The sequence below is a fragment of the Stegodyphus dumicola genome, chromosome 5 (genome assembly GCF_044657685.1).
Source record: "Stegodyphus dumicola isolate Sdum_Otavi_A_Nest chromosome 5, ASM4465768v1".
In the NCBI taxonomy this organism is placed as follows: Eukaryota; Metazoa; Arthropoda; class Arachnida; order Araneae; family Eresidae; genus Stegodyphus; species Stegodyphus dumicola.
This window is the reverse complement of record NC_140772.1, coordinates 116,724,628-116,785,640: the sequence shown is the minus strand read 5'-3', so window position 1 is coordinate 116,785,640 and position 61,013 is coordinate 116,724,628. Positions and strand designations below refer to the sequence as shown.

Genomic DNA, 61,013 nt, shown 5'->3' with positions numbered 1-61,013 from the left:
AGAGACGACCGAATGATTGTTTATCCTCCCGGTTACGGGTACGTTGAAATTGTCTCGTACCGCTCGTATTGAATACCTGCGTTCCGCTGGGTGATCAGCTGCTTTAGCTCTTTGGTTCGGAAGATATGTCTTTTGGGAACCTTCTTCTGAGCATTGGCATGGGATCTAATAATAGATGTTGTTAAAGTCTGAATAAAGCTATCAGTATTATCCCTCTTATGTATTGTGGGTATAGTGTACTGAATGTTGTTGAGAGCTTTGGCATACCTTCGCCAGCCAGCAGTAAAGGCTATGGTGTTTGGTGAGGTATAGCTGCGAATGTCCAGAATCATTCTGACCGGGTTATGGACAGATGAGAGTTCATCCAGCACAGAAACATCCAGCAGAACCCTGGTGTTTTTGAGCAGGAAAAAGTCAATGATTCCGTGTAGGACGAGCAGTTATAGGAATCTTCAGTGACGTCACAGATAAACAAGCGCCTGGCTTTTCATTTGTTTACCCAAGTGAGCTAACCTGTTCTTTTACGCACCTTGAGTTCTGTGAATGTTCACAGAAATATTCAATATTAAAAAAATCTCAAAAATTTCTGTAAAATTCGTGAAAATAACAGCTGAAATTTCTGCGTTCATGAAAACGAATATTTCTTTGTAAAGGGGGAAATTGGAGGCTGACCCTGAAGCCGAAAATTAGTTAAATTTATTAATTTATTTGTGAAATTCTTGAGCGTTAAAAGTAAATTTTGATTGAGGTTTTGAAGACATTCAGTTTTGAATTTTTTTAGGAGTAAAAATTTTGCACTGAAAAAGTAATTTTTAAAATTGTGTTTGAAATCTGGCATTATTGTTTATTAAGCGAGGGAATTTATAATGGCCGACGCGAAGGTATCAGAAAGTGAAAAGGTTGTTATTTCGGCTGAAGTTCAAAGCTTGAAGGTTAGTACTCATAAGCGGTATAATGGTTCTGATTTCAATGTTTGAAAATTATAAGTGCAGAGTTTCTTATTGCAAGATTTTGTATTGTTGAGCATTTTTATATGTTCGTGTCTGTTTTCGCCATTCCATTCATTATTTTTATCGAAATAAATGTCTTTTGAAATATGTTTATCCTGATATAAAGTAAAATATTTTGTTTTATTTATATTTATTGTAAATTCTGATTAATTCTTAGCAAATAAGCAGTAACATTTCTTAACATATGCAGCTAATATGAGGTAATTAATTCTTAGCAAATAAGCAGTAACATTTCTTAATATATGCAGCTAATATGAGGTATTAAGATTTTGGATAAACATGAAGCCAAATACCCCTATAGAGAATGTAAGAGAAAAACAGATATTATTTGATACGCCTGTTCGTAAGAATATAGCCGTCTTGTATTCAGTAATACTGACTGTTGAATTTTCTTAATTCGTGTAGATTTAGAATTTACCATCTTATAATTGTAGGTACTGATTTTAAAAATGACATAAGAACCTGCCTTTTTGAATATGTTAATATAGTCTTACAGTCAGCAAAATGCATTCTAATTAAGTAGACGTACATATATTTCATGCAGCTTTTAAATTAAGATTATTTTAGTTGTTTTGTAGAAGCAACATATTATTTAATATATATATTTTGTCATTTGATCTTAAATCTTCATATTGCATTTTATAATACTGCAATATGCGGGGAAAGTGCTGATTCGCCCACTTCTTGGCGCCTTTTTAAGAATTGCACATACTCTGTATCCATGTACACATCGACCTCTTTTCACTTAAAAAAACATCCCAGAATTGCACAGAAATGGCATTGTGCACTCCTTTGACGTTCTCAATGTACACATCGACTATTTTCACTTAAAAAGTCAAAGAAAATTGACAAAAATCTAAATCTTCTCTTTCTTGTAAAAAGCACCTAACGCCAATCAAATAAGTGGGCGATTCTGCACTTTAGCCCAATATGCTACCGTTTCTGGAAGTCACTTTTCACTTTTCATTTATTCTCTTCTGGAAGTCGCATTTCATTTACTCTGAACATTCTCTTTCACCTTTGTGTTTGTATTCAAAGTATTATGGACCAATAAATTAAAATTTGTGCTTTTCTTTTGATGGCATTTCATATGTTTCATCACTCATATTATGAAGTACTGCTTGAAAATATTTTGCTTGTTTTTGTGGCAATAATTAATTGTTGGAATAAAGGCAATTCCCTTAGTTTTCAGATTTCTGCATGTGCTACAAATGCAATGAAATAGTGATTGGGCTAATTCTTCTTATGCTCAACTAAAAAACAACCAAACGTTTGACGTCTGAATCGGAGTTAGGCAGATTTTTGGGTAAAAGGAATCGGATCTAAAGTCTCTAAAATCATGTCGACTCCGACTCCAGATTTTGTTGAACAGTTTGAATTTGAAATGAAATTAAAATAAATTGAAAAAAAATTTGGCAAAATGAGGTAGTATTTTTATTTATTGACTATATACATCAATAAATAGTTATTTTCTATTTTATTGACGTATTAATAAATATAAGGGAGGAGGATAGATGTGATATTTGCCATTATTTGATTAAACTTATTCATTTAGTTACAAATTCCATTGGTAAATTTAGGTAAGCAGCAAAAGCTCCCAAAATTCACATAATGGGGAAGTGCATATTTGGTGATAAAAATGTTCTTAGAATTAAGAATTTTTAAAAGGGGGTGTAGATAACTCTGCATCATTAGTAGAAAGACTGTGGAATGATCTTGCAGAATTGGAATTTCTTCTTACTACACCATATATAGCATTTATGCAATTCTGAGATTTTTTTTTTAAATAAGTGAAAATAGGTCGATTTGTACATGGATACCGAGTTTGTGCAATTCTTTGTCTTTTTATTTTGGCTTTGTGTAGCGGCGATTTAGCCTATTATGTGCAGTTCTCTGATGTTTTTTTAAGTGAAAATAGGTCGATGTGTACATGGATCACAAAACTCAGTATCCTTATTTGGCCAAGGGGTACTCTTAAATATGCTTTTACCTATTCTAGGCATAGACATCTGTAAATTTGGAAGTGTTATTTGCTTTGAAATTTACAATCTAAGCAGTTTTAGATAGTTATTCAACTTCAAAGTCGAAGTACTAATGCATCATGTATTTGAATTGCCATCTACGTAGTCGTTTGCCTGAAAGGCTATTAATTTCGTTTTGGCATTTTGCATCAAAAACTTTAAAAGTTTCAAATTGTTGCACCAAATATTATCACCCTGTATTATATTTAAAGAAATTAAATAATGAAAAATCTGTGTAAATGTATGTATGTTTCTTGCATTGTGATAAAATAACGGTACTTAAAACCATCAAATTTTGTATAATGGCATCGTGAATATGGGCATCTGGAAGCCCAAATTTAGAATTTCTTTTATTATCTATTTCATTTTTTAAAGCTTTATCATTTTTTGATTAAGAAACTCGACGTTTTCAAAGCGAGCAATGGCAACACTGTATGGAAAAAAACATTATCTCTAGTACACAAGACTGCGTATTGGGAATTCTAAAGATATGCATGCTTTAAATTTTTTTTTTTTTTTTTTTTTTTGCAATATTCCTGTTGAATTTAGTTTTATGGTTTAAGTGCAAAAAAACATGAACATAAATAAAGGTAACGTACAAAACATAAAATAAATAAATAAAAAATAATAAAAATGGGGGGGGGGAACCATTGAGCGTAATATAAAATCTGAAAGCTTTCAGATTTTTTTAAATATTTTTTCCTCTTTTTTGAAACAGCTTTTAATACATAGATATTTTTCCTTTGATAGATTCCTGACTTGAAGAAAAGATTAGAAGCTCTTGGCTTATCCATTACTGGTAGTAAAGCTGAATTAATGGAACGGCTTCAAGCAGCTAGTATTTCTAGGAAGGGTATGCTGCGATACTTTGTAGTTTGTTTCTCATTATCACAGTGTATATAATATGTGAAAATTATATTTCATTCATAAAATATTGCAATAAATATAAAGACATTGTTAATACTACATTGTCTGTGCCTGCTATACATATTATAATGAGCATTTTTCTTTTTGGTATGTTTGTAATTTTTTAAAACTTTGTATGTTTTTTTAAGAACCAAAATAATTACATAATACGTTTCCAGACTCTTTGCAATTTGTTCTTAGTAAAAATTGGAAAGTCTGATCACTTCATAAGTAAAGTTACTGGATGTTCTGTTAACAGTTGCCCTGAAACTTTCAGGGGTGAAGCAGGTAAACAAAATAAATAAGGCAAAACAGTTGCTCGTAATACCTAAACCAGGCCATATAAAGTGGCAAATATGTAATATTTACAGTCGTGTGTCTGCAAATATGTATCTAATTGCAAGGTCATTGTATGGTAAGGCATATTCCTAGCAAGTGGCATGCTTGCCATACAGCAGTGACTATTACTTAAGCATTGAGCATGTTTGACCGCTAAAAGGTAGCATTGTGGAGTAATAAGTATCTTTTTGTTTTAATCAAATATACTTTAATTCATGTGTTCTAGTATAAACATATTGTCAAAAGTACCCACCAGATGACAAAATGCAAATGTGTGCATTGACAAATGCATTTATTGGGAATTGTTTTGGTTAATCTTTGGATTATGGTAACTTGGCAATTTTTTGGTGAAAATTTGGCAACCAACCCTGCTACAGTAACCTGCTAGTTTTTGTTTGGATGCCATTTTGTTTTCACAAAGTAAAGGCATTTTTTTTTTCTTTTTTTACTCAACATTTTTTTCCAACAATCTGCTAGCCGAATTACGCTTATGCTTGAACTTTTATGGGACAAAAGTGCTTAATCATGACGAAGATTAGGTGCAAAATTGGAAAATCGCAAACTGCTTGCCGCGTTTTTAAGAATTGCACATACACGGTATCCACGTACACGTCGACCTATTTTCACTTTAAAAAAAATCCCAGAATTGCACAAAAATGACATTGCGCACACTCTTGACTTTATCCATGTGCACTGCTAAAGTCCTAGCTAGTAACCTTTATCGCCTTGCCAAAATGTCGCCAAACTACCTGTTACCATATTCCAAAGATTAGCCATTGTTTTAACTCTAACAACAATAAAAATTTGTGGCAGTAATTATCGTAAAGTAAAAAAGAAATGTAAAAGGACACCTTCTGTCAGGAGTTGTGTTGAGTGCTGTTCCAGAACCTAACCTAACTCAAGAGAAGCTAAGTCACAGCGATTGGAGGAAGTATTTTCTGAGGCTGTTTCTCAACACTTTTGGAAGTGATGTAATAGTGATTATTTCTCTAGGTTGCAGCAGAGATCTAAGTAGTGTAAGTTGAGATCTGAAAGTTGGTGATGTGGTTCTGATTAAGAGTGAGAATATACCTCTTCTTCACTGGAAATCAGGCATACGTTTATTGAATTTTAATTAAATTTATTCATCTGCCATTTGCTGATAGGTCCTTAATTTTTTTTCATTAGTGGTCTTTAAGAGTTCTTAATTTCCATGTGCAGAAATGTGTATGAACCCTGAGAACTCTTTCACTTACAAAATATTTTTAACAATTTCTGTTGTTCATATTTCTGCTAGTTCAAAAACAAATGGTAGGTACAAGAATAGTTTTCAATTCTATGATATTCTAATCTCTCATAATTACTTGATCCTGACACAATGCACATTGCATTGTATCGGGATCAAGTACCAATAAAGTATTTAATGTACTTGTATTTATGATTAATTTCTTCAGTGGTACTTTCGATTATCTGCACTGACACTGAAAAATCACAAATTTATTGCTGATTTTGAAGAGCATTCGTGAACTTGTTGGTGACTAATTTTGGTTAACTTATTTTGGAACTTGTTGTTGACAAAGCTAATGCACAAAAGGCAGCTGCCCTTTTCAAAATAACATTCGTTTAAAAAAATATCAAAGAATTATGCAAACTTAGTCCATACAACTTTGACATTTCACACTGGCCATAATAAATGCACTTGTGCTATGCACATACTGGCCTGTCACATAAATAGTTTTTGGTGACATAATGTTTTTGCCTAGTGGATTCTTTTTTTCCATTCCACGGTGGAGATGTGGGTAACAAGAAAGAAGTTTTCTAAACTGACCATTAGGCCAATGCTTAGTATTTAATATACTTGAATTATTTGCATTTATGATGTGTGGTAACCTGACCAGAAACCATAGACTAGTGCAATGTAATTTTTATTTGGTATTGGATTGATAATTTTTAGTAAAAAAAAAAATTTGTGTTTTTGCTAGAAACTTGCTGATTTTATTTTATAAGAAACTTGAACATTTTAAGTGCCATATATATATAATATAAGGAAACCTTTAAAATTGCTTTCATTTTTAATTCATAACTTCTTAAACTCTGGTCTTGTAATCAGTGTGCTATTAAAAAGGATTAATCATATCTAAATAAATCACAGTATATAATTTATATGTTTGAGATTTTTCTGTAATTGAAATGTTAAATGTTTTATCATTCCACTCTTAAATGTGTTTACCATTGATGTAGTGTGACCAGTTGAAATGAGGGTGATGTTTTTCTTGTTATACATATATTTCCTCTCTCGAAACCAATTACTTTAGTTTTGGTTTTTCAGCTCTTTTTAGGTACTTAAATTCATGACATGTATAACATTCCCTAAACATAAGTCTTATTTCTTATTATATTTCTATTTTTATCATTATAAACTATTTCAAGTAAGTTATCTGTTGTCAGGTAATTTTTATGTCAAATCTCGTTATTTTGAAATGCTTGTACTACCTTTTTAAAATTTCTGTTAAAAATTCTAATATGAAAATTATTGATGAAGATAATGATTATGTAAAAAAAAAAAAAAAAAAAAAAAAAAAAAAAAAACTACTCAAAAAGGGATATTATTGAAGTTATTAAAAAATTATCAGGTGAAGTAGAGCCTAATAGGAACAGTGATCTGTGTATTAAAGTAAATGAACTTAAAAAGGTTTTTAGTGGGAAAAATTGGATATCAATAAGCTAATATGCAAGGAAAAATTTCAGTTTAAAAATGCACAAATGTTTTGTAGCTTTTAACATATAATTTATTGTTCTAAGATTTTTGAAACCAACATAATAAAATGTATGTAAAATTATGTATTACTTCTAAACTTCAGTGTTGCCATAGATTGGGATTTTCATCACACTTTTACTTCTTAATAACATTTTAAAAAAATAAATGAATTTTTAATAGTGGTCAGGTTAATCTTTAATATATATGTTACTATTGAAAGTGTATAATATAAATGTTTCAGGGCATTGTTTCTAATTTAATGTTAATTACTTGTTAATTAATTCTTAGGGAGTTAAGCTTATTCTGACATTTATTTTATGATTATATTAAATTATACACTCATGTCCATAAATTCAGGATAATGCAAAATCAGGCAAAGGAAGAGTTAGAAGCAAAACAAATTTGACTTATTTGTAAAGCGTATTTATTAAACAAAAGGTAAAGAGCAAAAAAGATGCTATATGTTTGATATTATTAAAAAAATTAGCGATTTTTTTTTTTCTCCCTGGAGCAAATTACAAAAAAAAACCTATTTACAAAAAACCAATATTACATTGTTGGTATGATTGTTAATACATTGTATGTCTCCTAGACAATGCAATAGAGTCCATACAACGCCTAGGCAGAGTATCAAATTATCGATCTGATCTTGGAGGATATTACGCCACTCAAAAAGCAATGCTCTCCGAAGTTCCGGTAGACATGTAGGAGAAGGTTGACAGGCTGCAACTCGTCGGCCAAGCATGTCCCACACATGCTCTACTGGATTCAAGTCCGGTGAGAATGCTGGCCAGTCCATATGGGTGATATCCTCCAATTGAAGGCATTCGCTTACAATGTTTGCATGGTGAGCACAGCCATTGTCATCCATAAACATAAATTGTGTGATGTTTTCTTGGTGGTAACGGGTACCTGGAGCTCTCTATATGAAAGTCCGGCGAGAATCAGACTGCAAGCTAAACCTGGACTCGTCGGAAAACATCACGCAAGCCTACTGTTGCGGTGTCCACAATGCATGCTCTCTACTCCAGGCTAGCCGCAGGCGACAGTAAGAGTTGCAGTAAGTGGAACGCATCTGACAGGTCTACGAGCATATAGACCAATCTGCCCTAAGCGTCTGTACACGGTCTGCCGTAAAATTGTTGAACCAGTGGCTGAAGAGAACTGATGAGACAGGTCTGAGGCTGTGCTCCACCTGTTTCTTTTTGGCGTTGTAACTCTGGGGCGACCTGTGCTGTAATGTCTACTCACATTACCATAATCTTTGAATCCTTGCCAAATCCTGGAGATGACACTCTGGGCAATTCCAAGTTCGTCTGATACTTCCAGTTGGGTACGCCCACATTCCAGACGGCCGATAATTCTACCACGTAAAAAATCATCCAAATGAGTCCTTTGTGTCATAACTATTCGGTTATTCAACTGAAATGCTTATAAAGTGCCTGCGAACAATTTTACTTCTTTGCCTGTATTCTTTATATATCACTCTCTTACACTCTCGTCATTGTGACGTACCATCGGTGTCATCTGGTTACTTCCTGAAGTTTGCATATGATTCTTGAAGATGTGTGTAGTGATTTTACAGGTGATATATTTATTTTAGAGTTCGATTTCCGCATGACTTATGGTCATGAGTGTATTTAATAATAATACTTTTTGTATACTTTTCTTTCTTATTCTTAGATTGATATTAGAAATGAAGCTGTAGTTCCATAGAAATTGGTTTATTTAATCCCCATTTACTGATATATCCTTAATCTTTTTTGTTAGTTGTTCTTTAAAAAAATTAATAAAACTTTGACGATTCTGAATTTCCATGTACATTTGTCTATTGAAACCATGTGCATTGTACAAATTTAATTATTAAAAAATGGCAAAAGAAATTTAGTTATAGGTTGGGAAACAGAGATGCTTTTATGTCTGGAGCTGCTCTGAATAAATGCATGGGAGTCAGATGAGCAATGTAGGAATGAATACCATTGTTGCACCATATACCATCACCACTATTTTCATCCATAGAAATAGCATCTATTTCCAAATCAATGCCCCTGTATATTAAACTTTCGTCATTTTGGATAAATAATCTACCTGATCACTGTACATGATAGTGTAATGAATGTAATGTATAACCACAAACCAAAATATATGAATATGTACAATATAAGATGAACAAAATCTGTATATTAAACTTTCGTCATTTTGGATAAATAATCTACCTGATCACTGTACATGATAGTGTAATGAATGTAATGTATAACCACAAACCAAAATATATGAATATGTACAATATAAGATGAACAAAAGTATGTTACAGTAGGTTTATGTAAATATGTCACAAACATGAAAAAAAAAAGTACTGACCATTTGGTTGACACATATGGGCACCAAATTTAAGCTCTTACAAATTACCTTCACTGTATGCAGAATTTTTATTACATGTGCCATTATGGAGGTAATTGTTGACAGTGATTTATATTTGTTTAGCATGATCTTGGATAAGTTTGAATACATTTTAGAGACTGACAAGCTGTGTTCTTTCTTAAGTACACAATGTTCTTCAAGAGAGACCATATTTCTCAAAATGCATTCAGCTTCACCTCAAAATAAATGTTTAAAAAAAGCATCAAATTGTTTGGTGAATCTTCGGATTATGGTAACTTGGCGATTTTTTGGCAAAAATTTAGCGATCAACCCTGCTAGTTTTTTTTTTTTTTTTGGACGCCATTTTGTTTGCACGAAGTAAAGGCATATTTTTTTCGAACTGTGTACTTCTCAGATTATTGCTTAAGTCCTACCTAGTAACCTTTATCGCCTTACCAAAATGTCGCCAAACTACCTGTTACCATATTCCAAAGATTAGCCAATTGTTTTACTATTAGGATTTAGATTCATTGTAACATGTTTTTGATTTCAAATGTACTTATTAGCCAGAGTTTGGCTTCAAAAGTCCATTGGTTATATATAATTTTAGTTTTTCAAACTGTAGTCTTGCTTTTATGTACTTTTGTATACTTTTTATGCAAGATTCCCCTTTTGATCTGCATTTTCTAGTTTTTTAATTTCATTTTCAATTTTCTCCTTTTTTTGTTTTGTTTTGTTTTGTGAAATAGCCTTAAACTTTTTATTGGAGTAAATTATGAGGAAATTTTCCTCCCTCTCTGTGTTTTGTCCACACTTGATAGATATGCTGTAGTTTTAAATTTATTTTTTAAAACATTCAAAAGTCATTAATCCGGACTTGTCGGGACTTCGGCGATTCCGGATTATACATCATCAGTTTAAATCTCGTAAGATAGCATGCAGAAATTCTAAAATTAAAAATATGAAACCTTAATTTATGAAATAAAGGACAATTATGATCTAAAGGGTATCAAAATTTACAAAAAAAAAAAAAAAAAACTTAATATTTATTTGTTTACTTTCAATGTAAGTTGTTTAAGTTGCTTCGTTTTATGTAATAATACTTTGTCTTTAATTCTATAAACAAACATAATTTCTTGTTCAGTTACAAAGTTCCGCTGTTCAAGTCCCGTAATTGCTGTGCCGAGAATACCGACTAACTTGTCAATCGAAAATTTTTCGTTTTCACTAACCTCTCTGTCACCTTCTTCATGTCTTTACCCATTTTTTGCAGCAATTCCACTTTTTGTTTGATGGACATCGAAACATACTTTCATTTTGTAGATCCTTTGGGAGCTCCAGCATCGGAAATTCTATTTGACATAATCGAAAGTTCAAGTTTACTTTTATAAATTTGCTCTTACAGTCTGCAAAAAATAATAAGCCGAATCCAATTTGAAGATTAAGGAACAACTCAATCTTCAACATTAACTGAAATAGATAATTAGATAATTTTAGCTTATACCGTCCGTTATACATAAAACGCGCACACGAAAACGTATTCTGCGCTTGCATATGCGCAGTCGTAAAGGTCTTATGCATACGCGTAAACGGCTATGCGCATGTGTCAACGTGGCGCATGCGCAGAAAGTTTTTAGCTTTGAGGTCCGGATTATGGGTGTCCGAATTAATGACTTTTGACTGTAGTAAATTCCAAGACTTCCTCAATTTGTGATGCATGTTTAGTTAGAGTATTCAAGCCTTTTTTTTTTTTTTTTTTTTAAACTAAGTTTCATTTTTGAGTCAGGTTAAATTAGGAAAATTTTTATATCCTTGTTTTTTCCACCATATTTTTTGGTTATACTGTTGATTAAATTTATTCAAACTATGATTTAATTTGACTTGTATAAGATAAATACTATTTTAAAAGTTCATATTAAATTTTTTACTCTGTTTACAAGATATTTATAAGAGCTGCTAGAATAAGAAAACACAAACTTAAAATTTTTGTTTGTGTATTTTCTTAGGGCAAAAATTTAAGCCTTTAAATTAGTATATTTTCTGAGATTCCATTCCCAATAAACATGTTACCATTAAAAAAGCCAATATTCAGTGTATTTCCTGATCCTTCATGTTTTATCTCGTAAAAAAAGCAAATTATCATTTAGGTAAGGATTTTAAAAATAGCCTTAGTTTATCAGCAGTAATGTTTTAATTGAATTAAATTCTTCAAAGAATTTCTTTAATTTATTTCAGTCCATTGATAAACTATTGCCTTTGTTCCAGAGGTAATTTTACTACATTGTTTTTCTTAGATCATTTTGTTATTTAAAGTTCTGTTGTCAGCCATGTGCAGTTTGCAGCTAATATTGAGTATTTAGCAAATGTTACCTTTAAAATGTATTAGTCAATAATATTTTATATTCATCTTCCGTTTGCTGATATGCAGCTGTTCCTAGAAAAAGTATTTTTTTAGACTCAGCAGTTTACTGATTTCAATAGCTTTTAGTTTTGGTTCTCAAAAAACTTAATTACTGATAACAGAGCTGCCACTGAAATCTGAGAAAGATTTCAATGAAAATAAAGGAAATTTTATGCATGTTTTTTACCTTTCAAGACAACTGAAATTATTCTAGTATTTAGCACAAAAAAAGTTTGAGCAAAATGATTAGAATCCTTTTTGTTATTTTCTAAGATTAAATTTCAGCATAATGTAAAATTGATTTAAATTTGATCATTCTGTCCCTCTTTTTTTTAAAAAATATAGTAATAGTTTTGAAGTGCTGTGGGCTATTTCATAGATAATCACTCTGATGGCTGTTTAGAATGGGGTCAATGCAATTAGAAAGTGAGTGGAATCTATTTCTTTGAAGGCTGAGACATGCAATTACCTTATTTTTATTATATAATTTTGGCTGACAGAAGGTTATGATATTGAAGAATTGCATCAAGCTAAATGAAATGTTAAATGGGAATTTCTCATGGAGCTTTATATCTCGAATTGTTGCACAAACAAATGAGAGTGTATAATTAAAATTTATTAACTGAACTTCAAAATCTGAATGTGGAATAAATTGTGAATAGCTTATACAATATTTTGTGTCAAGAATTATTTTTGCATGTTCTCCCTGTCTAAAATATATCCCCCCTTGAACACTTCAAAAATTTAATTTGCTTTTCCTATTTTAGATGTTTCATTTTTAACAGTTGATCCATTTGCTGATGAAGGTAGATCTGATTCATTTGATGATGGAAATAAACCTGCAGAAGATGATTCTTGTATTTCTTTACAAGATAATGATCAGTCCTTATTTTCATCTGAAGGTGATTCAATGAGAATAGTTGATAGTTCAATAGGAGACTCAAAATTGAGTACAGATAACCCTCCATCCAAACCTTTGAAAAAAAGTACAAAAGGGACTGAAAGTACAGTTACTAGGAAAAAAATTCAACTGACTAGGACTAATGTTATTACATCTACTCCTAAATCTTTATCTCCTGTGAAATCAACATCTATTATAAAAACAACACAAGCAGGTGGCAAGAAGAAACTGTCACTGAAAAGCATGACAGATGATGAGGTAAGTCTCATTCCATTGGTAATGTCTGGAAATTCTACAATATTGCTGTTTTGTTGTTAATATTTCTTGAAAATTTTAAGTAATTTAAGTAAAATACAAATTCTCGGTTTCAAATTTTTAAGATGTTATTTAATTGCAGTTTAATGCACAAGCTAACTTTATTCTTCACACAAAAAATTCTCAGAAACAAGATTTCCATTTCTTGAATACTTTGGTTCCTTGAAGTATGTAATTGGAGGGGGTGGTGGAATAGGGAGTTAAATATTGAATTAACTTTTAAGTGGAGTGTTTCTCTGAGTCCTTCTTAAGCAGTGTGCATTATATGAATATGTTTAACCCTAAGAATTTATAATTGGAGTTTCAAGAAAGGAAATCTGAAAGGATTGAGATTTAAACATAATAATAGAAGTTTTATTAATCTTTTTAAGTGCTTCTGTTAGGTTCACAATTTGTATATCTGCTCTTGGACTCACTCCTGCTGATATTACTTTTTGTCTTTTTAACTTTACATCGTTAAATAAACTTATTAAACATTTTCTTCACACTTATGCCACATAAAATTCAAAAGCAAAACCCCAGGCTGTTTTAGGAACAGCATAATTTAGAATTCTCAGTTCAGTGTCATGCAGTTCCCAATGTATTGCCATAAATATTTTATCTCAGAAGGATTATTATCCTCAAACCTTACTTTTGTTGTCTGTGTCACTTCAGATATTTAGTCTATGGCACAATCAGTCACCTAAAAGAGTTACTTTAACTAAGAAAATATATGTAATGCTTTTAATAAATCCAGCCAATGTGATTTCATGAATTCCAGTGATAATTAATGAAAATGTTAAATGACTGCATTTATTGCTTTCAAATTGCCTAGTTTGTTAATAACTAGCAGTAAAAAAAGGGAAAAAAAAAAAAAGTTTTAAAAGTTCAAAAGAAAAAATGTTTACACTTCTCTAAGTGGCACCAATATGGCACACTGAAATTAAAAATATTTTATATCCGATAGAATACTTGATAAAATGTTAAATGTTGGCATATTTTTTTTTAATGTTCACTCTTATTTCTTTAAAAATAATGCATGGCAATAATACAAATATTTATTTCATAATTTGTACTTTATCTTAATCAAATATGATGTGTGAGCTAGTATTGAAGTAATTTTAAGAAAATTAAAATAGAGATTATTATGAGTTTGCTACTGTCACATCTGCAGTTTTAGAACCTATACCTATAGTTGCATTACTTTGTATTTTCAAGTTTTTATTTGAGGGTGATTATTAATTATTGAAAGATGTTTTTGTGTGAAATGGCTTTTTGTATATAAATATTGATTATGCTTAATTTTTCATGTTTAATTTATTAAATTTTCGATGTAAAGAATCATTAAATGTTAATTTTCCACCCTCATTTATTTAAGATATTGAACATTTAAATGGGAAGAATGGCATTATATGTGATTTTGTGCTGTAATGTTATATTTTTGTTTTAATTTTAGAAAAGTCATCCAATTAATGGCTTCATGACATTATTTTAAAAGAATGTTAAGAGTTTACTGTATAATTTCTGAAAATTTCAAAATTTTGTATTCTAATGCATTTTTAAATGTTGCAGTTTTAAATCATAGATCTCAAATAGTCAATTAAATTGAGAGATTTTTAAAAAAAGGGGACAGTTCTACATCTCCTGTTCTACTGGGTTGATTGATGAAATTCATGTCTCAAAAGCACAGCTTAGGATATGTGTTAAATTTATGTATAGCATTGTTCTAATATAGGTACAGTAGAAGTCCGATAATCCGGCACGTTCGGGACCGGCTCGGTGCCGGACTACCGAAAATTCCGGTCTATCGGGCGGTAATTATAAGAACAATTAGGTTAATAATTAAACTAAAAATACAGTATGCAAATACATACAACAAAGTTTATTTTGCATTTCATATAATGTATGTACACGTACTGTAAAACATATTTCACTTAGATTTAAAAAAGTCACGAATGTCTTTTTGTTTTCTTGACTTTTGGCGTTTAGTATAAAATTTATTTCTAATGATATAGAAATCAATAATTTCTGAAGCACTGTAGCTAGTACTAGCCTCGGCAAAAGAGATAAACTTATTTAGTGATTCTGCAGCTTCTGCCCAGCTGATTTTTTCCTTTTCTTCCGTTTCGGCGTCTGAGTCATTTTCTTCAAGAGTAGCAACAATATTTCCAGAAACTAACTCATCTACTGGCGGATGGGCTTTGCAATTGTCCAAAAGAAGGATGGCTTTAGTGTCTTCTGGTAGACCAAGGCTTTTGAAGGATTCCTTGACCTCAGGCACAAAGTGGTGAAAAAACCAGTCTTTAAAGAGGGCGGCAGTTATCCACGCATTTGATTGAGCATCGTATTGGACAGGCAAGTGTGTAACATTCTTAAAATCCCTGGGTTTTGCAGATTTACCTATCACAAAAGGGGTCACTCGGTGGTTTCCAGACGCATTAGCACATAGCAAAACGGTTAATCTGTCTTTGTTTTTTTTTAAAACCCTTGGCTGCTTTTTCTCCTCCCCCAGCTAGTGTAGATGTTGGTAAACATCGCCACAATAGCCCTGTTTCATCAGCATTGTAAATCTGTTCAGGTGTTAAATCATTATCAGCCACGATTTTCTCAAACTCGTCTTTGTATTTTTCTGCAGAGTTTTGGTTTGCTGAAAGGGTTTCTCCAGTTTCATCAAGTCTTCGAATTCCATGCCGAAACTTAAAGTTTCTGAGCCAACCATCAGAATAACATTCACTTTCAGCAACTCCTAAATCTTGGCCGAATTTCTTTGCCTTTTCAACAATCATTGGCCCTGTTACCGGCTTTCCTTCAGAACGTACTGCACTAAACCATTTGAACAATACACTATCTAGCTGTTCCAATTTTGGTTTTTTTAATGTTTGTCTAGAAGCCAATTTTTCAGTTGTTTCCGATTGAGAAGCAAACTTCATTAGTTCATCTTTTGTTTTTTAATGTCATAAATAGTTGATGAGCCAATATTAAACTCATTCATTAAAACATTTCTATTCTCGCCTTTTTCTAGCCGTTTGATGATTTCTAGTTTCTGATTGAGAGCCAGTGTTACGTGTTTTCGTTTCTCTCCTTTTGAACTCGAAGGCTTAGGTTTTGAAAACATGGTCACTGTACAGTTAGAACGAAAATCACTTTTTTTTTATAAACAGTTTCAAAAGTTACGTTTACTGCGATGTGAAAGGACACAAAACAACAACGCACAAAAAAAATGGCGAAGACGCTTCGTGATTGATTAACGGAGCTGCACTGCACCTGAATTTGTTGTGACGGCTGAGACTAGCCGGCTGCTAATTGTTTCCGAACAATACCGAGCGCTTCCGGATGATCTCGAACTACCCCGAAAACTTTCGAATAGCTCTCGAGCGGTTTTATTTGCTTTAAAGACACACTTTTGGAGAAAACCAAAATTTTTACAATTTTCCGGAGCGATGCCGGACTATCGGGCATTCCGGACTGTTGAATGCCGGACTAATGGACTTCTACTGTATTTTGACACAAAATCAGACTTTTTCTGAAATTACATGCTATTTTTTTTTCCCCTGTATTTCAATTGTACTACTAAAATTGCTCCAAATTGCTGAGTTTTGTAAAAATCACACAAGTCGTTTTTAAAAAATTAGCTCTCAAAATTTTAGCTCCTCAATGGTAATTGAGTTTGGTACATATTTATTAATATCTCTTTTTTATTAAACTTATTTGATACTTCCTTTCACATTTTGAAATTTAGGTTCATTCCAAATAACACTCGCCCATTTTTAAAATTCGTATTTTTAAATAATTTTTACAAATTTTTCGAAAAAATTTTTAATTATAATCTATAAAATTTTTACCATCATCTTAAAGTGGATGTATTTCTAAGCACATCTGAAAAAAAATTAGTTTTTTATTCAAAATTTCCAAAAATATAAGTGAATTTATATATTGGTACGTTTTGAAATCTGCATATTTGTTGAAAGCAATAAAAACATCAAATATGGTTTAGGCACTTTGTTCAATTTTTTTGAAAGTAGGAACTATGTGCTCATGCACAATGTAAAAAGGTAGGAACGATGTGACTTTCTTCCGCTCCTGCTCAATGGAATGGAAAGGAAAGTAGATTGCCATATATTAAGGAGTTCGCCAAGTGAATTATTCTTGGTGCAAACTTGGGGGGGGGGAAATGCATCAAGATAAATTTTTGAATTTCTCCATAAATTTTGCACCAAATTTAACAAAATTTAATATTTAAGCGTAATTTGAGTCGTAGAATCAAAATATGGAGAAACATTGGTATCATTGGTATGTTATTTCAGAAAAGTCCCATTTTGTGTCAAAATACCTATGTTAGAACAGTGTTATATATAAATCTAATATATATCCTAAGTTGTGCTTTCGAGACATGAAAAATGCAATTTGAATTTCGTCAATCGGCGACAGTAAAGTGTAAAGTAAGTGGGAGATATAGAACTGTCCCCCCCTTTTTTTGCGCAGTGTACCGGAACTTACTCTTCACAGCATGGTTTTTGGCTATATATTTATCATGTGTGGCCTTATTTTCGGTTTGTGTAACTATGTTAGTTCTTTTTTTGTTAGAGCAAGAAAATTTGGAAATTTTTTCACTATCTATTTGAGGTTTTTTGCCATAAGTTCTAATGTTGTTGATCATAGTATTCTCATCATTTAAAATCCTCAGTAGATGTTTTGTTTTGACATGATGTGATTTCACTGTATTGTCACGTTTGTTGAAATGTAAAAAATGTGGCAGTGCTAAAGTATAATTCCTATTGATAATAATAGTATTTTATTTATGTGTGTGAATGTTTAAATGAAGCTTAAAAATATTTTTTTTTTTTTCATGTTTGAAAAATTGCTGCCATAGTAAACATGTTCTCTAAAGTTTATAAATTTTTTTATTTTTAAATTTTAGAGATTAGCAATGAGGGCTAAAAGGTTCAATGTTACACCATCTGCAACTTCTTTTTCTAAGTAAGATTTAAGATACATATTTAACTTTTTTTGTTTAACATGATTACTTTCTGAAAAACTTAATTTTTAATTTTAATATTTTACAATTTTAGATCTGAAAAAACTTTAAGAAGTTCCAGATCTGTTGGCTTAACCAGTACAAGTACTGTAAGTAGCAGTTTGCATCTCATATGTGCATGATCTTTTAAATAATATTTTTTATCTGTGGAAAGACTGTATAAATTTATTTGGTTACATTTTTGCTTGGTGACAAAAATGTGCTGAAATTTCTCCATTAGAATTGCATAAAGAAAGGCAGAAATATGTAAAGTAGATCAGGTTAGCACTAAAAAAGTAAGAGAACTTGAAATTAATAATAAAAGAAAAAAAAAATGCTTACAATCATTGGTTGAACCAATTGAAGTGGCGCTTAACGCTATGGGTGAAAAACAAGCCACTTTACAAACAGCATATATTTCTATCAACTTTATGCGAGAGAAGTTAACTGAACAAGAATCTGAAATAAGTAGTTCTCTTTCTGAAACTATTGATTTTTACATCAATAGCAAGATCAACAAAAATATCATAGATTTGAATTCACTAAACAACTTAAATAAAACATCATCAAAAGCTTCTATAGAACTAGCAGCTGCTTTGATGAAGCATTTATTTCCGTCACCAGATTCATCACCAAATTCATCAAATGAAAAATCAAGCAGTGAAGCCGAAACAACTACCAAAGTTGGTGCTTCTCTTGAAGAACAACTTAAAGTACTATTAGAAGCTCCAACCAGGAAACTACCGAAAGATGACCGCTTTAAAAAATTAAGTCAAGAATTTACTTTGTCAAAAAGTAATGGTGAATTGACTGTAAATTTAAAGTGGTAACTTGAAGCTATTAACAGTATAAAAACAACGTCAATTATTTCTGAGAGGACATTTTCCGTGGCCAACAATTTTTGCACCAAAATTAGGTCGAAGCTATCAGATAAATCACTACATGCACTGGTGTTTTTAAAATATTTTTCATTAATATAAATGCATAAGTAAGGAAAAAGGTTTTTTTAAATTTCTAAAAAATATTATTTGAATTATAAGTCCATTATAAGTCTTTTGATCATGTAATTCTGTCAACTTTAAATGCTCGAAAGCCCCCCCCCCAAAAAAAAAACAATCAAGCTCGAGCTTAACTGAGCTTCAAATCATCGAGCTTTACCAAACCCTAGCCAGCCCCAACAGTATGCAGTGTTTGTGCCCGTCATCCTGAAAGTTTTAAGAAAGAAAAAAAGCTCAAAGCAAATTATTATGATATTTATAAGATTTAGCTATGGTAGCTGATGTGTATATTGTGTCTGATAATTGCATGTTGTTAAAAGTCAACAACATGCAGTTGTCAGATTTTATTTTTTAAGCTTTATTTTCATAATAAATTCCTGGGCCCACCAGCGGCCGTGCGGTAAAGTCGCTGAACACTGGTAGTTCGGTCCGAGGTTCGAATCCTGCTAACGGGCTGGCTACATGGGTGTTTTCGTGGTTTTCCCCATGTGTAACGTGTATACAAGCCAGTTTCCCTTAGAAAATCCTCCACGAAAGGCATCCCCCCCTCTTAGGCAGATAGCCCTAGTGTGCTTTGCCATAATTAAATACACACACACACATAATAAATTCCATCTTCATAGATAATGCAATCGTATGCCACAATGTAAAAGGTTAAATATACTATGATTTTTATAGTTTGATGAATTTTTATTGTTTGTATTGTTTAATTTTCTAGTTTTGATGATATAAAAGTAGGCACATACATCTATATTAAGATATTTACATATTTTTATATTTTGCATATTTATAACTCTTGCAATTCATAGACGGTATTTAGAAATTTTTTCCTCTTTTTTAAACAGTCTGCTGATTTAGCGGTCCTAAAGAAAAGAGCTGAGAGGTTTGGTCAAAATGTGTCTTCAGTTATGAAACAAGTATGACCTTTCCTTATTTGTGAATCTTAATTCTTACATATTTGACAAGTAATATATATGTTATATGATAAGCAAAGCAAATTTTTTTTATAAGCTAACATTTATGATTAACAATAGAATTGTGTTTAAGATACCAAATAACGAAATTTAGTCAAAAAATAATGAGATTGAATTGAATTTTATGAAGTTATCATGATAGGGGCAGTTTTCATGGCAGTCTCGTATGATCTTTTTCAAAAGCACTTAACACAGCATTTGTAGTATTCTTGGAGTATGTACTGGAAATAATTTCTCGACATATGTTTAAAACTCCCTCTATATTCTCCATTTAATGAATCAAAACAGGCCTTGAAGATCTGATTTTTTAGTTGAGGAAATAAAAAATAATGAACAGAGCCAGAATTTTTGGCATATATCTGATCTTTTATCACAGCTAAATAATGGACAGTGATACTGGAAACAGAAGGCATATATTATTCTGATGTGAGCATCAGAGGTTGTTTTTATCAGACGTATTCGGTCAGGTTCTTTCATACTGTCGCTTAATATTGGCCAGGAACCAGCTGTATGGCCGAACATCACATATTGATAAATATTTTATGGTAACAAAAGACATAAGCATTGTTCTTTGCTGACTTTACAACTTTGAGCTTTTTGAAGTGGGAGTGTTGTGTTTACCTGTTTGCTTTTGGTGATTATTATGGGATTAGCTAACATCAGTGGCTATATGTATGGATTTTTATCATGTATTAATTTTCAAACATCAGTTTTTGCAGTTGATCAGAATTTTACTATCAAAGTACTTGATTATATTGATGAATTTTTAGATGACTCTTAAATTTTACTATCAAAGTACTTGATTATATTGATGAATTTTTAGATGACTCTTAAATTTTAGTATTATTACATTAAATGTAGATTCACTTAAAAAATACCTCTAAAAAATTCTATTAATAAATATTCAACATAACATGGATTTTATAATAGTTCATTAAATAAAATTATTAAATTATTTAAAATTCAGTTTTAGAATATTATAATAGATAAAACTAATAGTTAACTGAGAAAAACCACAAGTAGTTCTGCAGAAATCTCTCGCTACGTTAAGTTGTTTTGTACAGGCACTACACTATAATGATCTCGGGAACAATGGACTGTATTATCTCACTTTTATTCTCATTAATTTACATCGTTCATGGCCACTTGTAGCCACGAATTCTCTCACACGCTCTTAGCTCACAATCTCATGTCACAAACTCCAAGAGCTTAAAAGTGCATGCGTAGATGCTAAGAATGAAATTCGTGCACATGCGCAACATACCACCCGCCTTGACATGATGTAATCATTCAAAATGAAATCTTGGAATAAAATTTTACACAGTGTGACAATACAAAATACAGGTAAATAATTGTAAATATCAAATAATAACATCAAACTACTATAATAAGAAAATACAATAATTAATAACATACTTTTTGTTTAATTTGGCATAAGTAAAACACAAACTTTATTAATTGATCTCTTAAAAATACCTCCTTTTGTTTTCACTGAAACTACTCTAACCTTATTGTCTTTACCTAAGTATATCTCTATGATTCTGCCAAGAGGCCAGTTACATACAGGGACTCAGGAACAATGGACTGTATTAATATCTCACTTTTATTTTCATTAATTTACATTGTTTATGGCCACTCGAAGCCACAAATTCTCTCACACGCTCTTAACTCACAATCTCATGTCACAAACTCAAAGAGCTCAAAAGCGTATGCGTAGATGCTAGTAATGAAATGCGCGTGCAACACAAGTATCACAGTTTCCCTAACATTACACCAAAAATGAAAGCACAGTTATATATAAATAATAGAGCACATTAATCTTTTAAAATAGCATTTCATGTAGGATGTGTTAAATGACTGTCTATTGTACAAGCAGAAAATTTTAAATTGGTGCAGTGCCTTGTCAAAAATTAAAACTTTCAGAGGTAAATTGCACTATGCACAAATGTAAATTTGCCCAAAGAATTTGTTAATGATTATATTCCCAAGAGTAAAGTTTTGAACTGTTATAAATTACTTCAAGGATTTTCAAGAAGCATGTGTATAATTTCTTAACTCTGTAGAGTACAAAGTCTGAGATCTGGAAGCATTGAGACTGGCAGTTTTGAATTTTGGAAATTTCCACATTTTAGATCATCAGTTTAAATCTAGTAGGATGATGTAGAAATTATAAAATTAAGAATGTGAAATAGTTGTTTATGGAAGAATGAAGTGTGTGACTGTAAGGGGATTAAAAAAAGCTTTATGTATTTGTTTTATCTTTTCGATACAAGTTGCTTCATTTTTTGTGCTAATGCTTTTCAGTTTTAAAATAAAGCTAATTTTTTTGTTCAGTTACAAGTTCCACAGTTCCAAGCTGTGTAATTGTCATGTCAAGAATTCTCACTTAACTATCAATCAAAATTTTTTCTTTCTCAACAGCCTCAATCACTTCTGTCTATCCTCTGTTTTTATCGGTAGCAAGATTTTCTTGATTTAGAACCATACTACAGATTTCGCACCATCCTTTAGTTGATTGATGATTGAAGCATTATCGTCATCAATCACAGTGAAAAACTTTTATATCATCTTCATTTATTACCATTTTTCCACATTTCTTCATAAATTTTATTAATTGGGTAATTTTGCCTTATGTGTGTGATATCTAAAAACTTACAAATTTGTGGCTATCATCATCATGAAATGTGGTAGCTGGCTATAGAATTATGCAAGTCATATTTTAAAATATCAGCAGATGCAGTTTCCCATGACTTTGCAATGCTCCGCTCAGCAGATTTTATGTAAAATATTTTAATTCTTGACTGGTCTTGTGACTGTTCAGAAAATTTAGCATGGATTTTATATCTGCATTTCAGCACACAAAGCGTTCCAGTATCCATATGCTGAATGATAGATGTACAATTTGAAGAAAAGAATAAGACAGGGTTGTTATCTTTTATTTATAAGTTACTTTCTAAGTATGAGCAGAACAGTTGTCTGCAATCAGAAAAATATCATCCGGTAAACCAAATGATTTCGAATGCTGCCGAACCTTGAGTATAAAGTAGTTTTCAAACCATTATTTTCATTAGTGTTTGTGTAATCCATGTTCTTTTATTTGAATGATAGATGACGGCGAAAAAGTTAACCTATTTTAATGTCTTAAGTTTTGTATTTTTTCCAATTACAAAAAGTTTACATTTGCACGTTCCTGCAGCATTGTGTTAAAATTGCTGTTTTGGCTTTAGAATTTTCGGCAGCAGTTGGGGTTTTATCTGCAGAGACTGCCAAAATAGTCTAGAACACTCATTATTAGAAAAGACCAGTTTTATTAGCATTGTAAATTCGTTTTGGAGGTAACTTTTCACTATCGATAAACTTGATTAATTTCACCTACAAATAGTTGAGCTGCATTAGCATCAACTGAATATTTCTCACCTGTTTTAACTGCATTATTCCATGGTGGTTTTTAAATTTGGTTAATCATCCTGTCATATGTGCATTGCGTTTTCAAGTCTTTATGAAATATTTTAGCTTGAGCAATTGACGTTGGGCTCTTCAATAGCATGTCCTCACTGCAGTGCTCTCACCCATTCAATTATCCTTTATCATGATTGTCACTTTTAGCATAATAATTTTTCTGCTACTCATTGCAAGTAGATGTCAGGAGTCAATTAAAAGTTCCTCTTATTTATGTTATGTGTAATACTCGCACTTAGTAAAATCACTTCTGTTCCAAAAGTTTGTTAAGCATATAAGTTTAATAGATGGCAATTCGTCTGTTACAAATTGTCATATCAGTTTAAATTTTTCAAGAAAAATAATAACTAACAATTAATTCATTAACCCTTTGACGGTTATGGAAATGAGCAGTTTTCATTTACTTAATTCGCGCAGCATTAGGAGTAAACAGTAGTCGAAAGTGGCAGCTGTTCCCCCCGCCGTTCTTCCGAAAATGTCACCTTTCTCTGGCGATGCCGTAGATAGCTCGCCTCGCGCGTTTTAAAAATTTCTTAAAGTATTTGTAGTACATAAATAAGTTTTTACGTACTTTAAAATAATTATTAAACAGTAAATTATAAATGATTATAACCAATTATATGAATAATAATAGTTAATTATAAATATAAGACAAATATTAAATTGAAAGGACTAAATAAATACAACTAATGTAAAACTTTATGAAGCACAATATAAATACATAATATATAAATTACATAATATATAAAATATATTTACATAATATATAAAATATATAAATACATAATATATAAAATATAATAAATTACCTAAAAATCTTTTTGTGTGTGATATATTTTAAAACATGGAATTGCACATAATGGGGCATTATGCAAAAATGTTGGTTTCCGTAACAATATGATTTATAATCTCATCAGTAAAAAACAGCTCAAAATACTCTAGTGGATCAGAAATATTTGTCATGCAAGCTTTCATGCCTACATCACCAGTAAAACTAAATCGGCTAGGAGCGTGAGAACTTGAATCAATTATACACCACTGTCGAACACTCGAAAAATCTTCCTCATCGCTTGAATCGTCTTCTGAGCTTGAAGTACTGTGAACAAAGTCTTCATCAGATTTAAAACTTGATAAGCTTTCTGTATCACAATCATAATCATCATCATAACTATCTAACTTTCGCTTTTGAGCCATTTTACTGTACAAACACCCTAAAAACCGTGCCAAAATACGTATAAAATGAACAAGGTCAAAAAAAAAAAAAATCCACCTTCATTATGCAAAGAAATTCATGGAACTCGTACTGTCATCTGTAGACAGTAAAACTAACTAAATTTCGCGAGTAGCATTTGTTTGAAACACAATCAGTGCAGAATAATAATGGCGAACAAAGTCAGCTCGTCAGCACGCATTGGGGAAAAATTTCACTGCGCGAGTAGTGCTCGTTACTAACCATTTCAGTCAAAATCTTGCTCCCGAGCGGAACTCGTGTGCGCGCATTATGAAGCACGATTCGATTGCGAGCTGAACTCGTTCATAACCATCAAAGGGTTAAATAATCCAAAAATAATAGTTATTAGTAGTTAAAAATTAATACTAAAACTAAACTATTAATGCAGATTTTAAATTATAAAATTTTTTATAATCTTGATGAAATGCTATCTTCTACAAACAACTATTATATCTATGTTTGTGTCATATTATTGTTCAACTAGTTTTTGTTTCTCAGTTTTGCAAAACAGCTGATGACTTTTTTTGATCAACACCTCTCAGTTCAAGAATTTTTCTTAGATTTTGCAGTGCTTGCATTTCATTGATGATGGCACTATCATTTTCACTGTCTGCTGCACTTTTATAGTCATTTTTTACACACGCCTTACAAGGTTTGTGCATTGCAAGGTGCAAGGTGCATTAATTTCTAATTTTAATGCATAGAACCATGTGAAAATTTTAAATAAGTAACAAACGAAATGACAGCGTCTTGTGCAAAGCAAGCGAAATTAACATTTCTATTATATATAAGAATGCATTGAAACGTTTTCCTGTTTTCTATGTCTGTATTGTCTTTATGTATTTTCAGGTACATTGTGTAAAAATATTTGGTAATTGTAAAAGTATAATAAGTTAAAGAAATATCAAATATGCTAAATTTTTTGGCGACCCCCAGGTAGTCATGGTCCACAGTTTAAAAAATGCTGGTTTAGACAATATTCCCTGCATTTTCCATCCTCTTGTAAAGAAAAGCCTCTCTTTCAGCATGAATCAAAGTACTTAAAAGTGCCATTGTTGGAAACAGCAAAGGGCTTCTTAAAAGGGAAAAAACATAAAGTACTAAATAACCTGTTTTTTAAGGATCTTGCAGGAGTTAAACCCCCAACCTCAAAATATTAATTTTTCTCCTTATCAATATGTAAAAGCTCTATTTTCAGTGACTATCTTGAACTAACTTTTCTAGTGAAAAGAATCTGTTTTTAAAATGGGAAAATTTGTAAAAATGTTTATTTGAGTACAGCAAAGCACTCTAGTGCTGTGTAGGGAAAAGAATGCCTTTTCAAAGGACTTGATAAGTGAACTGACTCACATTAGCTTTACGCATGGGGAAAATCCATACAGCTAGTTTATTCGCTAGGATTCAAAATTAGGTTGAAATCTTACGCACTTGGTCATGTATTCAGGAGTGCTAGTTAGTATTATTTGGAGGTGTGGTAATGCTTTCTGTAATGCTTTTTTCTATCTTGAAGTATAATTTAATTGAACTTCCTCAGGTTTTATTTATTTGCTTACTGATTTTTTAGATTGAAGAAAAAGAGAGGCTTCTGAAGCGTAAGTTTAAATTTGGAGCAAGTGTATCATCATTGTCAGCTATCTCCAGCTTGGATGAGCAAGTAAATGCATTTATGTATTTTTTATTTCTGACTATTTCTGTTGTGGTATTTATTGCTTACATTTTGCATTGTTGTTTTTATCATTTAATTATTTCATGTCAAAAAGTTATATGTCAGAAGTAATGTAAAATTATCATTACCTAATACCTAAATGTATATATACTAGTGTGTTCCTCTGTTCAAAGGTTCCTACAACTGTAACCCTTCATGAGAAAAGTGTGAAAACTGTTTTTCATAATAAAGGGATGGGAAAACATGTAGCAAATACTAAATATTAATTACAAGTATTGGTGTTAGAGACTATTGTGAAACACTCATAGTTCAGATAAAAATTACAGCAGTTGGTACGAAATTGGCATTTTGATAAAAAAAAATTCAACCGACAAACGAACTTAGTCATTTTAAGTAGCAATCTTAACTGAAAACAAGTTCCTTTTGAATGGTTGTTGTCGTTATAATAGCTGCTACATGGTGTTGAAAAAAAGATTCATATGAACTATGGGCATTTCACATACTATAAAATTACTTTCATTTGTAACTTTTTTTTACTAAGTCTTTACTTTTCCTTATTATGTCACACACAACAGATTGCACTTTGATGAATGGTTATGGCTATAAACAATTCTAAATAGGGGAGTGTAATTCTTAGAAGTATTAAATGGTATGCTAATATCAAAGAACTGCATTTATTTTAATTGCAAGATGATTATGAAGTGAAGATAAAAGGAAATGATGAATAATTTTTCATAGAATACTATTCTCAAGATTTCAGATATCTGTCTTGTATTATGTAATGCATAACAACCTCTAAATCATATTAAAAATTATTTTTCTGCTTCGTATTCTTAAATAAAATAGTTTGAATAAATGTCACATAATTTTATGTTGCACAGTATTTCTTCACTTTCGTGCAATGTGCTATGCATGTTAAGACTCCCCCCCCCATATTGGCTAATTTTCCTTTGGTGTACCATGTGCCAAGTCTATTGAATCAACTCATTTTTGTTATATAATTTTAACTGCCAGATCCTGCTTATTTCCCAATGTGTTTATGTTGAATCGACTGTATACATGAGGCTGGGGAGTGAGCTTTAAAAATAATCCAAAAACGGGAAATAAAATTAATGAAGCTTTTCATTTTTTCTTGAGGTTTTAAACTGTGTAAGTGTAAAATATTGTGTTAAAAGTGAAATATTTAAAATTTGTATACAAAGAAATTTTTAAATACTTTTGATAATGAAAATGGACCAGTGATTAAGTTTATTTAAGAAAATGAACTCAGAGAACATTTTTGGCCAGTTAAATGTCATAAAGGTTTCATATTTGGTACATTATATTATGTGACTATTGTATATAAGGGATTTAAAGCTGTTATTTGGGTCAGCAAACAATCTGCTATTCTGAAAGGCAACTGTAACTAAAATTATCTATGCCTGTTATAATGAGTGTGCACTACATTTTCAAAAGATATATGTTCAGGGTTGCCATGCTACCTGAAAAACTGGGAAAAGTCTGGGAATTCGAAAACTGACTAAAGAAGTCAAGGAAAATATTTATTTTAGTCAAAATCTGGAAAAGTCGGGGAATTTCATATGGTAATCCCACCCAAAAGGGATTTTTATGATCTAACACTTTCTTTGTGAGTTATGTACCATGTAAGCGTCATTCGGGCCAGTGGCGTATGGCCAATTTTCGCACCTCCAATCTGATTGTATTTTAGAAAGTCAAAACAGGTTTCCAGTAACCTCAAGAATCGAGACATTTGTATGCGCATGTGCAGTGCATGTTGAGCGAAAGAAAATACCTTCCCATTCTCGAATAAAGCAAAATCCGTTTAATCCTAGTCTACGGTACACATGCAATTTGGCGACATGATCATGAGCAGTAAACCGGGCATTAATGATGAGTAGTAAACGGGTCATTTTGGTATTGGTGAGAATTTTCATAATCGTGTTGAGGCCATGTCGTAACCCATGACTTTACCACAAAATCTTTTAAACATTTTTTTAAAAATAAATGCCTTGTCATTTTGCAGTAAAATAAAACCATAGTAAGAAGTCGTCTTAGCTTAGCCATTTGATATTTGCCAGCATATCGCTGATTATTGTAATTTTTTAATCTTTAAGTAATCAGCATTATTTGAATGTTATTCATATCATTTAATGTGGCTTCTTTTTAAATTTATTTATAATTAGTTAATAATACTTTCAAATGTCAGGCAATTTTCTCTGGCATACTCCCTGAAACTAATTCTACCAGTATGATGACATACCATCAAGAAATTTAATGCACATATTTTTGCTTATGCAAGTACATTTAAATAATTTAAATATTTAAATAAATTTAAAATACCTGAATTTATTTTAAAATAACATTAAATAGATTTCTTTCTTTTGTTTAGCTACAAAATATCTGCAAAAAAGAAATTTTTTAATCCAGATTGGCCAGATTCTAATCTCAATCTTCAGTGTTAAAAACAATTTCTATTATAGTTATAATAGTAATGCTTTGGGGATAAATCGTATGTAATTGGCAAATTTTTATTAATAAAATAGCTTGATAGCACTAAAAACTGAAATCTCAAGGAAAGATGTGAGGTTTCATGCAGAAATTGTTAAGTTAAAAGTGATGTTTTGTTTTTATCTGTTGTTTTTGATGGTATGGGAATAAATTCCGATTTTTGCTCTCAAAAAATGGTTGAGAGAATGAAAATATAGCATGAAATAACTTGAAAAAAAAAATAGTTTACAATGCTCCATTGTAAGGAATTGAAATTGTTACACCTCAAAAGTGTTATAATGGAAGTATAAGTTTTACAAGAAAGATATATACATTAGTTGGAATTCCTAAACGTTGTAGGATTTCTTAAGTTCTGAAAGCTATATTAACCATACCTCACAGCAATGTGGTATGCGAGTCCACTTCTAGCATTCCAGCCCCCTCCAAAAAACACTTTGTCCTTCTTTATGGGCAATGCAAAGTGTGGAGAATATCTTTAGTATCAAATATTAAGAGGGTAAGAAGTACTGCAAAGCTGAATTTTCTGTTTTATAAAAGTAAAATTCCTGTTTAATAAAAGCAAAATCAACTACTATAGATATAATACATTTGTCTGATTTTTCATTTCTTTAATCTTCGTAATTATTGTAAATTTCACACTTCATATCTTTCAGAATTTTTTTCTAGAAATCATCTTATTTGTGTACTCTCAAAAGGTTGGCATGTCTGATTTACTGTTTAATGGCATATAACTTAGTATTTAAGTTGGATTCTTAACATTTTATGAAATAAAAAGGTTCTTGTAGAATTTGGATCATTTGAGAAGGGGAATATTAATGAGAAAATGGCTTTGGAGTCCTGTGAAATAAATCATCTTGATATACTAAATTAAAGTGTGCTTAGGTATACTCTATTTGTAAAAATGATACAAGGAAAGATTGCTTCTGTAATTATAATTTTCATCTGAGTGGTAATTGAATTGTTTCATATAAGCAGCATATACTTTACATATGTATAAAACATCGATTTTTAAATTTGAAGAATTTTGTAAAAATATTTCAAAATAATGCAATTGGTTTTATGTTCTTACATGTTATAACAATTTTCTTGTTTTTAAAATTTTTAAAATCATACAGCATGATCTATGTTTCGATTTAGATCAGTGGTTCTAAACCTGCTTCATGCACCCCTTTCATCATTGTGAGACAATCATTCCCCCACTTCATTACAATGTTCAAAAAATGCATATGCAATTTTTAATGTGTTTTCTGTATTAAAAAAAAAGGCTGACTATATTTCTTCCTGAAACTATGAAATTCCCCTTCTTGGTTTAGGTGGTAAAGTAGATGATTACACATTCAGTGAATTTTTTAAAAGTATTTGTCTTGGTGTGTATGTGCATGGTCTAGTACTAATATTAACCATCTAACTGAGTGTTGTTCGGATGCCGTGAAAAGTGACTTTTTTTATTTGCCTGTACACTACGGTCAGCGTATTTCCCTACACTAATCAACTGAGTTTCCCGCCTTTTCCACAATTCTTACTTACCACTTGGGCATTGTTTCTAATAGATGTCTCTAGTAGTTCAGGAGAAATTGGATAGTAAAATCAGTTGAAGTATAGGTTTTTGTCGCTTTTCATTAAGTAAAGATATTCAACGAACTTTTCTGGATGTGTTCAGGGTATTAGGCTTTGCAAATGCATTACTTCCCAATTTTTTCATGAAATAAAATAACGATGGGTGATGGTGAATTGCTCGAAACAAAATATAATTCTGATATTGGATCAGATAAGGAGTCTGAATTTTCTATAAATGATTCTAGAAGTCCTGAAGGTTCTTTATCAGTATTCTTTAGTGAGCATGAGGAAATGGAAAGTTCAGATGATCTAATTCAGTTTTGGATCTTTTAAGAAATGGATCCTAATAATCCTCCTCCACCACTGCTGCGATTTTCTTTTACAGCAAATTCAACACTTTCACATTTGTCTCCAGTAAAGTGCGCTTTCCAGTTCTGCAGGTTCATGAGAAAAAGCCAATTTTAAGAAAAAATACCTTAATATCGCCGTAATTAAAAATTAAATTAATAAGTGTAATACTTGTAACAGTTTTGACTGCTGATCTGAAATTTATATAAGTGATTAGAATATAAAACTGTTTATAAAAAATATGCTTATTTTTGATTGCAACATGGCAGGAAAATGAAATAGTTAAGTTGTTAAAGCAAAAACTCAAAACAGGAAGATTATTTGACCATAAGGTGTGCTATTCACAAACTTAACATTTGATGTCTTCTCCAAGCATGGTTATTTTATGTTTTCTTATTTTATGTTTTCTTATTAGAAAATTTTTTTATAAGAATCAGTTTGTTCCAGTAAAATTTTCTTTAAATTGACTCGTTTTGTTTTTCATCCTTATAGTTCATTTCCGTTAAAGTATATAATCAGCATTATATTGTATACATTTTAATATTTTCTAAATAGTAGTACTCTTTTGATTCAAAAGAATAAATGATTATGTAGTAAAGTCAGCTGATGAAATGGTGCTATGAATATATATATATATATATAAATTCATAATAATTTATAATAAAACTTTCCATATACCATCCCCAAGAAACACTTTTTTCATTGATGGTTTTAAATTTGTGTTCCTTAGAGATGGTATATGGAAAGTTTTATTATAAATTATTATGAATTATTAGTTTTTATTACTTTGCAGCTTTAGTTTAAGTCATAGGCTTTTTAATTTACGTTTAATTACTTTATTTTGAATATATATATTACTGTGGTGAAATACCTCTTGTTTCATTATAGTGAAATAATAGTATTATTGCTCTGCTTATAATGTGTTCTTACTTTTCAGGAAAAGAAAAGGAGGAGGGCGGAAAGATTTGGGATATCTTGAAACAGTTTTGATTTAAATTTTGTATTCTATTAATGTAAAATTCATAGAGAAATCCTATAACTGAATGTAAAATGTAAAAAGCTTATGTAATTCTTCCATTTATATTTTCTGGTCTGAATATTTTGTTTACTATTTAGAAGCATATTTACAAACCAAATACATAAAAAGAAATGCTGAATGTAACATTTCTTAATATAACAAGCAAGGTTTAGCTTGTAACTACTCTATCAGAGGTAGAACTTTTACCTTTTATATATTTAAAAAAAAAAAAAAAAAACTGTTTGATATTGTATAATGAAGGTGACTTACCAAGTAGACTCGCACACATGCCTTTTATGCTTCCTCTTATTATTTTACATACTTATTTTTATTTATGTATTTAACTGACATGTGACCAGCTTCTCTATTATTATGATAAACAGTTTTTTATTTTATTATTGTTATTTTTTCACATGGCTGTGGTAATTTTTTTTTTCTATTGCTATTATGTATTTTCTTTCTAATTTCAAATGCAATTTAATTATTCTTAAAAATGTATTGCAGAAATAATGATTTTGGGCACTGGCTGATAATTTGTTAGACATCATAGTTTGTGTAAAGCTAACCCAAGCAAATTATGCTCTACCAACCCCTAGTGGTTTTCAGCATACATTTTCTTATTAAGTATTATTTGATCTGAATTTATCTACTGCCTATTTGTAGAAAAACTTATGAACATTCAACCCATTTTTAAATTAGTTAATATTTGTGTTTAATTTTGCTTTTCATTCAAAATAAATTTCGATTTAACCAGAGCAGTCCCTGGTCAATCCAATAGCAGTTCAAAAAATATGTGAAAGTTGAAATAATCCATATAATAATTAACAAAAAAATGCTATTAAAAATTTATCTCTATTTTTAAATAGTCTGGAGAATAAAGTTCACTTAGTAATGTAAATTAATTGGTATTTAAAGAGACTTGGTACTTTTCAAGACAAATTTTCATATTTGTATGCATTCTGCAATTCATCATAAATAAGTAAGTTTTGCATACTTTAGAATGAAACTTTGACAATTTCAAGAATAAAGTATAATTTTTAAATAAATTATTTTCTATTTACAGTTTAAATATATATATATATTGAAAACAACTTAACATATAAGCACTAAACTTGTAAGAAGTAGAGTCACTTCCCTTCTGTTTTCTGCACAATAACTTTTAAAAGATATATTTTAGAGATTAAATTCTATGTCAGGTTAAAGTTAAATATTACCTTTATTCTGTGAACCAAAAACTTTAAAGTTATCTCTCATTTTAGTGTTTTTAAAAATTAACAAATACAGAAAAGTTGAAATTCGTAAAATATTGTATATGTATCATGCTGCGTTTTAAAATTTGTGCCTCACATTCACATAATTATGGTTTGCAGAGTAAAGAACCATAAAGTACAATATATAAAATTTTATAAGTCTACACTCATTATATTTTTCAGTGTTCATACGGTCCTTAGATTTTTTGGAATCAATTTTTGGTCCTTGGCCCAAATCAGCAGAAGTTCCTCAATTTTAATCATCAGAAATTTCTGTCTGTTTTTACGACTGCCATTGAGTGTGAATTACCATTTTGGAGAAATACTTTTGGTGATTCAATGACATATATGGTTATCTTTTGAATGGGTTATAATTTGGTTCTATTTCTAATATAAATGATGGGATACTTGAGTTTCTAAGCAAGAAGTGAAACATAAGCATTTCGAAATATTTTTTTTCCCCCCTCTAATAAAGAATTAAACACAACTTTTCACTTTTCGGGCTGTGAATTCTTTTATTGAATGGTTTTAAATTTGCGAACTTATTCACATTTCGACGATTTTAAGATCCATTTCTATAGAAAATTTTTAATTCCCAAATCTAAGAACTGTTCGATGATTTTTTTAAAACCTCTTAACATTGATAAATTTTATTAAAATAATGGTAATATATTGAAATTATATTTAAAAAATAACATTAAAATAAAATATTCTGAGAATATGCATCAGTTTTCTCTATAACATTAATTTTACACTTATTCCCTAAATGTTTCTGGCTTTTTGCTGTTACAGAATTGGTAGGGATAATTTTTCTTCAGGATTTTAGACATTGCAGTGTGGAAAGTTTAGAAGGATTTGAAGGCAAGATTTATAGGCACACTAGAAGGTTTGAGAAATATGTGATAAAATGAAAAATGTCTCCATGATATCAACATGTAATGGATGTATTTTACAGAAAGTTTGCTATGAATTTCTTACTTTTTGGATAACATCTGGAAGAACTATGAAAACATAATATTTGAATGTTTTACTTCTGATACTAGAATCTTTTTCTTAACATCCCTTTATTTTCTCCACTTTTCGCTAGACACAAGCATGGAAAATATCAAAAATGCTCCTAATTTTATGACATGGGCATGCATTATAGAGAAGGATTTTTTATTAATAAAGAAATTGAAAACTTAAATTTAAAAGGATTCATCTAATATGTCTTAATGCATCATACACAGAACTGGCACTAGGCATTTTCCCACCTGATGCAATCTCTGTGGATCCTAAATTCTGCTTCCAATGCCTGCTTTAAACTAAAAGTTTTGGCATTTCTAGATTTTGTTGTTCGACGTGTCACTACACTCTAAAAATTCTGCCACACTAGCTTTGTAACTGGCCTTTACCATATAAATTTCATATTTCTGAATGTTCATATTACTAAAGAAATAAAATTAGCCACTTTCTGTATACATTATAAATGCGTTTAGTGTTTTTTAGAATAACAGAAATCCTTAATTAAATCCAGAAATTATAAAATGGAAAGAAATGTGTTGAAAGAACCTGAATACATAAAGAAAATTATTCTTCAAAGATATGTGCAGTTATTATTATGTAAATTACCTAATTGTTTATGATTTCAGCCTTTCCCATTTGTGTTTCCTTATATGATAGAGTTACTGAGCCAAATTAAATTAAAATTAAATTGTGTAATCTTTGAGCACTAGTCCACATTTTTAATTTGAATTTGACTGTTCTTGTTTAATTACGTCACCGTGAGCTGTAATTGATATTGTTAGCATCAGAACATGCCTTTTTTTCTAAGTTCTTTTTAAATAGCAGGCTTATTTAAACCTTTGTCTGATATTGTATGTACTTTCAGCCATAGGGATAATTTGCTTCACGTGTGTCGGGGGCTTTAGACTAATTATGCCAGACCAAGTAAACACTCATAGGTACAATGTGGAGAGGTTGACAAGTTAGGAGATAAAGCATGCAGAAACTAGCAAGAGCGCTGGTTTGCATATTGAGGCAAATCTCTAATTGTTAGAAAAGATTAAAGAAAAGATGCATTGGAAGCAGAAGGAATTCGATATAAACTAACCAAAATGTTTGGGAAGGCTTTAAATTAAACTGTTGGATAATTATTTTGTTGAGTGTTGTTATTACAAAACATAAATGTTTTGTAACTTTTAATGTGTAATTATCCTAATATCATTTAAAAACGGTCATAAATTACATGTATTTTAAACTGTGAAATTTGATTAGATTTTGATTTTAATAGGGCTTTTTTAACAAATACTGTTAAAAATATAATTTAATAGTGGCCATGTAAATCCATAATGACTAAGGTTATCTAACTACCTAATTTAATTATTTATAACTAACTGCTTACCCTTAAAAATTCTCTACAAGCAAGTTATTGCCTTTCATTAATACTCACTGTGGTCACAAGATAAAACACAAAAATGTAAAAATTCAAGTAAAACTTATTCTTTGCATCTAGCGACATTTAAAATAATACAAAACAACTTATCACCTTTAGTGCTGCAATGGCTTATTGGAACCTTAAAGTATAACTGGTTATAAAGTTAAACTGGGTTATAACCTCTGAAACTCTACATGAAGCTACGAAACTAACTGCATCAAACAGAGCCTGACTAAATTTCAACAGCTGCCAACCGTGCCTACATCAGGCCTTTCAAGTTTGTTCTAATCAGCAGGTCTATCTCTAGACTAGCAGGAGCGGTGACAACATTCAGTCTATTGTTATGAATCATGCTGATTATGATCTTACTTCTCATTTTAACCTGTGCCGTTTGACATAAAATCTACATGCTATTTACTAAATCTTTAGACTGACCAAGTGTGTGACTAATGACATTAAAACAGTCAACATAAAGCTAACCGTTAGTAAAACGTAAATGTCGCTTATCATCTTTCAAATGTGTCCAATTATTATAAGTGTTAAATATTTAATGCTACTTGATAAATTGCATAAAGTTAATTTTATTCTCAAACTTATTAATAATTCTATTAATTCATGTTTAGTAATTCATACTACTAAGAGACCTATTTTATTTTTAAGATGTTATTACAAAAGGTGAAATTCAGGCATAGATAATATTTTTTAATTGAATTTATTCAGTTCCCATTTGCTTATAAGTCCTTAATTTTTTCATTAATGGTCCTAAAAAGTACTTAATTTCCAAGTGCAGAAATGTGTACAAACCCTGATTTTTACTTCCTTGTACGAAGTAAAGAAAGTATTGTAATCACAAAAAATTCTGGGTACCATATTTCAATGAAAATATCCATATTGACGTCTATCAAAGGCAATTTAATGATGTTTTTGCATGGCATCTGTTTGTAAGACGGACTAAAGGACTCTTTTTCCCAAAAACGAATTATAAAATAGATTTAAAATGGATTCAGAAGAGATTTTTTCCGTGGCGTCTGTACGTATCTTTCATAATTAAAAAACGAGTAGATTTATAACAATGGAATTTTTTCTATAGGACTGCTATAACATTTAGATATGCACGTCCCTCTTTGGTTGCAGTTGGCTACACCGAAAGTATATAAATATATACGTATACCAACTCTGTTACTGGCTCAGTGAACTCAGTATTTTTATTCTGTATGTTAGTAAATTGTGCATTTTTTTTCCCTTAAAAATGATTGAATTATGTTGTTCTTATCTTCCAGTTAAGGTTTTTATGCCTTTAATTAATCTGCATGCAATATTTGTAGAATTATTAAGAATTTCAAAAGCATTTTAAGTGCAGCTAAGCCTAATTTTTTATTTACCATAGCAGCCATATTTGTTTACATGAATTAATTCTTTCTGCCAAGTGGAACCAAAGGGAAACTCTTAATTTTGTGCACCAAAAAATCTGCTTTCTTGCCTGCCAGCTGAATTGTTTGCGTAGAAACTGTAATTTTAATTGTTTTAACTATATTTGGTGTTTTATGTTTTTCTGTATCTTTCAGTTTTAATTGAAAATATTTTGAGTTTTTATGTACATTTGCCTTGCTGCTAAGTAAGAGCTGAATTAATTGAATGAGTAATATTTCTAATGAAATTCAGAGAAATAACTTTAAATGAAATGCAGAAAAAAATATGTATAATTTAATATTCCATATAAGGAAGTCGTGCGTACGCATCAGCACTTTTTTGTCAATCTTGCAAGTAAGCATTGGAATTAGAAACTGAGAAAATCAAGTGTATAGAGATTAAATTTTTATTATTTACAATGAAATACATGTGTAAGCATTTAAAATGTACATTAGTAGGGCCTTCAAAATTTATAAAATGCTTGTTCATAGCTTTTTTTACTTTATTAAGAGTGATTGAATTATGTTATTCTTATCTTCAGTTTAAGGTTTTTATATACCTTTAGTTAATCTGCATGCAGTAGTTGTAGAATTATCAACAATATAAAAGTTGGTTAAGTTCCACTAATGAGGCCATCATTTGTTTACATTTGAAATTTAGTAGCGTAGTGAATTCAGTTTCTGCGCCACAAACTTCAGTGTCCTTTTGCCAAGTGGGGGCCAAAAGTTTTTTGCACCAAAAAATATGTCTGCCTAATTTTAATTAATTTAGACTCTTAATTTTATTTGTAAAAAAAATTTTTTACTCCTATTTAGTGTTTAAGATTTGTCTATATTTTACAATTTTTAATGAAGAGGATTTGAGTTTTTATGTATTTTTTCCATGCCACGAAGTGAGAACTGAATTGATTGAATGAGAAATATATCTAATGAAATTCAGGGAAATAAATCTAAATGAAATGCAGCAAAAAATTTACATAATTTAATTGGCCATACATGGAAGTTGTGATGCCCACATCAGATTTTTTAGCATTCTGTCAGCCGTGTCGGCCTCTAATGTTGAGGAGCTTGATTTAACCTCTTCTCTTTTCTCATGTTTATAATCAGATTGCAAAGCAAAAATAATAAAAATGTCCATTCTTAAAAGCAAGACATTTTATTATGTTGATTCAAGTAGCCATTCCATTGTTAAAACTCATCGTACTGTAGAAACTAAATTATCTCAAATTAAAGCTAAATATTACCTTTATTCTGTAAACCCAAAACTGCAGGTATCTTTCATTTTAGTATGTTTAAAAATTAATTAATACTGGAAAGTTGAAATTTATAAAATATTGTATATGTATCATGTTGGATTTTAAATTATACTACTCCCATTCTTAAGATTCCTTCAGATTTGCTGTAAGTACATAGAAAGAATTTGATAACTCAGACAACATAATATTATATATTTAGAGTCTATAACCATTGTTATGATTAGGAGAATTCATACTTTCCTCTACATGTCTATCTAACCACAGTTTTTCAGCTAATGAAGATGTACATGAAACATATTGTTCTATTGTATTTCGAGCATCCTTGTTTCCATGAAAATGGCTTTCCTTTTTGCAATAACCATACTATATATGAGATGCTTTACTTCACATTTTAAAAGAAGTAAAGAAAAGCAACAGATAATTAAAAATTTATAAATGTAACCTTCTGAATACTAATGTGGAAGAGAACACTGAACAAAAAGGAAGAAAAATCTAACATATCGCCTATGATGTGAATGAGAGCTGTCCTGAGTTGCAAACTTCCTTCTCTGATGAAGACAGCATGGAGCTTCGTAAAATCAAGGGACATAAATGATTCCCACGCTTTACTTCTTCTCTCAGACCCAAACAACTCTAAACATGGTATGTTTACATATCATTTAAAGAGCAAATTCCATTGATATGTAGTATTGCTGCAATATTTTGTTTGATTTTGATTTAGTTTATTTTAAAATGTTTAAATTTAATTCCCAATATTCCAAATAACTTCTTAAGAATAATTTTGGAAAATTGATTCTTTGGCCAAAGCTTTTCGTTAAATTCTCTAAAAATATGAGGGACGCAGCCCAACCCTCCTGGCAGACTCTACATCACCCTATGGCCTTTTTGCGGGCTGCGCCAGATGAAGTACCCATATCAGAACTGGAAATACAATACTTTTGTTTGGGTTTCAATGGAAACTGAAAATTAATGGATATATACTTTACCCTTGTGTACATAACCGCTACCTAAGTCATAAGATTTCTTGTAATTTTTTATTTTATTGCCCTGTTTTTTAAAATTTTCTTTTAAAGATTTAAATATTATATTAATAAATGAAAGCTTATCAACACAAACTAAACTAATAAGTTGTCCATTTACAATTAAATACTAAGTGTTTACCAGTGTCAAGAGGTTAATTTTTTCCCTTAATTATTTTAACAGATAATTCAACAATTTTTATATATTCCTAATTACAGTGGATGGACAAAAATATGGAGACACCTTGTGAAATGCATGTTTGAAAAGAAAGATTGATTTTAATGAAATATGTAGGTGGCGCTGGCATTTTTGACAACTGACGCCACCTATACAACTTCGTAAATGTGCTAAACAGTTCAATTGTTGTCGGAGTACTGTTATGTGAGGTTGTCATTGCATTATGTTAGAGTTAACAGACTTCGAATGTGGGTAAATTGTTGGAGCACGTATGGTAGGTGCTTCCGTAAGCAAGGTAGCCGAGGTGTTTAGTATTTCAAGAGGTACTGTATCGAAGATTTATTCCGCATATTTGAAAAGCGGAAAAACATCATCTGCTAAATCACAGCGCGGACGAAAGTGTGTCCTGAGTGATCGTGACAGACGATCATTAAGGGCAATTGTGACGAAAAATAAGAAGACCACAGCTGCAAAAGTTACTGCTGAAATGAATGTTGTGTTACGAACCCTGTGAGTACCAAAACAATTAGAAGGGAGCGTCATAAACAGGGAATTGCTGGCCGTGCTGCAATTGAGAAGCCACTCATCAGTGATGCTAATGCCCCTAACAGGAAAAGGTGGTGTTTAAGTCATAAAGCCTGGACTATAGAGCAGTGGAAGCGAGTAATATGGTCTGATGAGTCTTCTTTCACATTGTTTCCCACTTCTGGCCGAGTTTACGTCTGGAGAACGCCATCTCAAGCCTTATAATACAGACTGCTTGTTGCCAAGAGTGAAACATGGCAGGGGTTCTGTTATGGTTTGGGCAGCCATATCGTGGTTCTCTGCTAGCCCCATGATAACTGTGTCAGGGCACATGACTGCCAAGACTTATGTGAACGTTTTGGCCGATCAAGTTCATCCCATGGAACAAACTTTGTTCCCTGATGGTGATGGTGTCTTCCAAGACGACAAAGCCCCTGTTCACACAGCTCACATTGTCCAGGTTTGGTTTTCTGAGCACGAGGATGAGTTGTTCCATCTCCCCTGGCCACCACAGTCACCAGACCTGAATATTATCGAACCTTTGTGGTCTACATTGGAACGGAAAGTGCGTTCTCATTATCCACCGCCAACATCGTTATCTGAACTTGCCACCGTTTTGCTGGAAGAATGGTATAATATTCCCTTGACAAACATACAGGAACTGTATTTATCCATTCCGAGAAGACTGCAAGCTGTTTTGGATGCCAACGGGTTTCCTACACCATATTAAGCAAAGAAACATGTTTTTTTAAAGGTGTTTCCATATTTTTGTCCAACCCCTGTATGTCAAGTAAATTCCATACTATTGTGAATAAAAAACAGTTCCTGAATACTCTGACATCATCTGCCATCACTGATGTTATCCTATTCATTTTCTTTTCCATTTTATATTTCCCATAGAAATTATGCTTTCTTCAGATGGTTTGTGATAGCAATTTTCCCTTCAATCTACATTAAACACACATTTTTAAGTTTAGTCAATATGCATTTTAATAATACACCTCATTTATTTGCAGTATATAGCAACTGTATATATATAGGCCATTACAAAGTTTATCCACACAATACAATTATGTTAATTGTTAATTTTGTTTTCATCGCATGTAAATTGATTTAATGACAAGCTTTTCCTTCCCTATTCTGGATTTTCTCAGTATAAAAGCATAAAATTACAAAATGGATTTAAACAAAAAAATTTAGATTATCTAATTAAGTAATATATTACATATGAATCATGTTATAAATAGTTTAATAAGCTGAGTTATGTATTGTGAAGCAAATTTAAGCCAATTTGGAGTTCTTTTTAGCAGCCCCAGGCACTTTGGAAACACCTGGTTTTTTGTATTTTGATGATGCAGCAATAACAAAAGGATTATTGCAAATGATCTTAAAATCTAATTTTGGTGACATTTATATGATTGTTGTTAAATTGGTCGATATATTTTCTCTTCCATTAGCGATATATTTTTATAGTAAGTAAAGTTAATTTTTAAGGAGAGTTCTTAAAAGAAAACAAATGACTGCATATGTTTTTATGTATTTGTTTTCATAGAGCATTTGAGGATGCTGTCACAAATTTCGTTTTTCATGAGATGTGCGTCACATATTGACATTTCAGATTTTGCTTTCTAGCTGTTTGCCTTCTACTTGTAAAGAGATGCAGCATGTTTATATTTATAGTGCTTAATTTTGTTCAGAAATCATGTACTCATTGTAGATGTATAATGAACGAATAATTAAGATATTAGTTTCTATGTGTAAATGTTAAATAAGGGAAAGGGATACCTTTGTGGAGTATGTTTGAAAATTGGCTCTTATTTTCACACAGCACGTGAAAAAAACATGCGGCCAGCCTCTTCACGTGGGTTCAAACCCAGGACAAACTACAAGTATTCAGTGATCTTAACCACTCAGCCATTCGTGGGGCTGTAAAGACTACAAAGCAGTTTTCTTTTTTGCTATGTTTGTAACAGTTTGATATTTTGTGCGTTTGGCAGACTGATCACTTGAAAGGTATAAAAACTGAAAAAGTTCTATTTTTAAATAAAGATTACAGATAAAAATCTAAATAAAAATATTTTATGGTAAAAGAATATCAAGAAACTGTAATGTAACTGGTTTTGTCAAAGAATAAAGTTGGCAGACATTTAAGAAAATAAGTGTATATTATTGGTTGATTTTCAGTATTTGTAATCTACAGTTTCTTTTTAGATTTCATATTCTACTCTTAATAGACAATGCAATATCCATATTATACTCTACTATTTATCCATATTATACTCTACTTTTTACTAAATATTATATAATATTTAGTAAAAATTGAAAAAAGTTCAAATATTCTTTTATGCCAATATTTGCTTTTATAATTTTCAATAAATTTTTTTGTAAAGGATTACAATATATCGCTGAAGAAACTGGGTGTTTTCTAGTTCAAAATACTGTACAGTGTTATCTAAAAATCAAAAATAAGTAATATATGCTTATAAGTGAAAGTGAAAGAAGTATTTAACCAAAATAATTCTTATTTGTATAACCTATTTAGCTATTTGGATGTAAACTACAATATTTAAAGGATTATACAGGGCTTGGGCAAAAATATGGAAATATGTCGTAAAATGCATATTTGAACTGCAGTGTTTATTCTTGCAAAAGTGTTAGTGGTGCTGATGTGTTTTTTCGCTATTGCCTCCTGTACAACATCCTCAATACATTGCAAGTATCATTTGTTACAATTTGTTACAATTGCAAGTATCATTTGTTACATTACATTATGCAGTTGTGAGTGCATCATGTCAGCGCTAGATGAATTCGAACAGGGGCAGATTTCTGGGGCTCATATGGTGGGTCCTTCTGTAACCAAGGTAGGCAAGTATTTGGTACTTCAAAAGGCATTTTAACTTTCAACAGGTAAACCACATCCGGCCACAGCATGGCTGAAAATGTGTGTTCAGTGATCATGACAGACAATCATGGAAAAGGATTATGATGAAAAATAAGAGAACTACAGACAGGAAAGTGACTGCTGAACTAAATGTCACACTTGCAAACCCTGTCAGTATCAAAATAATATGAAGCCAGAAACATTTTATTTTGGGGCTAGCTGCAATTCAGAAGCCATTCATTAGTGATCAAAATGCCTAAGGAGAAAGTGATGCCAGTCATAAAGCCTAGACTGTAGAGCAGAAAATAAATCTCCGCACCCCATTGAAAAATGTGTTTTAATTTTTTTAGTCTAGAAAAATACATTTTTTTGCGAAACTTATTGTTTATTGAAACACATTGTACATTTTATATAAATGCAAAACAATATTATTTTTATTAATGGCTAGTCTGTTGTTGTTATTCATTATTATACTAGCAAAGCAAGGTTCCTTTTTTGAAAGATATACGCGCAAGTCATCTCTAGCATTTAAGCAATTTCTCGCTTTAGGTTTTATATGCAAACGCGATGAAAATCCCATTTCGCACAAGTAGGTGGTAGCAAAGGGTAAGAGTAACTGCAGTGCTCCGTTCGCCAACTCTGGATAACGTTGTAACTGTTAATACCAGAATTGTTGTAATTCTAATTGTTCAAATTCCATTTGAACATGCCCACTTGCTTGCATTTCAATAAGTTGATCTTTTTTCAGATCACTACCATCCATCAAATTTAAGTCACATAGAAATGGATCTGGTATCCATCTCTGACTTTTGGTAATATTTCCGGTAGAAAAATATCCATTGAGTGATTCGCTTAATCGTCTCAAATGTATTACAATGTTGGGTATAATTGTATTCTTTTAATTTTTCGCAATAACAGAATCAAGCAAGTGAAAGTTTGCAAAATTCCCCTTTTCTACTCGACATATCCAAATTTCTAATTTTGTGATAAATGAAAATAATTTTTCACTAGATATTATTATATTTATACCAAATCCTTGCACTGATAGATTCAATTCATTCATTTAAATGGCTAAATATGTCTGCTAAGTAGGCCAGCCTCAGCATTGCATCATTACTCTCAAAATCTTTTATTAAATAACAGTTTTGACTAGTCAGTAATTAAATAATTTCCTCACGCAATTCAAAAACTCTGTTAAGCATGTACCCGGAGGGTCCACGCTGTAATTACCTCTCGTGGAGGCTCTACCAACTATTGATTTTGAATAAAGTTAATTTTTCTTTTCTATCACAGTTGTTCAAATACTTATTGGTAGTCAGTGTATCATCGAAGTGGCGAGATGATAGGCCTTAGCTCGGGAATTCCAACCGTTCGCTTCTGCCACTATAGAAAATTGTGTCTTATATACTCACCAGGAGGCCTTTCCATCGTGTATGGATAGCCTGATAGAGGGACGAGAAGTTATGTGTAAAAATTTAAACCACTTAGAATTGTTTCTTATCGTTGCTACAAATTTATGTATGGTATCAACTTCTTTAATGACCGCAGAGACTTTGTTTTCGATTTTTTCTTGAACGGCATAAGCTCTTTTTCAGTTTGTTTTTCCACCGCAGAAACTCTTCTTTGAATTTGTCCAACTTTATCTTCAACCGTGTTTATTCTACCTTCCATAGCCTCAAATTTGTGTCCTATTATGCAGGTAATTTCCTTTTGACCTTCTTCAATCTTTCATTGCAGAGCTTTCTTCTCTTCTTTAACAGATTCTTGATTGGCTTTCACCATTCTTGGTGAAAAGAAACCAAAGAACTGCTTGCATCTTTTTTTAAGAGAATTCTTGACCAGCTTTCATCACTGATTGCCGTCTTTTCTTGGAATGCAGCAAAAGCAGTCATGAGCTGTCTTTATTTGCTCCTCAATCTCTTATCATGGACATTCAATCCCAGTTCTGATACCAAAAAGTGTTGTGTGCTTACGTGTTCGTAGAAGATTAAATGCACAAGTCCGTTAATAGGTTAATAAAATTTATTTTTATCAAAAGAAATATTTCAGAATTTTCTACAGAAGTATTCGTAGAAGTGTTCCTAGTATCACACATTTAAACCAATAGTTACACTTCAAACTACTAAAAACGTTACACAACGCAATTCAAAGTACATCCAAAGAGAAAACAAACTCGGATTTATCTCAGTTCACGTGAACTACAACTCGCAACAACAATAACTAAGCAAATGAACTGAGACAGTCTGTCTCCAGCTTTTATAGTTTTCAACCGGCCGCCGAGATATTTCTGGTACTTTCTGCTTCTGGAAATTACTGGAAGGTAATAAGAGTGTGGAATTACGGTTAAAGCTAACCTAGTTGTCAATTACATTTATTCAATTTCAATACAAATTACGGTAATACAGGAACCGGACCAAAATGCGGCCAAGTGGTCGCCATATCTGGCGACAAAATACGTCGTCATAACCACTGTCAGCTTGGCGATGTCTCCGAATTTACTGAGATACCCATTTACTTAAATGTCAAATGCACTTGCACCTGTACTGTTACTTTTCCCGCAGAGTTTTCTCTTAAAATTTGTCTCACGCTACATTACACAGAAAGCAATACGATTTGCAAATTTGCTGTTCCGGTTATGATTTAAATATCCTGTTGTATTCTACGCATCGTGCAAGCAAGTTTTGCAAAAATTGGAAGGCATGCTTTCTCGTATAATTTCGATGACTAATATGTCTGTTACTTTATGGCGGTAAAACATATTTGAATACAGAGAGAAAGGTATTAGAGTATATATTAGCCAACTATTATAATTTATAAAATGTATTTTAGCAGAAAGGTTTCACTAATTGGAAATAATTTAAAAAATTACAGGGTGGTGCAAAAGTACCTTCACGATTTTTTAATTTAAAGAATGTATATGAAAAGTTAAGTAAATTATGTTTTGAAACTCATAATAGAAAGTGTGATTCTTGAAGTTTTTATTTATGAAATATGCCGCCCAGTCGGTATAGTGGTCAGGGAAGCTGACTGTGATGCCGAAGGGCCTGGGTTCGAATTCCGGAGAAGGCATTGCTGTAATTGTCCGTCCCCTTCATACGAAAGGCGATGGTGGCCCACCTATAAGGTGCCTTCATAATAAAGAGACCACCACATCCGGCCTTGTATAGATTAATGGACTGGGTTGCATTTGTAATTGTTTACAATCTGCCATTTGGAAAAAAAAATTAGAAATATGATGTTCCTTTCGCAGTGTCAAATTACAAGCTCCTTTTCGCCCATCTTCTATCTTCCTGCCCTCCTTGCATCTCCTTATGATCTTGTCTCTTCAAATTTGACTACAAGCTGAAAAATCGTATGGTAACGATCACATCTGACATTAAAATATGGTCGAAAGTTCGTAACTGTAGAAATAATGCTTCTTCCATTTTCCAGATAAAAAAGTTACAATCTGTATTTTTTCTGCAGATGTGTATTGCTCCGTATCGAAGCTCCTAAGTATTTATTTTAACCTAAAAAAGAAAAGTTCAATAAATGTTAATTCCGGAAAGAATTATTGAAATTAAAACCATGAAGATATTTTTGCGCCACCTTGTATTAATAGATGAAGGTAATAAATAAATTTTAGATTTTTTTTTTTTTTTCAGTTTTATGTATAAAACGTTTTTAGTTCGTTTCTAACATCAGATTTGAGCACATCAGTTATTTTTTTTTAGTTTTAAATGATAAAATTAGCGGCTAGTTTTATAAGTTCATTAAAGTCACCTTACTAAGATACTTCTTTTATTGTTCCGTACGAATTCGAGCACACCTTTAGAAACTTTTGAACGATTTTTATTATTTTATTGTTTGTAAATGGTTATGGCATTTACAATACATTTATGACAAAGCAAACTGCTGCAGATCTTTCGCGAAGGACTTTCGTACAGAAGGTTGATGTTACAGGTTTGAAAAACTTCCTATGCAGTTTCCACATTCGGTGGGAACCGAACTCAAAACGAAATATTAGAGGTCTTACCGCTTGACTATTTCGTGGGGGAGTTTTTTTCTTTAATTGATTAACAGTTATCATCGGATTGAAAGGTTTTTTAGTTAAGGCAAAAAAATTGTACAAGGGCTGCCTACCAATGGAGAGACGCCTTCGTGAAGACGTTTTTATGGGAATTTGGCTTTTATTCACATTACGTTGAGAAAACTATGCATAGATGCCTACGCAGGAGTCTGTTCGTTGGGATACAAGTATTGATCAAATTATCAGATTTCAGGGTTTAATGTGTCAAATTATTAGATTCCATTTCTCTTCTGATGGGTGATTAAAGGTATATATGCGTATCATTTCAGATATTTGTGCGGAAAAGGAGAATTAAAGTCACCTTTTTTCATTCTTGGATATGCATTTTCCTGCCCTTACTTAATAAATGCTAATATGACTTCGTTTAACTCTATCTTGTTTAACGCTCTTTTCACTAAAATCGCGTTCTGAATGTGAACAGAGATCTTTGTTTACACATTTGCTATTTGTAGATGTTAACGTATTTTGATTTACAATTAAATAAAGATAAACTTCTTTTCAGTTTTCTATCTTAAAGAAAAAGTTATAAATACTTTATAATATATTGTTTGTGTTATTATTTATTATTATTTTTTAAATGTTATTATTTTTTTAAAGCCACAAGACTGAAGAAATGGTTAGTATTGAGAAACATGACGAAAATACTAAAATAAATAAATTATTCTTTTTAGGAGCTGAGAAAAGTAAGCAATATTTCATTCTTTTCGATTCACCTGTTCATGTTTTTATCACCATAATCTTTTGTATTGGTAGTGACGTAAGCGTAGGCGTTACGACTTTTCAGGGGTGTAAAAAGAACCACCAGAGAAATATATTTTTTCTATTTATAAAGTCTCCGTTGCCCACTTTCCACCCACGCCTATCGATTTCTTTACCGAGACACTCCATGCACAGATATAAAAATCCAAAAAGGTTTTCGTTTTGGTTGATAAGAATTGAAGATAGAAATCTTCCTCTGAACGAAATACACCGTGTTGGAATAAACCAGATAGAAATCTGAAAAAATGAATTCGTATCTCTTGTTTCCAAAACCTTATCACTCAAAACTTTTAATACCTACATTTTTCAGGTTCTTTCTTAGATCTGGGTCATAGCAATTAAACATGTTCTGTCTAATAAATTGCTGTACATTTAAAATGGAATTAAAAACCATTTTGAAACACAATACTGTTTGATTATAAAGAGTCTAAGTAATATGGATTTAAATATCCTAAAGTAGACATCTCATTGTTTGATAAGCGGTAGTCTGAAAAACTCTGAGCTGTCTGAATTTGAGGCCTACGTGTTTACGCGTATGCTTGTTTCCAACTGAGCTATTAATCCTTGTTCCTGGGCTGAAACTTTCGCAACCATTAATTTGTTTTGGATATTTTCTACTTGTATACTTCGAATATATTTTAATCTTAGAGCTGCAGTCTTGCTAAAGTGACTCTTGACGCGATTGCACTTACTGCGTAATCTGACTGGGTACTTCCTTCTGCATGGGACGAGTGTATGCCAGCAAAGTGCAAGGAAGGGTACAGTTGTAAAGAATACTTAGAATGAATGGTCTAGCTGAAGAGGACGCTTCGCCTTTTAAAGAAACAGCTTTGGGAGCGGCAGTTTTCGTGCAAAACATGTTATAGGAGATTAGGCATATTGAAGCAGAAAGAAGGATTGGAATTTATTGGACAAAAGCAAATGCTAGACCTCTTTGCGAATTGCCCTGCCGATCGAAAGCTAGCTAACATTAGACTCTTTGAATACTTTTATATAACACATAAAACTGTTGATAGTAACACTCAGGCCCGGATCGAATAGGTGCGGGGCCCGATTGGATTTTTTTTTTTTTTTTTTTTTTTGCGGGGCCCTCTCTCTATATTAAATATTTAAATAAAATTCAAATTCAGTATATATATATATATATATATATATATATATATATATAATCAAATGTCATGGATCATCAGACAGGTAAATTTCTACATAAATTAAAAAATAAAAATGTTCAAAATACAAAAACATTTTATTGAATATAAATTTACATTACTGAATATGAATACATGAATTTACATATTTCTACGTTTTTGTAATAAATCTCATCCAGCATGGCGAACTTTAAATATATTTTTAATTATTTGAATAATTCACAATATATCCATTATCATCAAAAGCAATTTGCTTTAAATTTCGAATTTTTTTTTTTTGTTCATTTTGATGGTAACGCGGGGCCCTTTCAAATGCGAGCTAAAATCGCCCTTTATCCGGCCCTGGTAACACTTGTCATTCTTTTTTGCATTTACATGATAATACTTTGCTTAACATTTTTAGATTTCACTATGCAAATTGCTTTATCTATACTATTAAAATCTTTTCGCGTCTGTTTGTTTGTTTCTGGTATTATCTCCACCGGAATGGCGGGGAGCTGAGCTTCGAGAGAGGTACCACCGGATTCCAAAATTTCGTGGGAAGCCATTTCGACTTTTTTTTTTTTTTTTTTTTTTTTTTTAATCTTCGTACGACTTTAGTCAGCCGAGATATTAATTAAAAACTCTGATTTTCACCCACAATTTTTTTTTCGAGTGGCAATAGTCTCGGACGCTGGAGATAAAAATCTACTTTATTTCGAAGTGTTGCCATTTCTCGCTTGCAAATCGTAGAGATTGCTAATAAAATCTCTAGAAAATCTCTACATATAATAAAACAAAGAGTCTGATGGTGTGTGTGTGTGTGTTTTTCGTTCGCGCTGCGCGTAAGCTAATAGACCCACGGCTACGAAATTTGGTACATAGGTGCATCTAGACAAGAGCCAGTGCACCTCGAAGCGATCTTTTCGAAATTCGAATTCGAATTTTTTTTATTTTATGTTTTGTGACGAAATCGCGTCATTTTGAGACATAACGGGCTATAGGAAAGCGAGATTTTACTCTACGCACTCCATTTTCACATCGTCATGAAATGTACGCACTTAGCTATTTTACGAACTTAAATTCAATAAATCGATTAAATACGAATTTATTTAACAAAGTGAGCTTAACACCTTTTCAACGAATTTTTTTCTAAAAACGTTTATGTTTAAAAATGTACAGTTTATTTTTCTTTGATTTTTGGACACGTTAAACTTTCGTCCTTGCGACTGCTTATAGAAAAAGAATTTTGGAAAAAGAATAATATTTTGCATTTTAAAAAAATGTTTTAAATGAAGCTTCCGAGTACACTTCTCACATCTCACATCTTTGCAAATGTGATTTTGGCAACAATTTTCCTTTCTTGTTGTTGATAGATTTTTGATGAAATCGCATCATTTTGAATAGTTTCAATCTTTTAGAAATATGTGTTTGGAAACAATTTTTCATCGTATTTCTTATGTCACTGTTTTTAAGAGATTGGCATATTTCATTGCCATTTTTTTATATATATAATACATTTTTATTGATGGTTTTTATAAAATTGTTCTGCAAAGTAAAATTCTCCTCGGAATTCTTTTTTTTTTTTTTAGTTTCTTTCATGTTATTTTTTGCTTATTTCACTGTTCGTAAGATATCGAAAAGTTTTGCATGATTTTTTTTCTTCAACGGAAAGTTAGTTAATTTTTTTATTAGGATAATTAATATTTGTATTAAGGGATATAGCTTATTTCATTGTAATTTTTGGTGCTACTCTGGTAGACGGTTGCACGGATTTTGGCAATTTTTCTTTTAGCGAGTAATTCGACTTATGGTAAACCCATTGCTGGATAAGTTATTTATGGTAACCGATACTTCACTGTCATTTATTTAAAAAATAATGCGTTTTATTATGCATAAATTCCATGTTTTAAATATTATTTATGGCTTCTAAATATTAAAAATCAATTTAATTTTGCATTTTTATTTGAAATAAAAATTTGTTTATAATATTTTATAAAATTTTATGTTGTGGATGATGTAATCAATTACGTCACCTTACTTAAAACGTAATTGGTTTTATTAATATCTATAAATTTAATCTAATGTTTTAAACCTTATTTATGGCTGTTAAATATTAAAATACAATTTAATTGTGCATTTGTTTTAAAAATGATTTTATTATGAATGATTATTTAAATAATTTTAATTCTATGCGTAATGTAATCAGCTCCCCTTATTGGTTACTGAATATTTGTGCATTACCGCGCCATTTTAAAATTTTATTATTCATCTCTTCGAATTCCTCAGATTTCAAATGGAATGGATATGTCCGCTTCGAAGATGAATGTTGTTATTGATAATTACCAAGAATTATTGGTATCGGAATAAAAAAATTGCCCTTTGAGACCTTATTTTGGCCAACCTGGCTTTCCTACTCAAATATTTATTTATAAATTGTTAATAGCGTCAGAGGAAATTTATTTAAAATTTTTGGAGAAAACCTTGCTAATTGCTTCTCGAATGAAGTGCGAGAGATGTGGATCACAGATGAAGATCGTTTCTTTTTCTGGTACTTATCGATATACGACAGGTAAAATACTTTAAAAAAATGTAAGTACATAATTTTCTTTTACTTTATAATTGTATGCTTCAACTTTTATTAAAAAATTAATACAATGTTTTCAAAAATTCCTGAGATATTTATTGCCACATATGTTTTAACGTTAAATAATTAAATCCTATAAAACTTATTTTAAAGTGTTTAAGTAATATTTTAATTCTTTTAAACGTTGGTATGATGTTTTTAATTCGATATTCAATTTAAACAATATTTTAATCCAATTAAATGTTGGCGCAATGTTTTTATAGCGGTGTTTTTATTCTATTATATGAAAGTAATAATTTAACCTTACTTTAGCATTTTATACACTTAGTAAATGTATTTATTTACATTTGCCAGCCATCTTAAAAAACAACGTTTTCAACAAAAAATTAATCCATTATTTTTAACCATATTTATTTTTTAAAGTTTCTAATACTTTACTATATGCGTAAAATACGTAAAAACAGCATTTTTCAAGATGGCTGATGACTATAAAAACCGCGCCAACTATTGCGCCAATGTAAATCGCCAAAAATCCGTGCAACCGTCTACCAAAGTAGCACCTAATGTTTTTCTCTTGAAAGTATAAGATAAAATATCATTAATTATACTTCGCTTTTCAGAATTTTTTTGATTTTTTTTTAATTCTTTTATGTTATTTATTGCTCATTTCACTGTTTTTAAGACATTGAAAAGTTTTGAATGATTTTTTTTAGGAAACAAAGTTCGGTACTATTCCGTTTTGAGGACCGTAAAAAATCGCCAAACTATCGTTGATGCCAATGCTGCCAAAAATAATTGCGGCAACCCTAACGCAAGAAAGAAGTATAATAGTAAATAACTATTTAAAGATTATTGTTTTAATTTAGATAAAAGGTTAATTTCATATAATACTTTTTTATTATTATAATTTATATGAAAAAGGCTAAACCTGACTGAATGGAAGCATAAGAGTAAATAACTATTTCAAATCATTTTTATAATTTATATAAAAAGAGCTAAACATAACTGAACGGATTCCTTCATCGCTATTTCGCTACCGAGTTATCGCTAAAGCATAATTTCATCTTGTTGGTTGTTCAAACATAATTTTCTATAATGAATGATGCCTTTTCTTTGAAAAAATTATTGGTAAAGTGCAGAATCGCCCACTTATTTGTTTGGCAATTTTTACAAGGTTAAAAACAATTGAATTTTTATCAATTTTCTTTTACTTTTTAAGTGAAAATAGGCCGATGTGTACATAGATAAAGTCAAGGGTGTGCGCAGTGCCATTTTTGTGATTTTTTTTAAAGTGAAAATAGGTCGATGTGTACATGGATTGCAGACTTTTCGTCATGGGCAGTTCCAAAATTGTTAAATCTATAGGATATCAAAAAAGGATTTGAAATCAAAAAGGATTTAAAAATTAAACTAGTATTTCAATGCCGTCTTAAGAAATATAGAACTATCTAAAATTACGCAATTTGAAATCAGTGCGTACGCTAGATTTGGCGCGCTGTTAAATGGGCGCGTTTGCTAGATTTGGCGCTTTTGCGCATACATTTTCGCTGCAATTTTTTACGGTCCTCAAAATGGAATAGTACCCAAAGTTCTTAACCTCCTTTATACCATTTGAGTTCTTAAGATTTTGCGAAGGGAAGTTGGTTAATTTATTTATTAGGATAATTAATATTTGTATTAAGGGATATTGCTTATTTCATTGTAATTTTGTTATACGTAATAACTTTTTTTTTATGAAGTTGTTCTGCAGAGTAAAATTCTATACAGTTTTTAAATTTAACGTTAAGCCATTTTTCCGGTACATTTAAAAGCCAGACGAAGGCTGGCAGCGAAGCTGCTAGTATGAAATAAAAATAACATTGCCAAACTTTAAAAATATCTTATTCTAGATTCCAAAAATTCATGGGAAGCCATTTTGACCATTCTAATCTTCGTACGGCTTTAATCAACGGAGATATTAATTAAAAACTTGGAAAACGCTAATTTTTTTGCTCTCTCTTTTTTTTTTTTTCCAAAGTGGCGACAATCTCCCGCACTGGAGATAAAACTCTGCTTTATTACAAAAAGCGTTGCCACTGCTCACCTTCAAATCGTAAAGTTTATTAATTAATAATTTGTATCTTTCGCAAAATATGAAATAAAAATCGCATTTCCAAACATTAAACATATTATTATATAAAGTCATATTCTGACGTTGAAGAAAGCTTTTATGTGACTTTATTTGAAAATTTTTCCGTTAATGTCAGCATTTAAAAAAAAATAGCAGCTGCTGACAAATTTTTTGTTTCAGGTAAGTATAATTGACACGATATGTTATTGCCACGTTAATTCATTTATTGATATTGAGAAAAAGTTGTTATATTAAATTAAATTTGAATCATGACGTCATACGTATTAAGCTGAAATGTCAAAAGTTTTTGTTTCCTTGTTTGGCAACAAAAAATTTCTTACGAATCGGTTGTTGCTTGGAAAGAATGAAATCACTTTACTCATATTGAAATGTTTTTATGCACTTTCTTTTCAAGTGTACATAAAATCAACAAATTTTGATTTGATCGCAGCTAGCAGCTTTGTATGTAGTTAACTAATAGTTTGTTTTATTTTCAGTACAGAGAACTTATAAGTTTTGCTTTGGCCGTAGCCCGTCAGTATATTAATAACATTTGTATTAGAGCTTTTGCATAACTGCAATGTAATTTACGTAACATATTATCAACTTTGCTTATTACTGAGCTATAACAGGGTTCGTAGCCACATTTCAGTTAAAAAAATAAGCACCTATAAGCACTTTTCAAGCACATTTTAAGGAAAAAATAAGCACCTGTCTAATTACATTATACACAACTGCATAACCTTAACAGAAAAATTAGACTTGTGTTTTAAAGTAAGCAATGCAATATTTATTAAGAAAATGAGCTTTACCTCAACCATGGAAAAAAACATTTTTTTAAAATTTTAAATAACAGTTCAATTTACAGAATTAGTTTATAATGAGAGGGAAAAAAAAAAAAAACTATGCAGAACTAAACTATATTACAAGATTTAATGATGAAATTTTAGTTCAAAATTTATACAATAAATAATAATAAGCCATATTAATTGTATTCGTTTGGCACCTAATAATAAATACAATTTATTTTTCCACTCATATTAATATTTAAATAATTTAACTTAAATCAAAATTCTGAACATTTTCCAAATTTTTATTGCATAGCAGTTTTCCCTTAACATTTATTCCAAGCAAAGTAATTTAAATAAAAAAAGAGGCACATTTCTGAAATCAGAAGACGGGAAATTGCTTCATGCAGTCTCCTTTAACAGTAAAAGCTTAACTAACTCGCATACTCGGAAATTGCCGAATATTCCGGATAGTAACTGGAAAAAGAGGAGTGGGGGAGATTGTAGCCGTTCTTTAGATTTCTCGGCTAAATAGATGATTTTGACATTTCGATATGTGCATCATATAAAAATAGACCAACGGAACTGAGAAATAATCTGCTTAGAAAGCACAGTAAAACTCTTTTAAGTGTTCATAAACAAATCTCAGACTGAACATCAAAATTAATTATCTCTGCAAAATACTGCAGACGTTATTGCGCAATACGTGCGGCATAATTCTTCCATATGTGATATTACGCAATCGGAATCAACAGCTACCGGTATTCGGAGAATGAATAACTAAATACGTAAAGGAAAAGAAAGAGACTTACTAATGTGGGGTGTTTCTGATTCTAATTTTCAACAGACTGCGTTAAATTTCCGGAATAGAATCAATCTTCGCTTAGGTTGGGTAAACGGCAAAAACTTTTAGTCCTAATCAATCTAGATTGGACAATGAATAACAAAAAAAAAAAAAAAAAAAAAAAAAAAAATTGACTATTTGATTACTTTCCTTTTAGTTAAGCCATTCCAAATATTATTCCTTAGAAAGCTAATCTGTGCAAAAACACACCCATTTTTGAAAGTTTATCTATACTTCAGCAGTTACTGCAACTATATTATTCTAAATATTCATGCATATACTCATAATATAAGCATAATGATTATAATAAATACGAATATGAACTGACCACGCGGACCGAGAATGCAAATTATTAAAATCTTGATAGAAATTCAAATGTGTGTACTATTTGGGTGGGAGGAATTCTTGCGCGCACCATAGGTTACGGTAATGCAGAGAAAGGGGGGAAAAGCAATTTCCGGGAGTATGATTCACCATCTGACGTTGCATATAAGGAAGAAAAGTTACGGGCAAAAAATGCGCGTTCATTAAAAAAAAAAAAGGATAAAAAAAAGCACTAAAAACAAAAAAATAAGGGCTTGAAAGAAAAAGTAAGTACCTATAAAGGCCTTTATATTTTATTTTCAAATATAAGGACTTATAAGCACTTGTAAGGACCGCTACGAACCCTGTATAATACTTTGCCTATGATGATAATGCATTGCATTCGATAATATATTCGATGATACATTATGCTGATTTTTATTCTGTTTTTGTGCATTCGATATTTATGTTGTATACATTCGCTTCCATGAAAATTTACGTACTAAGAAAGAGTTGTCAGAATCAAGTGAAATTTTACATATGTGAGTGCAATATTGATATAAGTAAATGGTTACAAAATCAAAGGATAATTTATTACTGGAAAAAGTGCAAATGAATGGATGCTCTAGAATCCGGTTGGGTTATCTTTAGCGTGAGTACAAGATGCGATACTGCGGACATTAAGACATTCAGGGCCCGTATAACGTCCTGCGTCATTTCATTCTACAGGTGCTGTAAGAGCACCTTGAGTTGACAAAATGCCTAGGCTATCCAACTTCTATCCCCAAGTAATTTGAGGCATGCTCGATTGGTGAGAAATTTGGGGTCCAGTCTAGTCGAGGGAGTGGGTGTCATTGCCAACACATGTAATGGGGGCCACGATATCAAATCTTCATCACCAAAACGCCTCGAGATGGTAGGCAGAGGCGCAGAGAATATGAGCCCTCTCGGCTATTGGTCTTCCAAAGGCATCTCAAACCAGTCGATTTTTTTTGGTAGTTCATTGGTCCCAATACTTCTTAACAGTAAGTCAGTATTTCCTCCCTTATCTCGATTATTCTTTCCCTCTCTATTTATGAGAGCTGATCATATTCCTTCAATGGGGGCGTATATCTAGTGAAAAAGCCCCCTCTCTGCAATGTGTATTAATTACAGGCGAAATTTCTCTGCGTGCCTTTTTATGCCCCAGAACGAAGTTCAGCGCTTGCTCATTGCACAATTACATTGTATTTCTAATCATTTGCTTATCTACTTGACACGTACCTTCATGCCAAGTTTTGTTTCGATCCAACATATACTTCTTGGTGCTGAAATTTTTATGGCAATGAATGTATATTTTATTATATTTTACTCTTTATCGTGTAGTGCCTTCTATATTTATTCACATATTCGCCTTGCCATACGCACTTCATCACCACTCGTAGAGAGATAGAGAGAGAATGACTTCTTTATATTAATAATTTTTTGCCTGATTTTTTAATGTTATGTATAATGTTCTGAAGTTATAATCCTAAAGTCGTTTTAGGTGTAAAAACAGTAAACTTCTAGGTTTCTTACGTTTTACAAAAAGTAAGGAATTTAGAACCAGTTATACACAAAGACCCAGAAGAAGTGAAATTTAATACAAATAAATGTCAAAATATTCTATAAATATGCAAAATAAAAATTTCCTCTTCTTTTGTATTTTCCCGGGTTTTGGTATTTTTTCAGGTGTTTATAATTTTTAGGTTTTAGTTTCACATTTCATTAATTCTTATTTGGCATATTTATGGGACATTTTGAAATTTATTGGTATTACATTTCACTTCTTTTGGGTCTTTGTGTAAAATTGGTTCTAAATTTCTTACTTTTAGTCTATACTGATCAATTTTCAGCAGCATATTGTGGGGAAATAATTGGAATAATTATGTTTTTATATCAAACAATTTTGTGACATACTATATACACTGCTCGACATTTAAAATGCAACATCAAGAAGGAGTGATCAGAAAGTGATGAAATTTGGAAAAAAGCCAGAGACAGCAAACAGCAATAAGTGATCTTTATTTCAAAATGATAGTCAGAATACAGAGCGAGAACGGCGTCGGCTCATTAGGATTAACTACATACAAAGCTGCTAGCTGCGATCAAATCAAAATTTGTTGATTTTATGTACACTTGAAAAGAAAGTGCATAAAAACATTTCAATAGGATGTAGGACTCATTAGGATGTAGGACCACCGCGGACAGCGATGCACGAAGAAACACGTTTAGGCATAGAGTCAATAAGATGGCGAATGGTGTCCTGAGGGATGGCTCTCCATTCCCTTTCAACCATTTGCCACAGTTCGTCTTCTGAACGAGGCAGAGTCTGCAAACGGCGTCCAATCACATCCCACACATGTTCGATTGGTGACAGGTCAGTAGAGTACAGTGGCCAGGGTCACGTGCGTCGGAGAGCTGCGCATTTCACATCATTCACATAACTCAGTGACGTGCGTTTACTCTAAAATTAGCATAAATTTCTGACCACTCCTTCTTGGTGTTGCATTTTCAATGTCGAGCAATGTATGTATTGTTATGGATTTGGTATTTAAAAAGCTAATGTTAGTTCAATTATAAATTAAATAGTTTTATTTCCCGCGCAGTGCAGCGCGTGACGAATATTAAAAGAAAGCTAAGCCGGAAAATTGAAAATACAAGAGCGCGTGCATGTAACATTTAATAAATATCACTTTTTGATTTCGAGAAAGTACTAGCAAGTTCTCGCGCGCAATTTTAAAATCCTTATAAAAGGAGGAAAACCTCTCAGTTCGTGTGATACCGCGAAATGTAAAATTGTCCAATTCTGTCGCTACAGAAGAAATGTCACTACGAACTCGGATATCAAGATAGAGAATGATGTGATTCCAGTTTGCTCGTCCGCAAAGTACTTGGGAGTAACCCTAGATGATAGGATCACCTTCAAAGAGCACGTAACCAACCAAGTAAATAAAGCAAACGGAGTTTTCATGTCGCTTTATACTGTTATAGGTAGGAAATCGAAATTGAGCTTAAAAGCTAAACGCATGATCTATCTCACTATGATTAGGCCAGTTATGCTCTACGCCGCCCCAGCATGGGCAATTGTCAATAAGACGGCGCACTAATGGAGGCGCACAACTTCTTCGAAAAAATGGATAATTCTCCAGTGCACACGCTAAGAGAACTCGGTAATTATGACCCTACGGTGGACAGCGGGGTGAAGAGACCTCGGTCAATTCACCATAATGCGCGGTGGTGATGTAAATATGTAAATAGTGTACATATGAAGTTGTATTTTGTGCTCTATCTAACCTTATTTAACCAAGTACTGTGTTACTGCCAAAATTAGCTATTTGCCTGGAAGCAGGCTAGAGACTGAATTAATTACTATGTGTTAAGGACTGTGTATTGTGTGATCTCACCACGCCCACTGCTGTGCTTGTACTCCTGATTACATGCTGGACTGCGCATCCTATCTCAGTAACCTTACGCTACTATCCTGACCGAATGCATCATGCAAGAACTTGAATGCTGGATGATTTTGTTTTCCAAGTACTAATTTCCCAATTTTCGTATATTCAGCTTGACTTCGCCACGGAATGATTGCACCTTGTTCTAATGTCACGCCCCCGGGCGAGGTGCAGTAGCACCTTAATGTACTAAAAACCGTGAATGGCCTTCATAGGCTGCACAGATTGAACAGGTCAAAACTCAAAGTAGTTGTATACCTGAGGTGAATCAGAAATAAATAAATAAATAAGTTCGTGTGATTTTAGTTAGTTTGTTGTTGTTTAAGAGTTTGTTTAGAAAACTGCTCTTGTTGACTGTAGCGAATTCGCGGATTAGCTTTCTCTAGCTGTTTTGAATTAAGTTCTTTTGAACGTTTGAGTAGTTAAAAGATAACTACTGTGAGATACTGTAATACTGCGCGAATATTTTAGGAAATTTAAGCATATTTGTTGTGATAATAATAAATTTTTGTTCATTTTTCATCGGAATTGTGCATTCATTTCGTAACGAACCCGTACGCACGCAACAATATATATGTAAGATATAACAAAAATACGATAGCTGTTTTTAAAAAAATAATTGACGACCTCAAAATTAACATTCTAAATTTCGTGCTCTTCCTTTCAATTCATCTGTTCTCTCAAATTAGAGATTTTACTACCTTATGTAACGCTACTAACTAACCAATTATAAATTAGCTGTGCATCAAATTTCATATAAATACTCCTGGCAGCTAATTACGTCACTTCTTTATTTGTATTGAAGAGCATAATCAGGACTTTACTACTTTTGACGATTGCGCAGTAGGATTCACATGACTATTTTCTCACTCATAATTAGACTCATCGCACTCTCACCCGCTAGTGAGTCTGAAAAGGCAAGATATCTCATTTTATTTATCTCAAGTGTTCATATCTTTATGGTGAAACAATTATGAAGAGCCGTTATGTGTGAAGCACCTGGTGGGATTCCATGATAAGCTCTGGTAAGAGTAGGATGAATTCCTGCTGAACACCAGAATACGCAGCCAAAGCATCATACGTGACTTCTGCAAGCTTCTACCTTGCTAATATCTCCTCGCTTTGCTTCCCCGTCTAAAATGCCTGAATCTTAATTTTAAGTTTCAATGTACATAGAAATTTATCGTATTTATTTATAGAATCATAGAATGTCTCGGATTTCATTATGATTGGATAAACATCTATGAAGATGATTTTATATGCGTGGAAATAAAGAAATTCGTCAAGTTCATGTTTTGTTATCTTCATTTGTAAGCCTTTACTCTCAGCCACGACGACTGCAAGCTGATTCTTCCTCTATGCTTCCTAGAATTATAACACACACGCACACACATACACACCCACACACACACACATATATATATGAATAATAAAAGCACAAGAAAAAGCCGGAGCAGTGTCGATGCGCGCTTAGATCCATATTGAAGAAGAATTTTGATTACGTAGTATGCTAATAATGTTACTTAGTAATATCTAAAGAACTTGGCAATCGAGGCATTCTTTTTTTATTTGCAATTGATATTTGTGGCCACAATCACTTAGCACTCTAGTCGTGCCTTTCCACAGAAGATTTACATTTTTGACATTGTTGAGATACATCACCTGAATTATGTAGGAGTATATGACATAGACTTTTCTCGAAATGACGCAGTGCAAATAGATGTTGCTATTTTTAGAATAGAGAAGGGAAATTAATTTACGCTACTAATTTAATCTTTTACATATTCTTTATTTTTCTTACATATCCCCCCTCTTCAAGAAGAAAACGGCATATCGACAGAGAAGCCTTTTTAAAGTAAAAGCGTTACAGCACTAGCAAATGAAAAAAAAAAAAAAAAAAAAAAAAAAAAAAAAAAATAAATTATAAAATTTTGATCCTGTAAAGTATAATTTATAAATATCAATTTTTAAACATTTTTAATTTTTAGAGTCCTATTGAATTATTCAGCATTTCAGTCCAAAAGTCTTTTTGTTTGAGAGTTCACATAATCATAATTCTTCAGGGAAGGTTCTTGTTATCACAGAATATCACAAAATAAAACTTTTACATAATCATCACTTATAGTAAAATGTAACACACATAAATATTTATGATACTAATTTCCCTACTGATAAATTATATTTTAACACCATAAATATAATGAGAGTAACAGTTTCAGAAATTATGGTTTCACCGTTATTATCCTTCATTTACGATTCCTGATTTTACCAAACTG

The 61,013-nt window shown here is 31.5% G+C and overlaps 1 protein-coding gene across 1 annotated transcript; it reads left to right on the top strand.

Annotated features, from left to right (window-relative positions):
- The first annotated feature begins 802 nt into the window (after positions 1-802).
- Positions 803-32,138, top strand: LOC118185591 (uncharacterized). The gene is made up of 8 exons (XM_035355477.2): positions 803-932; positions 3,782-3,884; positions 12,543-12,934; positions 17,889-17,947; positions 18,040-18,094; positions 19,828-19,899; positions 26,211-26,300; positions 31,663-32,138. The coding sequence occupies exons 1-8, from the start codon at positions 867-869 to the stop codon at positions 31,702-31,704; spliced, it is 879 nt and encodes a 292-aa protein (XP_035211368.1). The 5' UTR covers positions 803-866; the 3' UTR covers positions 31,705-32,138.
- The last annotated feature ends 28,875 nt before the right edge of the window (positions 32,139-61,013 follow it).

Bases quoted from the DNA above. Each gene is read 5' to 3' on its own strand.
- LOC118185591 (XM_035355477.2), top strand. From the start codon at position 867: ATGGCCGACGCGAAGGTATCAGAAAGTGAAAAGGTTGTTATTTCGGCT. The intron at 18,095-19,827 runs GTAAGTAGCAGT...TTTTTTAAACAG, and splicing joins GCTTAACCAGTACAAGTACT to TCTGCTGATTTAGCGGTCCT. The intron at 19,900-26,210 runs GTATGACCTTTC...CTGATTTTTTAG, and splicing joins TGTCTTCAGTTATGAAACAA to ATTGAAGAAAAAGAGAGGCT.